General features: G+C 36.3%; 4 protein-coding genes across 9 annotated transcripts; 3 read left to right on the top strand and 1 right to left on the bottom strand.

Annotated features, from left to right (window-relative positions):
• Positions 1 to 23,395: 23,395 nt before the first annotated feature.
• On the top strand, positions 23,396 to 28,244 carry LOC141642245 (uncharacterized). 3 transcript variants are annotated; one of them, XM_074450969.1, is made up of 13 exons: positions 23,399 to 23,591; positions 24,223 to 24,428; positions 24,885 to 24,961; positions 25,097 to 25,256; positions 25,358 to 25,382; positions 25,569 to 25,658; positions 25,841 to 26,012; positions 26,125 to 26,198; positions 26,541 to 26,610; positions 26,990 to 27,061; positions 27,204 to 27,337; positions 27,427 to 27,500; positions 27,781 to 28,244. In XM_074450969.1, exons 2-13 carry the CDS (start codon positions 24,230 to 24,232, stop codon positions 27,867 to 27,869), a joined length of 1,236 nt encoding a protein of 411 aa, XP_074307070.1. In that variant the 5' UTR covers positions 23,399 to 23,591; positions 24,223 to 24,229; the 3' UTR covers positions 27,870 to 28,244. The 3 variants fall into 3 exon arrangements, with proteins under 3 accessions (XP_074307072.1, XP_074307070.1, XP_074307071.1); XM_074450970.1 differs by having other exon boundaries at positions 23,502 to 23,591; positions 24,215 to 24,428; XM_074450971.1 differs by lacking the exon at positions 24,223 to 24,428 and having other exon boundaries at positions 23,396 to 23,591.
• A 4,463-nt stretch (positions 28,245 to 32,707) lies between these two features.
• Positions 32,708 to 36,443, top strand: LOC141642243 (GATA transcription factor 1-like). The gene is made up of 2 exons (XM_074450968.1): positions 32,708 to 33,011; positions 35,584 to 36,443. Exons 1-2 carry the CDS (start codon positions 32,865 to 32,867, stop codon positions 36,184 to 36,186), a joined length of 750 nt encoding a protein of 249 aa, XP_074307069.1. The 5' UTR covers positions 32,708 to 32,864; the 3' UTR covers positions 36,187 to 36,443.
• Positions 36,444 to 41,377: 4,934 nt separating this feature from the next.
• On the top strand, positions 41,378 to 44,287 carry LOC141642242 (GATA transcription factor 1-like). The gene is made up of 2 exons (XM_074450967.1): positions 41,378 to 41,694; positions 43,421 to 44,287. The coding sequence occupies exons 1-2, from the start codon at positions 41,527 to 41,529 to the stop codon at positions 44,024 to 44,026; spliced, it is 774 nt and encodes a 257-aa protein (XP_074307068.1). The 5' UTR covers positions 41,378 to 41,526; the 3' UTR covers positions 44,027 to 44,287.
• An 11,342-nt stretch (positions 44,288 to 55,629) lies between these two features.
• Positions 55,630 to 60,662, bottom strand: LOC141642241 (kinesin-like protein KIN-10B). 4 transcript variants are annotated; one of them, XM_074450964.1, is made up of 14 exons: positions 60,331 to 60,662; positions 60,065 to 60,233; positions 58,915 to 59,305; positions 58,639 to 58,844; positions 58,230 to 58,537; positions 58,071 to 58,128; positions 57,170 to 57,277; positions 57,000 to 57,081; positions 56,638 to 56,921; positions 56,502 to 56,548; positions 56,390 to 56,411; positions 56,205 to 56,267; positions 56,087 to 56,125; positions 55,630 to 56,000 (listed from the first exon to the last, which is right to left on the bottom strand). In XM_074450964.1, the coding sequence occupies exons 1-14, from the start codon at positions 60,489 to 60,491 to the stop codon at positions 55,959 to 55,961; spliced, it is 1,980 nt and encodes a 659-aa protein (XP_074307065.1). In that variant the 5' UTR covers positions 60,492 to 60,662; the 3' UTR covers positions 55,630 to 55,958. The 4 variants fall into 4 exon arrangements, with proteins under 4 accessions (XP_074307065.1, XP_074307067.1, XP_074307064.1 ...); XM_074450966.1 differs by having other exon boundaries at positions 58,080 to 58,128; positions 60,331 to 60,642; XM_074450963.1 differs by having other exon boundaries at positions 58,071 to 58,131; positions 60,331 to 60,586.
• Positions 60,663 to 72,089: the final 11,427 nt, after the last annotated feature.

Raw genomic sequence — 72,089 nt, 5'->3', positions numbered from 1 at the left:
GCTAGTGGAGCCGTATGAACGACTTGTTGAGTCTTGATATCCTCGACCCACCGTTTTAGACAAGAGCCCTTTACGGATGTCATCTTCAAATCTCGTCCCTAGTATGGTTAAGTCCTTGAAAGTTTTAATGTTTTAGTACCTCAAATGACTGGCGTAGATGGGTTTTAGATTATTCACGAACTTCACCACAAGGGTAGCCTCATCCGGGCGTTCAACTAGTTGGGTACTAGTATTCCTCCACCTACTTAAGAAGTCGGTGAAACCTTCTTTGTCATTTTGGGTAAGAACCTCTAGAGTGCGCATGTTAACTTGGATCTCAGCAATATCCGCGTATTGCTTAGAAAACTCGATCGTGGTGTCTTCCCAAGTAGCGATCTTCTTGTGTTCTAGAGAGTAGAACCATTGCTTTGGGATGGTGTCGAGAGATGAAGGAAAGATCCTTAAGAACATCTCGGGTTTGATGCCTTTGATAGACATATAACCCTTAAAGGCACGGATGTGGTTCAAAGGGTTTTCATGCCCCTTGAATTTAGGGATATCCGTTATGTTGAAGTTAGTTGGCAATTTGGAATTGACGGCCTCATACTTGCGATTATTCTCCCTATAAATGTCCTCCCCTTTGAGGTACATCAATTGCTCCTCTAAGTATTGGAGCCTTTTCTCAGCTGCAGTCACACCCATAGGAGGGCTGTCGTCCCTGAAGTCATTCACGAAGTCATCAACGACTTCACTTTCTCGAGGAGGAATCCTTGTTTCTACAGTATAGATCCGGCCCTCGATGGTGTCAAGGCGATCATGCACTTGGTCTTGGGTAAGTTGGATTTGAGCTAGCGCGGCTAGGATTCGATCATTACCATCTTGAAGTTGATTGAAATTCACGTCGCTTGTTTCAGGCATTTTGGAAACTAGACAAGAGATCGATGACGAATCAAAACACGATCGACCACTCTAACACACTTACTAAGAGAGAGAAGTTTTGACTTGTGAAGTGGGTGTATGCCACTTGTGTCAGTGAGTTTTGAAGAAATGATAAAGTTTGAAAATGTATGTCCTAGTCAACTATAGTGTAGTAGTTGTAGGAGTGGACTTGAAGTGAGGTTTTTGAAATGGGCTTGGGCCCGAATTTTGACTCGACAAACGGACAGAGTTTTGACTGGGTTTTGCGCTAATCAATGGCCTTTTCGAAATTTTCATTTTGAAAATGGGTTTTGATTTTTACAAAAATCGTCATGGTTTCGTTTAGAAATGGTGATCACGTAAGGTACAAACATTTATACAAGCATTATAACGGGATGCTGAGTGCATTTTAAAAAGGTTTTGGTTTAAAGGGTGGGTTCCATACCGAACAATCAAACCCGAAGTCTGTGGAGAGGCTCGTACCAAACAAGAGTAAGGCCGATTCCTAGTCCATTCCCTCAAGTAGTGAAGGTCCTTGATACAAACAAGAGTAAGCATCATGGTATGGATGACGTCAATCAGTATCCATCCTTAGGCCCAAATAAGAATTAGGACCGTTTAGACGGGACGATTGGTCGAATGGGTTGGGTTGGGCCTAGGAAGGCCGAATAAAACGGTCTAGGAAGACCGAGTTATAAAAACCGACAATTGTCTTGTACAAACTATTCCCTAACCTTGTTCAAGTTTCACCCTTGGCTACACGTAAGTGTATTATCCCCAGCAGAGTCGCCAAACTGTGGACAATGGGCCACGGGGGCGCTTGGGAGAAGAACAAGCGTTTGCATTTGTGGAGTCGCCACCAATTTATTGTGGAAAATTGGAAACCGTTCGAATACCTCGTGTCATGTCAAGACACAAAGTAGTGACATGAACACCAAGAACTCGTTACCCTTAGCATTCTATGTCTAGAATGACTCTCGTGGATGCCAATGAACACGGATGTTCACAAAGATCTGGAGTAAGGGGTGAGGGTACGTATTAGGAAGCTCTTTTGATCGAACACCTAATCCCGCCCCCCTCGATAGCGGCTTCTACTAATGATTAGGGACATCGTCTATACTTGATATACCGTCGGTTAAATGCATGCAATGCAACATCCAAGTTTTAATCCTAACATGTGAGAATTAACTAAGTTGGTTAACAATTAATTTAGCATACAATTAATGTCGAAGTAGGATTTAGTGCTCAATTACATGTGAAGGCATACAAATGATACAAGAGACATGACAAATACAATAAACAAAATTACAATAATGAAAATTACAATAGTTACATTGGGTTCATTGATGATTTATGTCGAAAATACCTTTAAAACGGATAATTTGAGAAAAAGAATAAAAGAAAGAAATAACGAACAGATCAATAGGTGATAATACGGATAATAGTTAATTATACGTAAGCTAATTAGATAGGTCAAGGCAGAAACGGAAGTTCAGAGACAGAAATCAACCTGGAACAGGCGAAGCAGGACTGCGCCCTTTGGAAGAGGCGCAGCAGACGTTGCGTCTGTTCCAAAGGTGAGTTCTGGCTGTGAAGCCGGAACTGCAAATCGTTAATATTAATTGATGATTTTAAGGATCGATTATATTATTTACTTGGATGGAAGTGATTATCAGGTTACTTACATATGATTGATGGTCATAAAAGCAATAAACAATGGACGAGACGGATGCAAACTAATTAATACATGAATGAACGATTGATTAGTGACATAGGTGAACAAAATAGATTAAACATGACGAATTAATGACAAATTAACGACGAAAATAACAATAAACAGGTGGAAGATATATCAAAGATCGAATTCCGGAAACTCAATATGAATGAATTGAATTTCTACAACCCGTATTGATTTTAATGATAAAAACCCGCAAATATTAATTACTTGGGATTTAAGTCGGAATTTAATGATGAATTAAACGTGTTAATGAATGATAAATAATATACATGTGAGATTATTATGCTATTAAATCAAAGAATTAATGAAAACAAATAAAAGTTGACGAAGTACAGAGGACGAAAGAAGAAGAAAGGAAGCAGGAACTGCGGCAGCCTCACGAAGAGGCGCAGCAGGCACTGCGCTCCTTCGAAGAGGCGCATCAGTTGCTACGTCCTTTCTCGACGGTTTGTCTTCTGGAAATCCGTAAAAAGAGTTTTAAACAAAAGGTTTTAGAAATCGGTTTTAAGAGGTATTTACGACATAAACCTTACATTAGTGATACAAAAAGGTAAATAACAATAAATAAAGAGAGATTTACACCCTCAGACTTACATGTTTGACGAAACGAGATGAACTAAGTTTACGATTAGTGATGCTCGACTCGAATGTAGCGAAAGTGCCCTCGTAAGAGGAAAACGATTAAGATTAATTAAGTTGATTGATGTGGAGTTGGTCAAATTGGTCGGTCATGCAAACGAGGCTGGTACTCAGAAGGATCCGAGCTTACGTGGTCGAATGTTCAAGCACGTAGACGCCAAAAAGTAAGAATAAAGGTCTAGAATGCAAAGGGAGAAGAGAAGGGCGGATACTCGCGTGAGAAATATGAGGAGCGAAGGCTCCTATTTATACTTATCACGTGAAGGAATAGAGTTTTCGGAGAGACTTTGGAAGTGAATCTCGGAAAGATATGAAAAAGATACGAAAAATACGCAGAAAAGGACCTGGGAAGAGGCGCAGCAGTCACTGCGTCTCTTGGAAGAGGCGCAGCACCTGATGCGTCTGTTCCCAAGTGGTTTCCTCCTGCGGAAGAAAGATTTCCGTGTTTAAGTTATGGAATGACGGGATAATTTGGTTTTCCTTAATATTTTGTATGAATATTATGGGAAATTGTATACCAAAGATTAAAAGATTGTGAAATATTTATAAAATATGGAATAGAAATATCAGGAACATTCCAGAACATTCCGACTCGGGATTTAACGATTATCATAAAATGAAGACGGTTTTAGGCCCGGACTCCGAATGTACTCTAATTACTGTCAAAATGACCGTATCGGCACGTAGATGACAACTAAGAGGTAGACATCAGTGTTTGAGCGATCACTTGATGATAAACTTACGAACTGTCACAAATCATTCCGCGTACCAAACATGCGGCCCAATCATCACCGGGTGTTTTGCGGGAGGTGCAGAAAGGAGGTATCTACGCTAGTTCAGTTCCTACGTTGATGGTTTCAGTATTCTCTATCACTGGTCCCCCTTCCCCCTCTTGTAGTATTTCTTTGGCTATGTAGGGGAGTATTTCGATTGAGTCAGGGTCTGGGTCATTCTCATTATCATCGTAAACAGAATTACATTCAAGATAACACGAAGAGTAAGCAGAACCTGATTTATTCATTTTAAGATTTGAGAAAAGTTGAAACAAAGAAGCCATTTAATCTGTGGTCAGTGGCGGTAAAGGGACAGCGGTTGGGACATTTCCCGAACTACTGTTGCTATTTGACACTAGGCTAGGAGAAACGAGGGGAGTGGGAATGACGACAGGAGGAGACTCTCTAGGAACTTCTCTAGACTCCGACTCTGATTCTGACTCGGACTCTGACTCGAATTCTTCGTCTTCTGGTTCTCCTTTGAACATCTCTCCTTATCCAGTGGTGAGCTTGAAGAGTCTTCCTTGATTGTTTGTCCACTTGATCGATTTTCTCCATTCTTTCTGCTGATTGATGTTGGTTTCTGTGTCCAGTGTGGTAATGATTTTATCTATGATGCTTTCGGCGTTCTTGATTAAGGGAAGATCTTGGAGGTAGACATCCTCCTCGCTATATGTCCATATCCCATTGATCACCTCTTCTTTTGGAGAGATAAGATGTCAGCAATTTAAGGTAGATTCATCACTTGTAATCACCAGAATTCCAAGAGGATTCTGAGTGTTGTTATGCTTACCTCCAGGTGGTATTGGTAGGCGACCGTCTTCAATCATATCTTGAAGTACATTTTTCAATTTGTATCATTTTTCTGTATCATGTCCCTTACCTCTATGGTATTCGCAGTACGAATTCTCATCCCAGAACTTGGATTTCTTTTCCGGTTCGGGTGTAGGGCCTATGGGTTGAAGTTTACCCAGCTTTATCAACCTCTTTAGAGAGTTGGAATATGTGTCCCCTAGATTTGTGAACTTCATTGGAGGGGTATTCTTCTTAGATTGTTCGAGGAGGTTAACTTCATCAGTCTTCCTAGTAGAGCCGCAAGAACGACTTGTTGAGCCTTGATATCCACGACCTATTGTTTTGGACAAGAGCCCTTTACGGATGTCATCCTCGATCCTCGTCCCTAGTACGGTTAAATCTTTGAAGGTCTTGATGTTTTGATACCTCAAATGATTTGCATAGATAGGCTTTAGGTTGCCATGAATTTCTCTACGAGGGTAGCTTCATCCGGACGTTCGACAAGTTGAGTACTAGTCTTCTTCCACTGACTTAGGAAGTCGGTGAAACCTTCTTTGTCATTTTGGGTAAGAACCTCTAAAGTGCGCATGTTGACTTGGATTTCAGCATTATCCGCATATTGTTTAGCAAACTCGATTGCGGCATCATCCCAGGTAGCGATTTTCTTGTGCTCTAGCAAATAGAACCATTGTTTTGGGATGGTGTCAAGAGATGAAGGAAAGATCCTTAAGAACATCTCGGGTTTAATGCCTTTGATAGACATGTAATCCTTGAAAGCACGGATATGGTTCAAAGGGTTTTCATGCCCTATGAATTTCGGGATATCCGTCATGTTGAAGTTGGTTGGCAACTTGGAACTCACGGCCTCATATTTGCGATTGTTTTCCCTATAAATGTCATCCCCTTTGAGATACATCAATTGCTCCTCCAAGTATTGGAGTCGTTTCTCAGCTGCAGTCATACCTATGGGAGGGTTTTCGTCACTGAAGTTGTTCACGAAGTCATCAGCCATCTCACTTTTTCGAGGAGGCATCCTCGTTTCCACGGCATATATTCGGCCCTCAATGGTGTCAAGGCAATCATACACTTGGTCTTGAGTGACTTGGATACGAGCTAGCGCGGCTAGGATTTGATCATTACCATTCTGGAGTTGGTTGAAGTTCACGTCGCTTGTTTCAGGCATCTTGGAAACTGAATAAGAGATCGACGGCGAATCAAAACACGATCGACCATTCTAGCACCCTTACTCGAAAAGAAATGTTTTGACTCGTGAAGTGGGAGTGTGCCACTTGTGTCAAGTGAGTTTTGAGGAAATGACAAACTTTGAAAATTGTTGGTCCTAGTCAACTTTAGTGTAGTCGTAGGAGTGGATTCGAAGTGAGATTTTGAAATGGGTTTTGAGGCCCGTATTTTGACTCGACAATTGGACAGAGTTTTGACTTGTTTTGTGATAATGTTAATTGGTTTTAACTTATAGCAAATTACTCATAATGAATGAAAATTTTATGTTTATGAGACAAGGAGCTTGGTGTGAGTAATAGGGAATATGTAGCTTTTTTTTTACATTTCTTATTTTATTTTATTATATTATATTATATTATATTATATTATATTATATTATATTATATTATATTATATTATATTCTACTATAAAAACTTCATATATAAAAGTAATAGATAAAGATAATAATGAGAATATAAACCCAAAAAACTTCATATACTCTGCGATAGTTGGTTTTGGTGAGACGGGTGCAGTTGGGAAAGGCGACAGAGAGGAAGGGTTTCGAGCGTTCGTCGGTGTTGGGAATAAGGGCGTTTGATTGGTTAGCCATGGGTAGAAAGCCGAGTACAACAATGAGGAAGACGAGGTTTAGGATCGATATAGAAGCTGATACCATGTAAATGATAAAAATGGTTTGTATATTGAATGAATGTTAAACGATGTACAAGCTCCTAATATATACTAATACAATACTTAACAGTATGCTAAACTAAAGCTAGAAAATAGGGTTTGTTACAACAATATTGACTAAAAACAAAGGATAAAGAACATGTGCCAATATAGCTAAGTTGTTGCATCTTTGTAGGATGTAGAGTTTGAGTGTGAGTGAATAATATCTTCAACAGACATGACAAATTTTAGGATTATTTAACGCTAGTGCAGGCAAAGGTTAACACTTACAAACATGCATGGATCCGGATAATAATTCATCGACATCCCATATAGTCTTATCACATATTAATATGAATTTCATACAAGACTGTAAAATCTCACCACAGAAGGGACCTCCTCGGACTTATGAAGCGGACACACTCTCCTCCTCGATGGGCGCGGCCCAAGCCCCTATGCGAATCTAACAATACCTTCTCTGTTTTCTTTGATTAAAGAAACTCATTACTGATTACCCTACCAATTGTTCCCATTGAACCTTGTTCATAAACCTTGAGTCCAGTGGCGAAGCCAAGGGCTAGCAGGGTTGCCAGCCATCTCTAGACAATGAAAACTTTAATTCAAATTTCGTAGATTTATTTAAGTTTAGTTTATTGTATTACTCGGGATCGCTTCCCTGAACTTTTTTCCACCTAACTATAAGTTTTTACTCTGCCTAAGTCTATAATTCTGACTCATTTATAGTTGCAGTTTGTGACATATTTCCACTGTCCCGGTCAATTGTTGTCCTTCGGTTTTGGCACAAAGACCAAGAAAAGAAGAGGGGTCAGTTACTAAATGATAAGTGAACCAAATTGAGTGTGAATGATCAATTTACTCATGAAGTTCATTCTTAAAATAGAAAGGACAACAATTGACTAAAACACTATAAAATGAAATAGGACAATAAATGACCGAAACAGAAAGAGTATTACCCAACTTCTCATAATGAATGTACATTTCTGGTTTGCAAATGCAAGAAGCAAATGTTGCGTGCAAACTTCCGTTCTTATGCATCCATTATGCATGTTGTTAACAAATAACAAACTTATAATTTTTTATTTTGGTTTCCGCAAACTTTCGTTCTTATGCATCCATTATGCATGTTGTTAACAAATAACAAACTTATAATTTTTTATTTCGGCTTCCGTTAATGAACTGATATCCAAATTTTGAGATAAAACTGATATCCACCTAACTTATTACTCTAATGAACTGATGTTTGGTTCATCATGAAAAAATAGAATTCCATGAAACAGATAGAATTCCCATGCACTTTTTCAATGACTAGTTCTTGCTCCGCGTCCGGTAGTGGTGGAGCCAGGGAGGGATTAGCAGGGGCGGTCATTCCCGTTGACGTTTAAAAATTTCGAAATTTTTAGTTAAAATTTTCGAATTTTTTTGAGGCCCCCTTATAATATTACTGTTTCGCCCCCACTAAAAATTTTCTCCCGCGCTGACTTAAATTCCTGGCTCCGCCACTAGTGCCCGGCGCGGTGCCCCAATTTGGCTAATCGTCTAGCGAATCTCATTAGTAGACATTGAAATAGAAACGTAAACTTCCTTTCACCAGGTAAAAAATGTCGGTAGAATAAAGTAGCATAAAAAAGACATTTACGTAAAATACTTAAAGCACAGCTTGAGTATAATATAAATCGAAACGCTACAAACCCTATGTTAGGGTGCAAACCCTTGTCCCACATCGGTAGAATATAATAGTATGAGGCCTTTTGGGAGGAGCACAAGAGTAAATTCGTGAGGGCTTGACCCAAAGCGGACAATATGGTACTATTATAGGTTGTGGACAAAGATGCAGCAGAGGCCTAACACGGGATATTCACGCTTCCGCACAACAAGTGGTATCAGAGCCCAAGGTTCGACTTGTGCTAGACACGAGGATGCATCAGCAGGCCCAAGACTTGAAGGGGTACATTGTAAGCATGAAACTCCTAGCTCGGGGGTGAGTCCTTGAGCAGGCCCGATCCAGGGTTAAATGGATGAAAGACGTCATAGATCTTGTAGGACAAAGACCATTTGCGTACCAACAGGTCCCGAAAATTTCAGATTAGACGGAGTTAAAACGGATGTATAAAAGCTTGACAAAAATAACCGACATCGGTGTAAAACAGAGTACAACTTACTCTAGACACCTCGTTTCTACACCTTCCGTCAACCACCCAGTGATGATTGGACCACACGTTTGATCATGCGGAGTGATTTATGTCATTTCGTAACTTCGTCGACAAGTGATAGCTTAAACAGTCGAGTCAACCTCATGGTCGTCATCTACGCGTCGATACGATCATTTTTACAGTAATTAGAGTACATTTGGAGTCCGGGTCAAAAACCGCTTCCATTTTCTAAACCGTCTTAAACCCGAGTCGGAATATTCTGGAATTTTTCGGGATATTATTCCCAACTTATATCTTTTATCATGAAAATATCTACCCTGTGGAATAAGGAAGCCTACATGTTCCCTAATTCCTAAATAAACCACGGAAATCTTTCTTGCTGAGGAGGAAACTGTCCAAGAGAGAACGCAGCAGGTACTACGCCTCTTGGAAGTATCATAGTCCTGATGCGCCTCTTCCTGGGCTGCTTTTTTCTCCGTTTTCCATATTACTTCTGGATTTCTTTCTTAATCCTACTTTTACCATAATTCCTCCACGTGGTTAATATACATAGAGGCCTCCGCCTCACACATTTTTCACGCCAGTATCCGCCATTCTCTTCTCTTTTTGCATTTTAAGACCGCGCTCTTGCTTTTGGATGCCTGCGTGCTTATTCTAAGCGACCACGTAAGCTCAGATCATTCTAAGTACCAGTCACGTTTGCATTACCGACCAATTTGACCACTACACTTTAATCAACTCAATCAATTTTTTCTAAATCCTCTTAAGAGGGCACTTTCATATTACATCGAGTCGAGCAATCACTAAAACGACAACTTAGTTAATCTCGCTTCATCAAACATGTAAGTCTGATGATGTAAAACGTAATATTATTTATTGTATTTTATTTTGTATCAATTAATGTACTGATTTATATCATAAGTATGCGCAAAACCGTTTTTAAAATCATCTTTTTTCAAACATATTCTTCAAAACAACAGCGATATGACGTCGAGAAGAAACGCATCAACTGATGCGCCTTCTGGAATAGTCGCGACATCTACTGCGCCTCTTCCAGGGGCTGCTTATCAGTTGCTGCTTTTCTTCTTCTTCCTCGTGCAACTGTTGGTCATTTTCGTTTCTTCGTCTTTTTGTTTTCTCTTCTTTATTTCTTCAAATCTTTTATAATTTCAGTTTCCAAATTACTTTATGAAACACTTTTCAATAATTTCCGAACTAAAGCCCTTATAACTAATATTTGCGTGTTTTCGTTATTAAATTCGGAGCTCGAATTTAAGAGACTCGATTTGTTCATATCAAGTCCCTTGAATTCGTTTTTGATATATGATTTCTATTCTGTTTTTTCATCGATCTTTATTTTCCAGTTTATTAACCTAACTCGAGTTTTGTATATAAACCGATTCCGACATCATAAATAACTAAATTATAATATTGTGGACACAGCCACCCGTGCACCCGCTCATTGGTTGAGTAGATCTCCTCGCGAGACATGTCATGTCAATACGAATAATTGTGTCATTCATTCCTTAGACCGTGAGTTGTCCTATTTTTGTGCACATTTTATGAAACAAACTTGATGCATATATTTTTAGCCTCACATTGCCAAATTACCATTGTTTCGACCCTTTAAACTAGCTCCACTTTTGTTTATCTCTTTTGAGCCTTAACCTTTCATTTGGCATACCTACTATACTAACTACAACCCCAAAACAACTGACCTTAATCAAAAAAATTGTCTATGAGTTTGTGGTAGTATGAAAAAGGGAATTTGAGTATTGGTTTAAATTGATGTGCACGATCCATTTGTGTTGAAAGTTTGGGTTCTAATTTGGCATAATACTTAAATAAGAGGTTTTTGAAAAAAAAAAAAGAAGACGAAAAATAGAAAAGAAGACTAATGTGAAAAGAAAAAGAGTTTTACTTATTATTTATTTAAATTATGTTTGATGAGAAATGGCGAGCAATACTCCTTACGCATCATTAAAGGAGTAGAAAAAGGCGTTGCAAAATAAAGTGGGCATTTGATGTTTTTCAAAGTGAGTCGGGTTTACACAATTTTTACTTGATTTTAGGAAACCAAATTCTTGTTAGGGTGTAGATGTTACTCCTTTGTTGCAATAAAGGGATCATATCATGTTTTTCCAAAGTGAGTCGGGTTTACACAATTTTTGTTTGATTTTGGGAAACCAAATTCTTGTTAGGATGTAAATGTTGCTCATTTGTTGCAATAAAGTCGGGAAGAAGAAATTTTGACAACTCCTTGATATGAACTTCACTTTATCCAAACGGTGCTTGGAGCAATCCCGTTCCGACCTATCCCTAAGCCTCGTTATAACCCTTTATTTCATTTATGTGCATTCTCCCTTTTTGCATCTCACATGGTCGTAGGATAGGATTACACATTAAATTACGGGCACGGTTTACGAGTCGTAGTAGGAGAGTGTTTTTGTTAAATTTTGCACAATAAAACACCTGTTCTTCAAATGTACGATGAATGAATACCGTTAGGAGGCCGGTAGTCTAGGTCCCCTCTACAAATCTAACCAGCCAAACATCATCCTGCTCCCTTTCACTCCCACGGTCATATTTGGCTACTTGCTACCTAATCAGCCTCTTATCTTCCTCATCCATTATGTATATCACAATGATATCTCTTTCTCTATATTTAAGTCATCTCTATACAATTTTGATGAATTTGAAGGAGATATGGAATTCACTAAAGTGAGCTAGTGCATTTATAGATTTTTTTTTTATTATTCTGTTCAATTTCGTCATATGCATTTAAATATTTTTGCTTCTTTTACATTATTTATCAAAACTATTATTTTTGTCATTTTTTTGTTCCAATATCCTAAATCTTATGGCTATTATTGATTTTTTTATTAGGTTCATAATAGTAATTGATGCCTAATGTTTTTAAAAAAAATTTATGAGTTTGTATTAAATTTCATAGATCTAATGGCTTTTTAATTTTTAAAATTATATTAATATAGTCATTTCACATATTTAATGATTTTTTTTTAATCATTTTCATAATAGAAAATAAATATAATATGGAGTAGTTTATAACATAAACCTATACATAGATCTAATTACTCTTGCGGATTTTAAGAATCAATTATGATGTGATAACGAAAATAAGATGATAAAACTTGTAAATGTGTTGTGATTTTTTTTAATTGTTAACATCATATTTTTAAAACTTGTTTTTATTTAAAGTTATACGTTGGAGTACTATTTTTTTTCACTTTTGAGATAAGATTTTGTAATGTGCTGTGGATTTTTTTTGGTAAAAAATAAGTCATAAGCTATGAAGGATTTTTGATTAATCGAGGAGCCAATTTGTATTGTATTGATGTGAAATATTAATTGGTACATTTTCATAGTTATGGAATTGTAAAGTTTGTGAAGAAAGAGAGTAATTAAATCATTGCATTGAAGCTGATTTTTAAAAAAAACAAAAGCAAACTCTACCCCTAAAATTAAGGAACCAATAGCAAAGCAGGAAATGTTTTAGCTATATGTACGGGATGAATAACGAAAGTAACTCTATTGACTTGATGAAAGAATAGAAGATAATATTGACGTAGAAGTGGTCAAATATGTCGTCATAGTGTTTTCAATAACTATGAAAATATATTGATTTTGATTAGGATATAGAGAGAGAGAGAGATTTAATTGAGTTTGAGATCAATATAAAATTAAAATTACTTCAATTTCTACTCGTTATAGAAATATATGATTTCTTCGATTTCTAATCTGATTTTGAGATGAACATAGATTATTTCAATTTTTACTCTATATAGAATTGCTAATTATTATAGAAAACGCAGTCATTAATTTAGATATGTCGTTATTATATACACTAAACAAAGTATTGGCCATAAAATTCAGCTTATTATTAGCATTGACGAGGATGACATATTTTGTAATTTATCAAGCCAACGATCTAAGTATGTCGACATACAATGTGAACCCCCGGAATAACGGTAAGAAAAATACAACAACAAAATGCGGAATTTTAGGAAATTTTTGAAACTTTTAAAGTTTAAATCGCGGGTTCATTAAAACCTAAAACATAAATAAAGAATGCGGAAAAAGAGTTAAGTTTATACAAACGTGATAGTCAAAGGTGAGGAAAATATATCCCTCGAATGACAAAATGATAAATGGTGAGTCTAAGCAATTCTAATAAACCGACCACTAGTCCAAGGTTTAGTTCTCGCTAGCCCACACGTCTTCCCCACGTAAGCATCTTCACAACCTGTCATTCATGTAAATATGAACGCCACAGTCAGCGGGGAGTAACTCAAGGTTCTCCCAACCACAAAATGTCGAAACACAGATAAACAGGAACATATTTAGAACATCATAAATATAACCATCTGATGCAAGCACTCTGACGTGAGACTAACATTCAAAACATGCGTAGTCAATCGTAGATAAGACATATGATACATACATATGAGACAATCCAACGAAAACGTCATAAATGATAATACAACTATAAACACGATAGAATATCATATGTCACGGATACACAAGATTAACATCATAAAACATGTGAATGGAAACCTTAGCCATGAACTTTGAAAGCCAAATAACATACAATACACGAAATGGGACTACTAACATCACACATAAAACAAAGCATCCGGCTCAGAGGCTACCTTTAAAGCATGTCCGAGACACAAATCCTTATGTACCTTGGCTCAGCGGTTACCTTTAAAACATGTCCAAATACTACAAACAAGTGCCCGACTTAGCGGTTACCTTTAAAACATGTCCGAGGCACAACACATACAATATTTGGCTCAGCGGTTACCTTCAAAACATGTCCAGATACTACAAACAAGTGTCCGACTCAGAGGTTACCTTTAAAACATGTCCGAGACACAACATATAAAGTATCTGGCTCAGCGGTTACCTTTAAAACATGTCCAAATACTACAAACAAGTGCCTGACTCGGAGGTTACCTTTAAAACATGTCCGAGGCACAACATATAAGTATCTGGGACGGGATTACTAATGTCGCATTCATACTTATGGCTTGCATCTCACCATAAGTATGGATAGGAACATCAATCCCGACGATCATACCGCAACTAGAGGGCTTATAGCTCACCTCTAGTATCCGGTAGGACCAAGACTCTCACAACTGAACAATACTAGACATTATCTAGAATACGACTCCGTACAGGTAACTATATATAATAAATATTTAATACATGTATTATATTAATAAACATTCCACTTCATAATTTAACATGCCGGTTAAATAAAATATAACAAGCGATAATGAATAATTTATGTTATGTGAAAATTTACGGAAAGCACACAAATCCAATACATGTGACAAGGTGAGCCCAACCATTAAATTGTGGTGATCCCAATAATTTAATGGTGGTGAGCCTAAAAACACTAAGAAATTGAATCCAAATAAAACAAGAATTGAGTCCAAACTTTATAATAATTTAAGTCCAAAATTATAAAGACTTGAGTCCAAACATATTGCTCTTTAAAATAATTACTAAGGCACATAAACAAAAAGAAAGAAGAACTAAGGGAAGGACATACTTCCACCGTGACCACACTCGGCAATGTCGAGCCATAGTAGAGGCCATTCAGCCCACAACCATGCCGTGGCCACTGCCACCCATAGTTAGCCCGTAGCTGCGGCCAAAGACAGCCCTCACGCCACCATACGTCCGCACAAAAAAGTCCCCAAAACAAGGAGCAAACAGTGCAGGGCAAGGCATCCAAAACAGGGCACCAACATACCAAAATCGAGTTTTCGAAGCGGAGAAACAACAAGTATACATGGGACGACTTTAGCAAGAAGATAAGACAAAAAAAAAAAACAGATTTGAGAGACCGTTTAATATGTCCAAAACCGGGACTAAAGCGGTTAGACACGGTACGTAAACAAAGGACACAGGCAGGACGAACCTATCACTGTACAACACAATATCCCAGCCACCATTTTTATCCAAACTTGAGACAGAAATAAGCAAGCACAAGGCATAAATAATCTACGCAAATGTCGACCAAGAAAGTTCAGGGAAGGACGAAAACATAAACTGCAGCAGCACATGAGCATAAAACACGCAGTGAACCCGATATTTCCCCTCATACCTGAATCCAGTTTGAGACGGGTCCAAGGAAACCAAAACAGCCGTGTAAAATGACCATTATCAACACAAAATCAACCTCATTCACGAGGAACATACAAAGACTTGAGCTTTACGATAAATAAAGATAAAAACCGAGTAAGGAAGGGCGAGTTTTCCGACATTTTGTCAAGTAACCTATCATCGTTACCTTAAACGCTCCTTATTCTTCAAATAAACGGTCCCCAAAGCTTGAGTCTTCCACCGGGTCTTCGAAACCTTCATCAAGGAGCAAGAAAACGAAAGGGTTGAGGCAAAAACCGAAACTTTTATAAGACGGGGAAAAAAAACCATCACAAAAATGAGACTTTATTACCTTGAAATAAGAAGGAAGGAAAGAGGAAGAGAATGGTATTAGAATATCATAATATTCTTTGTATATTTTGTTACCTGTAATCTCTCCAGTATATTTGCAAATCACGTTTGACTAGGCTTAATTATAGGCTAGTATCTTACTAATTGTAACCTAGCTATCCTATATAAGGATGATGTAGATGATCATTATGATTAGGAAAAATAAATTACTTTCATGGTATCAGCTTGATACGCGATCCTTTTCTCAAAAACTCTTCTTCTCTTCCGCTGCTATACTCGTCTTCCTCCTCTTTATCCCTCCCTGCACATCATGACAAACGACACATCCACCACAAAAACCCAATTCCATCCCGCCTACTCCATTTCGAATATCAAAAATTATGTTCAAATTACTCTCGAAACAGAAAACGTCCATTACGCATCATGGGCGGAACTCTTTCTCAACACTGCCCGTGCTTTCGATGTCATTGATCACATCGCACCTCCCAAGGATGCCGTGATCGCCAAAGACGCTCAATGGAACCGTCTTAATGCTATAGTCAAACAATGGATTTATAGCACAATTTCTCTTGATCTTCTTCACACAATTTTGGAACCGGGTGCCACGGCTCAGAGTGCTTGGGATCGTTTGACGGATATTTTCAACGATAAAAAGAACTCTAGGGCTGTCATGTTGGAACAACAGTTTACCAACATTCATATGGATAATTATCTTAGGGGGTGTTTGGTTGGAGCTTTTGGAATGGATTGGAATGGATTCAGGCCATTCCAATGTTTGGTTGGAGTATTTTGGAATGGAGTTAGATACATGATGGATTCTAACTCCATTCCAACCCCTTGGAATCCCATACCCATCTCTCTCCCCAAGTTTCCAACTCCATTCCACCCAACACATTATTATTCCCATAACCGGATTGAACCAAACAACTTTAAACATGTATGGGGTTCTAACTCCATACCCCCTTGGAGTTAGAATCCATTCCATTCCATACCTAATGTTTGAACCAAACGCCTCCTTAATGTCTCTGATGCGTGTCCTAAATATGATGTTTTACACCCTATTTTACACGCATTTCAGAGCTCAATTATGTAGTTTATGCTACTATTTGCCCCATTTCGTCTACTCACGGTTTCCTTAAGAAAACCAACCGTTGTTAAAACCTTTTACAACAGACGCTTTAACAACGTCCGCTTTTTTATATAACAACGGTTTTTAACCGTTGTTATAGCCTGTATCTGTAGTAGTGTAAATTCGTGTATATTATAAAAATAAATCATCATCATATATTAGGGCTAATAACTAGGCACTAATTAATAAGTACTCCGTACCTAGTTATTAGCCCTTGCACTTTCCGATTTACGGTCTTATGGACATCAATATTTCAAATACTTCGTATTATGTATCAACATTTTCACAAAGTGCTCTTTGGGTGCTTAGGCTGTCCTATATCAAGCTCGATAAGACTAACTAGTAAACATAACAATTGATTAAGACAGAGGGTGACCGTAATTAACACATATATACACTCGACATATTGTTTAACTAACTTGAATGAAGTACATCTCTTTTTGTCAAGCTAAATAGCTAATAAGAAACTTATAGCATATGTTAAGTGAATTATGAAGTATAACCTCATATTGGACAATCTACATCCTAATTACTTTTACAATGTAATCAAAATTCTCTTCCACCTTACCAAACCAAAAAAACCCTATCACACTACTATACAACATACTTAATTTCACCGACTTTATTCAAACTAGTTAAACTAATTGTAGTACACCTATGAATTTGGTAATTAGCAATTCATTTCATCATGATTTAAAAGTCTCAACTAAATTCCAACTAAATCAAGACAATCATAACGGTTTAATTGAGACGCACTTTTTGAAACTTCATTATTATGACTTACTTTTGAACAATTTGACATTAGATATGAATTAGATTTGAAGCTGAATTAGTTAAACAGCTGTCAATCCACGCGTCTGCAAAATAATGTGCTAATTGTTGTAATAGAATTTTTTAATTAAAAGGGGTGCAATACGAGGCCTTTTTAGGAGGTCACCCATCCTAGTACTACTCTCGTCCAAGCACATTTAACTGCAGAGTTCTGATGGAATCCAGTGGTAGCCGGGTTAAACCTTGAAGCTTGCAGAAACTCAGGAGTTGAGAGGTCCCGGGTTCGACTACCAGCTGGGGCGATGATCACTTGACCACTGCAGCCTCCGAAGGGGGTGACTTACATGGTCCATGTGGTGGTGCGGGAATGCATGAGCCCGGGTGATTCAACCCCCTCGTCATCAAAAAAAAAAAAAAAAAAAAGAATTTTTTAATTATATTCGGAGAAATTTTTGGCTATATTTAGTGTATCACGGCGTTATTATAACTCTAATTAATAAGAACATTGAAATCGGTTGTTATAAGTTCAGTTCTTATAAATCTAGTTCAGTTCTGTTCAGGTAGATTCAGTTCAGTCGTTCATTTTAATTTTGTATTGCTTATAAGCAGTTAAGATTAGATCAGTTTAATTTAGAGCAGTTCAGTTCAGTTCAGTCAGTTTCAGTTAAAAAAAACAGAGCCTAATTACTGTAATAGAAATTTTTAATTATATCTGGAGAAATTGTTAGATACATTAGTTAGTGTATCACGTTATTATACCTCTTAATTAATAAGAGCATTGAAATCGGTAATATTTCTCTTAGGTAACAATACATACATTACATTTGAAATGAATATGGTGCATTCTCATTAGTTATGGTGTATAATATTTTATTAGTATACCGTATATCTCAGATGTGTTGTGTTATATATAATACACTCTAGTTAATGTAAGCATTGGAACGAAAAACAATTTTGTTTTCATAATTAAAAAATCAAATACTCCGTAGATAATAATGTAAGCTTTCCATTAATATGGTTGTACAATACCTTAAACTGCAAAAGTAAAATATCTAATGGCTATTTCCCGTATAATAGCTAACTAGTTCTCATGGTTCGCCCCTCTTATGTACCAAAAAAAAAGAAATTTTATGCGCTAAAGAATTTGGTTTCAATAAGTAAACATGAACGTCGTAACTCTTATACTCCTAATAATTATCCATGCTGCATGCATGAATTTGCACAAGAGTGTCATAGTGCACTAGAAGAAACGTTCAAATAAATCATAAGATTATTGTAGCAGTTTATAGTTTTTTTTTTTTTTCATAATTATGTACTTTTTCTATTACATTGTGTTTCAAAATATTTGAGGAGAATTTTGAAAAGAACGTATATAATCGAATGGAAGAAAAGAAGCGTAAACTTGATTATGCAAGTTTGTTGGATCATGTATTCATGTCACTTTGGATGCTTTTGAATTTGAATATTTGTCACTATGGATACATGCATATATAGTTATTTCAAAAGTTTTTGTGAGTTGGTAATTTAATTATGTCACTTAGAATTTGTGGAAATGAAATTGGTTATTGGCTGATTGTGTTACCTTGAACATGTCGTTGTAGGTATTTCTTTGATTGTACTCCGCATTATAGATTCATTATTGTTTCAGGTATTCATAGGGCGGAGTTAAACAACAATTGTCCGAAAGGGTGGAATTTGTAATGAAACTTGGGGTGATATTCTTACGGTCTAGGTTCGAGTCACTTCAAGAATAATAATTTTAATGGAGATTATTATATATACTCCCTCTGTCCCGGTCATTTGTTGTCCTTTTCCATTTTTGGGTGTCTCAGTCATTTGTTGTCCTTTCTATTTTAAGAATGAATTTGATGAGTAATTTGATCATTCACACTCAATTTATTCCACTTGTCATTTAGTAATTGGCCTCCTCCCCCTTTCCTTGGTCTTTGTGCCAAAACCAAAGGACAACAAATGACTGGGACGGAGGGAGTAGTACGGAGTATGATCAGTTGTACTTAGTTTCTATATTTCGAATCTATTACCTAGGTAAAAATGGTTATGGAGTATTATATGGAGTATACAAGTAATAAACTAATACTCCCTCCTATTCTTTAACATTTTCCAACTTTCCTAAAACGGCAAATTCACTAACATCTCCCACTTTTTCTATTTGTCTATCATTTGTGGTTATAGTAAGTTGTAACCCCGCATTCTCAATCTTACTTTCATTTATATCCACATATCATCATACCACTAAATTTTACCCCAAAATTAATGTGGAAGATCATAGTGAATATGAGGGAGTAATATGAATCTATTACGTAATTACAGATGTATATTTATATAACTCGTTGTAAATTTAGTCGCAATCTGAGTAATTGCGACGATATTTGTTTGTTTGTTTGGTTTTTTTTTTTTTTGGCGAATTCTTCTCACAAACTATGCGTCTTTTTGTAGCAGCCGGCCGGGGCGGATCAAAGTCTTTTTTGTATGGGGCTTGAGCTCAATGCATGTAAAGTTAAGAGGTCTCGTGTTTGAGCCCTGGGAACGCAGGTGTGTTAAAACTTATGAGGGAGAGCTTTACCGTCCTAGTGGTAAAAAAAAACCGGATGGTTTACACCAAAAAAAAAAAAAAAAAAAAAAAGAAACATCGTCATGTTTGCTCAGCTCAGTTGGTCGAAGGTGTAATTACCCATATGATCATGACTCTCAATTTCTCAGGGCAATAGCAATAGAGGTTTGTCAATAGGTTTGTAAGATGACGTGTCAATTATTTTAAAGGTTTGTCTACAAACCCACTATTGTTGGACATGGGTGTTGAAGTTCATGGATGAGAGGGGTTACAATATAGTATCCAGGTTTGTGGAGAGAGAATGTGAGAGAAGAAATAGTATGGTGGGCCATGTGATGAACTTTGAAGTGGTTTATTTATTGTTGGGATGAGGTTTGTAGGTAAATGCGTTTGTATACTAACTTATGTAGCATGAGAACAAACCTATTGGAGGTTCATCTATTGCTAATGCCCTCATGAGTTGTTTTGACAAAATAAGAGTAGTATACCTGTACGGAATGGAGTACGTGTTTATATTTTGACAACATCCACAACAATTTAAACCACCGTATTTCAACATTTCTAAATACAGATTGTTTATTTTGACAAAATAAGTTAAATAAATGAAAAATTCTTACGTACTCTGGGAGTACCGTACTCCTTACACTTAAAACTAATCCACCAAATAGAATATAATAATAACCTAGGTGTAAGGAGCACGGTACTCCCGAAGTACATAAGAATTTTTCTAAATAAATATATTGTTTTTTGATTTGTACTAAACTACACACCAACACAGCATTACGTCAATATCCACCAAATACGTAGGCTAGGGAGCATTTCACATGCATGAAGAGTAAGTCTTGCTTAAAACGGGTTGGATTTTAAGACGGGTCGTTGTGTGAGAGGAAATGGGTAGAGGGGATAAAGGTGGGACCTCCCATGTACTCTCCACTCACCCTAAATGGGTATTTTGTGAGAGAATATGGTATCCGTCTTATTAATAAGACGGATACCTTGGTCTGAAATAAGAATTGGTGATGCATGAAATAAGTAAAGAAAATGAAAGTATTCAGACGGACGCTCCTTGTATGTAGTAGGTCACCTATTTTTAATGAAACCCCGTTGTTTGGACAGCTTATTTTAGAAGAGACGATTTAAATGACTATTGAACCCTAATTTTTTGTCTTCATTTCTTTGGTTTTTATGTGATTCTGCATTACTAGCTTTCACTATCTTATTGGTTAACAAAATCATGTTCTAAAATCACACACACTTATTGATTAATTTGAACAATAGTTTCATAAATTGGTCTCATTTAATAAGTGTGTATATATATTCAAATACGAGTACATTTCACATATTACAAGTTTATTAGGGAGATAGATACGTTTCAAAAATATGAACTACGAGTATATAATAGCCTTAAATAAAAACTTGTATCGTATCACACTCAGATACAACATACTCCCATCGAATTCTGCTTCATGTTGTTTTAGTTAAGGTGATTAGTATAAGATCGATGCAATGCATGGTTACAAATTGTGAAGTCATATAATTGTACTCCGTAGTAAATAAGAACTTATTGTGTCGTCTTATGCTCTCATCGAATTTTACTTGGTGATCGATGTTGTTTTAGTTCTGTAAGATGCAATGATGACTACAATTTATACACATAACACTCTTAAATGGGAACTTGTGTCGATCCATACCCTCATCGAATTCTACTCCATAAACTAAGAAGATCTCCTAAAAAGTCATATTTGAAAAATACTTGACAATATATAGAAAGTCAAACGAAAAATTACTTAACAATACATATTGTGAACCATGTTTATAATATGATTCACCATAAATTACTTATTTTTACCTACTATTTTCAACTCATTTTTATTTTATGATTTTGACCTTTTTATGAAACTTTCTCAACATTGACCTTTATATTGGCCTAAATTAGGCGATGTGAAATTGCCTAGTTTGCATTTCATAATCATTCTAAACATTCAAAAACATTCATACGAATAGTTGTTTCATACTCCTACCGTCCATGCACTTTTATTATCCTTTTTTCTTCAGATTTATTTTAAATTAATTGTCTTTTTACTAAATTTAGTATGCTAATTGCTAAAGTATCCTTAATTTACTAATTATCACTTCCTCGACATTGTCCGAATTATCATTAATTCTAGGGATAGGACGGTCATTTTACCCTATTTCATAAAATCATTCCTAAATTAGAAGGGGAATGAAAGGACTCAAAGGAGTATAAGTTTTTATTATTGTTTTACAAAATTCCTATTTAAGATGGATACATTCGTAGTTACAACGTGTCAAAAATATAGATGAGACAAAAACAAAAAGCTAAGAAGCTAATAAAAAGTTTATCGCATCAATCTAGACCTGACAAAATCAATCCGACCCGATTGGCACGACTTGAAAAGGCCGACCCAAGACTCGAAATTGACCCAAACTACACCACCCAACGTGACCCGAAACCCGAATTGACCTGACCTGACCTGAACATGATCGAACTTTTGTTGACCCGATCAGAAGCCACCCAACCCGCAAATGACCTAACAAAACACGACTCTAATTCACCCAAAAAGATTTGAAATGCCTAATTTGAAATCACGCATAATATTATTTACGTTAAAATAAGGAATCAATCATTAAGATTAAACTATAATAGATAACTAGGTTTAAACCCGTGAAATTCACGAGTTGTTCTCATCTATGCAATATAAAAATAGTTTTAAAAATATATTTGTATGAATGCGATAGTTATATGATTAAAGAGTATACTTAGTATCATATCATTATAAGTATCATTATACTTAGCCATAGAGAACCAACAGAATTAATTGTAATATTTTACATTCTAGGAAAATCTTTTCAATGCTTTTAATTCCCATTAAAAATGTATGATGATTGAATATGAAATAATTTATTTTCCTTATTTAATTTACTCATATGCCTCTATTTCATACCTGAGATTGACATGTCATTTGTGCTAACAATATAGGCCGTCATGTCAGCAGTGAGTTAGAAGATTAATATATAGTATGATAATCCAAAACGTACTTTTTTTCTATTTTAATCATTAACCCGAAAATAACTCAACCCGAAATAACCAGGCCCGTTTGACCTGAAACTCGAATTAACTCGAACCGACCCGAACTAACCCAATAATGTTATAGACCCGATCCGAGTAACCCGTTTATGAGGTTTGCATCAATCCTAATGAATTACTCCATAGTACTCCCTCCGTCCCGGTCAATTATTGTCCTTTCGTTTTGGCACAAAGACCAAGGAAAGAGGAAAATGTCAATAACTAAATGACAAGTGGAACAAATTGAATGAGAATGATCAAATTACTCATCAAGTTCATTCTTAAATTAGAAAGGACAACAAATGACTGAGACATCCAAAAATGAAAAAGAACAATAAATAAACCGGAACAGAGAGAGTATATAATAGACTATAAGATGGATATACCCGTTTTGAGAAAGGATTATTTTAGTTATTTTATTCGGTGTTCTACAGTTTAACATGAAGCGCTATGGAAGCTTCTAATTCTTGAGTACGAGACCCACTAACCAAAGCAGTTTTGTTTATAAAAACTTAGCTTATACAAACAGAAACAGACTAACAGAGTAAGTGTGCACATTCTTAATTTTTGCATGTATGTGTTCCCATTATTCCTCCACACTCCAACATTATTTGGAAACACAATTACAACACTTTCTCAAGGTATGTTCTCTCAAACAATAGTTATCCATAGTACTTACAGACGGTCTTGTTCTATAATTTGTATCGTATTTAAACGAACTTCTTATGATTATTAATATTTTATTGAATCATTATGCTGCTTTATTGCAACGGCTATATTCTGCTGCATTTTTGAAGTAAATTTAATTCTCATATTGCCATAGTTGTAATTTTGGGTCATTCTAAATTTCTAATTGATTGTTGTTAATTTGAATTTGAATGGTTCTGTATAATGCAGACATGCTTCTTATAGCCCCAATTTAAACCCTTTGAATGACATTATGTGACAAAGGCCGAAACTTTATTAGGATAATCTCCGCTCTATTTGGTATTCAGTAGATTATTATCGACAGAAGTAGATTATAAGGTTGCAACGTCCCAACTATTTGTTTACCTTTTTTTTAATTAATTGCGAGGAGTATTTTAATCAAAGGTAAACAAATGCTTGAGACGGTAGGTGTATATTTCAGTCAGCAGATTTGCTCAAAGTGTTTTGTAATTGGGAGTAAAAAGTAAATAACTTGGGAGTTAAAAGCTTTGAATATGCCAAAGAATTTCCAATATTACTTCGAGTTCTGGTTCGACACTATCTGAAGGGTTTTTAGTAGTGCAGAAGGGAAATGTCGGACAGGAGGGTATCTGAAGCTGTGTATTTGGAGGAATTGTCGAGGAGTCGACAGAGAAAGCGCATTGACATTTCTGTAGAAAGGAGACGGACATTGAGAGCTCGTTATTACTATGGAGTTATATTCTTGATTACAAGTTTTATGGCTTGGGTTATTCGCGATTATATTCAAAGGGTTATACCAGAAAAACATTGTAAGTCTAGGTCTACATTTGTGATTACTCCGTTTAATTTGGTCTTGTATTTAATATTCGTGGGAATTGGATTAGTCTGTAGTTAGCCATGGACTCTTATATATTTGTCCAAGTGTCGGACTTGGCTAAGGAGGACCTCAATCACCTCATTTTTCTTCTTGTCTAAAATGAAGTGTCGAGTGTGAGATTGCCTTGTCGGGTCTACAATGTCCGACATGGGTACTCAAAAGAAAAATTAGGAGCCTGAGCCACGTAGTGGAAAAGTTGTTTGGTTGGATCGGAATTGTTAGTATCATAGCTTTACTGCTTCATAAACTTTTCAATTTATCAGCGGTTGAAACTTATATCTTCGCTTCAGTCATGAATATACATTCCTATAGAAAATCGTGCTTCTATTTAGATTCTAACTGATACTCGTACTTGTTTAGGAAAAGGCTGATACTTGTTTCCATGCAGTTCTCAGAGCTTGTGGGGAAAGTGGTCGTGATTGCATTCAAACAATTGGTGTTCTCCGGATCAGCTTTGGATGCTTCGTATCCTTTTTTAAAGCTCTACTGTATAAATATACTGTACTCAAAGCTGTTTTAAATGTTTATGACCATTTGTTCAGGACGCTGTAACGTGGTTTAGAGCCGCGTCTTTGTTAGTACCCTTGACAGATACTTCAGATGTTTTTCTTCTTAATGTTTCTGACAACAGTCAGAACAAGCAAACTACATGACATTCGCAATGCTTGGCAATCTGGATGGTGGCCGGTAAAAGTTATCCTTTTAGTTATAGCTATGACGTCTTCCTTCTTCATCCCTTCCGAATTCATTCATTTATATGGTAAGTCTAAATTTAACACATAATTTTTCTCGTTTTAATGGGCTGCGTGCATCCCTAGGTGCTTATATCATATTAATAGTGACCTTACCATATGTTTCCAGGTGAATTCGCTCGTATAGGTGCAGGGTAATTTTCTGATTCTTATATCCATCTTAATTATGAAATAGTGATCTTACCATTTATTATACGGAAAGTTCTTTTACATGCATCGGTTTTGAAGAATTAAAATTTAACTTTAAGTCATTCACCTTATATTACTTCGTAATTTTGTTTCATGGGCCGCGCAATTCAGAATGGTTAATCATGTTGCAGGGTTTTTCTTGCTCTCCAACTTATTAGCGTGATTGAGTTTATAGCGTGGTGGAACAAGTACTGGATGCCGGATGAGAAAACTAAGCAAAGGTTTCTCTTCTTGAAGCTCCCTAATTATTAAGTAGTGTTGTATCACCTTTAAATCTCCGTAGAGTACAAGAAACATCGGTTTTTCTTGAGGAACATAAGTTTTCACATTTAACTGTCGGAGTAACATAGCATTTGACTTCAGTTTTTTCATGGAGTTTACTAATGGCAATTCGTTGATGCAGCTGCTCCCTTGGATTATTAATGTCGACAGTGCTCTACGCAGCGTCTGTGTGTGGAGTCGGGATGCTGTACATCTTGTATGTCCCGAGATCTTCCTGCACTCTCAACATATTTTTCATTGTCTGGACAGGAGTTTTGCTTCTTGTAATGATGCTTGTATCTTTACATTCAAAGGTATTTTTTTCATACCACAAATGTTCTGAAATACTTGCACATTTCTAGTTCAAGGTACTTTTGACTCGGAATGAACTCATCATCTCGGAACATGCATATATCATTGAAACAGGTGAACAGAGGTCTTTTATCTTCTGGTCTCATGGCCTCTTATGTCGTCTTCCTTTCTTGGTCTGCCATCCGAAGGTAAGATGCTTTACGTAAATTCTACCATTGAATAGTATATATAGAAAGTGTGAATTTTGGCAGCATTGTTACTATGATAAGCTTAACTGAATAAAGTCAGAGAATGCTTCTGGTCTTTTTCTTCTGTTGATTGGGAGGCCAACTACAACATTGCCCTAGTTTCTCAAGAGCTCTTGCCTGAAGCAAGTTAGGGGGTTAGATGTAACATAGCTTTGCCCGTGTGTTTAGAAAACACAGATAGGCCAGGCTGTTTCGGAGAAAGTTTGCATTTATCTCTGAGATAAACGTTTTGGTGATAAAAACTGCTTACTAAAGACTAAAAACTCTAAATATTGTTTTTAGTGAACCAGCTGAGGATAAATGCAGTCCGCAGAAGGAAATGAACGGACATTATGATTGGATTACTATAATTGTAAGATTTCTTCAGCTTCTCTGCCATTTTTTACGAGAATACTAAATGGATTAGATTTCTTCAGCCTCTCTACTGTCAGTGCAACTGATTGATTTTTAGTATATTCGAATTTCTAAAGAATGGTTTCAGCCATGGTATCAGATTGCGGTATTAATAGCCCTGTTAATCCTCACTTGTTTGCCTCACCTATTCTGAGTTTTTTTTTTTTTTTTTTTTTCCTTATATAGGGTAGGATCAAGTGATCAACCATCAAATTTTGGGTGTAACAGCCAAAATGGCAATATCAGCTTTTTCTTTAAAAGCTCCTATAGTCCTATACACATTGAAAAACATATACATTCCTAGCATTGTGTATAAACATCTCGGCGATTTTTTGCAGAGTTTCTTCTTTGGACTTTGCGCAATTGTGATGGCTACCTTTTCAACAGGGATCGATTCTGAGTCCTTTCAGGTGAATCATACAGTCCTTTCTTCTGAACAATGAGACTCAAAAAGATTGAATTTCCTTCTGTTGGTCATGTAACGTGCACTGTATCTTAAACGCAAATGTGAATTTATGAGACTAACTTTCTATGACCGCCATTTTTGTGCAGTTCCGCAAAGATAAAGTACAAGAAGAGGATGATATTCCTTACAACTATGGCTTCTTCCACCTCGTATTTTCGTTGGGTGCGATGTATTTTGCAATGTTATTCATCAATTGGAACCTCAATAGCTCTACCAGAAAGTAAGACATTCTTTTGATAGCTCTCTTCGGCTCCTTACGTTTCCCAACCATTTACCTTCTTTAACTCCAATTCTTTGTGTGTCAAATAGGTGGAGTATTGATGTCGGATGGGCAAGTACATGGGTTAAAATCATCAATGAATGGCTAGCAGCTGCCATATATAGTGAGTTATACTCCTTATCTTACTATTGTCATTACAACAACTACATTACCCTAATACCGCCTCAAGGACTCCCGCAAATAGTAGGGTAGGGTGTCGGATATATGCAAACTTTCCTGAAATGACTGCTCACTCTTATCAGCAACCCTAGAGCGATGTTTGGTTGACACAATCACACAAATTAAATGAATTAGAATTACCTAGTAGATATAAAATCATGTAAAATATGATTTTGCATTCATTACAAATTCCTGCAGTGAATATGAGTTTGATAATATTGCAGTGTGGAAATTGATTTCTCCGGTTCTTAGACAAGCCAAAGTCATGGATCAAGGTTCTGTTCAGCCAGAAGTTTTTGTAGTATCACCTTAGAGTCTAGACCAACTTATCAACGATCTAAACCCAACAGGGCGTTATCATCTCTGTCGTACGTCCACTTATGTGAACGACTGAACGTAATGTCTTGCAAGTTCAGCATCAGAGAGATACTAAAAACAACTAGTGAGTGATTAGCCAGAGCATTGTTTATATTGTCGATTCTCATTTTATTCTTTCCTCGTTTGTTAGTTTATGGCTTGGCGAGCTGACGTACAATAATTAATAGCGTAATCTCAAGGGGTATCAATCGAGCCCCAAGTCGCTCGCATCCCGAAATCAATACTGAAAGAGAATATGATGTTATGCATTTTGAGGGCAAACAATTGCCATTGTATGATATTACATTCAGATAAGTCTATTAAGTTACCATTTATTCGTCCATTTTTCTGACCTATACCATATTTATTGCTAGTTTCTAAAGTAAAATACCATATTACCATGGATATTCCATGGTTTTTTTTTTTTTCCGGTTGATCGGAAGTATTTTCTACACAATTGAATTAATCTCCTTGAAAATACAAATATAACTATACTCCCATCCAGACAAAAGGTTCACTACTACAGATACAGGCTATAACAACGGTCAAAAACCGTTGTTATATAAAAAAGCGGACGTTGTTAAAGCGTCCGTTGTAGAAGGTTTTAACAACGGTTGGTTTACTTAAGGAAACCGTTGTTAAAACTATTAATCACGGTTTTATGTATAAAAACCCGTTGTGGAAAGTGTGACTCAATTTTGGGGGGAAAGTTATAACAACGGGTTTTAATATACAAAACCGTTGTTATAACTAAAGACAACGGGTTGTTTGTAAATACCCGTTGTTGTTTGTTCTTAAAAAATAAAAAAAAAAAAAAAAATTAAATATTACTAAATGCATGCATAATTACGGCCCGTTAGAATTTCGATGCATGCATTATTACTGACATCACTGTACATATGAACGGATAATATGGAATGAGAAGGGTTAGTAATAAGATTTGAAGCAGCATTATTGAGAGATATGATGATGATTATGGCACAACTTCCTAACATATATATTAATTAAAAAGCAACTCAACCCACACATTGCTTAGTATAAATACATTGCATTATCTCAACTAACATTTCCATTATCTCAATATATTCATCTCCAAACCCTAACTGCTAAAACAAACTCTACTTAATCTTTCAAAACAAACTCAAAAAACTCCAACAAAATGAATGATTTCATCCTTAAGACTCTTACCATGATCGAGAACAACAACAACTTCATCCGCCGGTTCCTCCATATTGAGGAAAGTTTCAGGAGCTACCTTGCGGATGCTCGATCCGCACTGAAGCACGCCAAAGAAGATGGCTTGACGGAGCAAAAGCAGTAGATTTGCGGCTATATGACGATATAGCAATGCGAACGGAACCTCCAAATAGCCAAGGAGGAGGAGAGGACGGATACGATAGAGCGAGAATAAGATCCTCTATGAAAATATAAGAATTGCATTTTTACATATGTAATTTTTTTTTTAATTTATGTATTTATAAATATATATATATATATTAATTAAGTTTATCTTACTTCTTCATCTTGCTTCTTCATTGTTTTACTAACTAATTATGCGAACAATACTTAAACAAATAACATAATGGTCGATAAAAACACATACATGCAAAAGAAATAAATAGAAAAAGAAAATAATGACGATGAAACTAACAAATGTGGCGAGATTTACGATAAATACGTAACGTAATAGACGATGAAATCAACGTGTGGCGAGAAGATAAAGCGACGATGAGAAAGAGAGAAAGAGAGAAAGAGAGTGTGTGTTTTGTGTTTGTTTGTCTGTTGTGTTTGTGTTTGTGTATTAAGGGTTGTTTTTTGTTTGCAGAGACACATTTGTGTGGTTTATAGTATGGACGGTATTGACAACGGTTATTAAACAACAACCGTTGTGAAATATGTTTTAACAACGGTTGTAAAAAACACCCGTTGTTAAATAAGTTTTAACAACGGGTTTCAAAAATAACCGTTGTGATTACTTTTCACTAACTTTGCGCCAATTTTGCGCTAAAATTATTAACAACGATTTGTGCATGTGTGACCCGTTGTTAAAACTAATAACAACGGTTTTTATAACCATACCCGTTGTAATTTATTTTAGTAAAATTCGCGCCATACATTCTACAACGTCTATTGTGATTTTCGTGAATAATCGTTGTTAAAGGGGCGTTGTAGTTGCCTGGATTTGTAGTAGTGGTTGCAGTTGCTTTATCACACTTGTCGCGGCACGTTTTGTAACGTGCATATCTTTAGTTACACATTATTAAAAATTATAAAAATTTGATATTCTTATAGCATTTATGACGGTAAATCAAACAAGATCTCACATGATTATATTTTGTCTTATGGATTAAGAATAATATAAAGATGTCCTACGACCATGAATAGTGCCAAAAAGCAACTGTAACCTCTGGTTTGGATGGGAGTATAATTTATGAAAAGACCCTTCTTTTATTTAGAGATGGTCAATAGTACGGGTTGACCCCGCTCATTCTTATTTCAGAACGTCATATCCGTCTGAAATGGTCAGACGGATATCATTTCCTCTCACAAAAAACTCATTTAGGGTGTGAGTGGGAAAGCACATAGGGGTGTCCCAGCACCCAGGTGCTTCTCACTTGTGAGAGGTCTTATTGCGGTCTGAAATAAAGCGGTCTTAAACAAGATGGACTGTTTTGGCACTCTACGTAGCACGACCAATCCGCTCTCTTATTGGGCCGGTCTTTTACTCAAAAGTCTGTAGCCCAGCCTGGACAAGCCCACTCCCCTCACGACATTACGAGTCACGAGCCGGTTTGCATGCTAGAACCGACCGACTCTTAAAGAAGATCCATAAGATAAATTAGATTTCAAATTAGTTTGAATAATTGACCCGGACGCGGTCTTACAGTTACAGAGGACAAAAACTGAAGTGTAAGGCCTTTAGGGTATAATTGGAAAAGTAGTCATATTTGACCCAGATATGATTTCTGAAGCATATGGATATTAACACGTGTTGCAATTTTATTGGATGAATGACGTGTTGGGATGGAAACAATTGGAAGAAACCAAAAACTGCAAAATATCGTTGCGTCAGATTACTTTATCTTTCCCGTTTTACCCCTTGCTTTTCTACACGCAAACTTTCCGTTTTCTTTTGACTTTGTGATCAAGGAAGTCGATGTTTTTCTACACTTTACAAACTTTCCCGTTGCATAACAGTGTACATCAGCAGTACATTAGTCGAACTAAGTAACACAAGAATCAAAGATTCTTTCGTATAAGGACGTACCAAGAAACAACCGTACTACAAACAGTACTTCGTATGTAGATAACTTCTTGTATACTCTCTTCGTCTTAATCAATAATTTACATTTACTTTATTTTCTTCTTGCAAAATAAATTAAATGTAAACTATTCACTGAGACATAAAAGTACGGGGTATCGATTTTAACGATTGATGTATTGTTAATGGTGTCAAAAGAAGAAAAATTAGCGAGCATACAACTTTTTATACAAGTCCCTACACTCCTATCGTCGACAATAAGTCTAATCTTCGAATCCATATACTAATGGTAAATAATTCAGCTTCTGACTTTGAGTCGTTGAGGTCAAGGGTTCAATTTCCATTGTATTATAAGCTAGAGGTGAATTTAATATTTTACTTAAATAACCTTACTAAAATAATTTCTACCAACATCACTTTTTCACGAAGAGAATATCAAAACCATTGTAATATGGTTTCACCGACAATTTTATCATAAAACCGTTTTAACATGAGACTTGGATTTAATACTAGTGATGGGGCATATTCTGCACCCGCTGACCGAGTCAACATATTGAGCAAGGTCAAAAATATCCACAGCAAGTCAACATATTAGACAAATTTAAGACGAACTGTGTTTGTCAAGCATGTCACTGGGTCTCGGTGGGCAACTTGACCAGTAGGGAGACATATCCGCGTACTCATATCCAAGACCCCTCGGCATGGAGTCAACAAGGCGGTAGGCTCGCCATGGGTCCCCTCGGAGGGTAGAGCGATCTTTTCCACCGCGCTTGCCACTTGGTCACTACGTGACAAAAGGTGAAAGTCTATAAATACTCCACTTCTCTTAACGAGAAAAGGATCAAAAAAATATAACCTAAACTCACTATTAATCTGGTATAATCTCCCTTATCTCTCTACAATATACTTTGCCAAGTTACACACAACTTAATCCCTTTAAGTTTATTGACTTGAGCGTCGGAGTGAGTACGCTCTCACTGCCGAGCCTCGGTTTGTTCATTGTTTGGGAGAAAGAAAGGAAGAGTCAAGCAAAGTCATCATTCAACAAAGCTTACGTGGTCATAACACTGCTCCGTAATCACACCCGGAACAACTAGTTTTATAAATGACACTTTAATTATTGAGTAAGTCTCGTGTTAAAACCATATTACAAAGACCTTGATGTCCTGACCTTATTATGAAAAGTAGTAGTTGGTTGAAATTATTTTAGTAGAGTTATTTAGGTAAAATATCACTTGGTTTACAATAATAATTGTATAAAACGGTTTTATTCAAGAATTATTGTTGATTATTTTGGGGAAAATGATTTGATTTCAAAAAACTACTTTATCCGTACTTTCGGTAATTTTTTTTTTTTTTTTTATATTATACAATCATTTTATTAATTTTTGTACAATTTTTTTTCTTTGAATTATAACATCCAAACAATTATCAAAAACATAATTTAGTCTTTGTATAATTAACTTATTATTTTAGTCAAAATTTAGTCTTTGTAGTTTAATACTTTTCCAAAAAAGAAGAATTTGTGTTCAATTAAACCCTCCTTTTATTATCTATCCCCTTTCTTCTCCTCAACCAAATTCATTTCCCACCCACACACTTTTTATAACCCAAACCAAAACACAACCACACCCATACCCACAACCACAAACCACAACCACAACCACCTTGTGTTGGTTTCTTTCTTCTATGGACTCGCTCTTCGACATGCCTTCCGACTTCAGCGATAATGAAAACGACGTCATTTTGTCTTCCTACCACCACCACCACCAACACCGCAACCACAACCGCCGCCGTGCTTTCTCTCTCCTCCCTTGCCCTTCCTCCGCCTTCCCTGTAAGCCCCTCCTCTTCTCTTTTTCTCTCTTTTTAATTCCTCTCATTTTTAGGTAAAGCAAATAACTTTACCCATTTATGTGTTAATGTGAGACCGTCTCGTATAAGAATTTGTGGTCCGGGTCAGCCCTCCTGGTCTAGTCAACTCGTTCATTTATCCGAGTCACCCCTCCCGGTCTGGCGACTGGGCCAGTATTTGAAACGGCTTGTGACGGCCCATGTGTGTGGAACTGGTTTTAAGGTGTCAGGGGTAGTTTCGGTATTTCACCTTTTTAATTTTTTTTTTTTTAAAATTTCAGTTTTGTTTACTGAAAGTAGGTTTGAACAACCGTAGGAGTAAAATTATAGACAAATTCTCACTATCCGTCTATAATGAAAGACGGGCCAAATATAATACACTTTACTAATAGAGCAAACAACAAGTGGGGTGGGGTGGGGTGGTAGAGGCAAAAATGTCACCACTTTCCTTGTATTTGACCCGTCTATAGCAATAGACGGATATACCCATCATTAAATTTAGGAGTACTTATTTCTAAGGAGCCGATAACCGTAAAATATACTGTCACTTGTTCTATGGGTCACTTTTCGTCTTAAGTTGAGGACGGAATAAATATGACCTATTTATAAAAGGTAACCATTTTTTGTTAAAATTAAAAGAAAAATTCTAAGGTCCACCGGGTGTACAAGAATATCGTACACCATAACGAATGAGATGCCTTAATTTTTATTTTAGTAAGATTATATTCTTTTATTTATGGAGAATTTAGTCAATTTTAATATTTTCATTGGGTAGGGTGTACGATGACATGGTACACCCGGTGTACCCAAGAATTTCTCAAATTAAAATGGTCAAAATTGTCGTTAAAATGACGACATTTGACCCGTCTATTGCTGTAGACAAAAAGTGTTCGTCTAGAATGAGAATTTGCCCTTGTTTAGACTGATATCATTACTTCAATTCTTTTTAATATTGATTTTAGCTCCACATATTTAGAATATTTATTTTAGGGTAGTTATTATTTATTATTATTACTACTAGTGGCCGAACACGTATTTATAATTATGTGACGAAAATTTACAAGTGACAAACTATAGTGAAAAAAGAAAACACGACTTTTTTTAGGTAGGGGAGCGGGCGCTCCTACTATCCTTTACCTTTCACCATTGACATACACATTCACTCCGTATGACACTAATTTAGTCTAACATATAATTTAACGATCTTATTTGAGTTTTTGCGGTTTTTGAATGAAGAGGGTTGGGTTTGTCACAAGAGTAGCATGCACCAATAAATGTGTATAGTAGGGAGGAAAGGAAGGAAAGTCTAATTGATTGAATAGGATTAGTCCCCACCAGTCCACCACTACTGAAATGGACACTCAACAATCAACAAACACAAACAAAAGTGAAGAGAGTCCTTTGTAAACATGTGACACCACGTGCTTTGCCCCTAATTCCAAATCTCAATCAATTAAATCTCCCTTAATTCAAATTAAATCACACCCTCAATTATTCAAACCTTAACCTTTTGTGTTAGTGTGTGACAACTTTTTTTTTTTTTTTGGTTAGAAAGGGACCTACAACCGCTACCTTACATTATAGCGCATAACCCTGGAAATCATGCAAACCACGTATAACAGATAAGTCACTCGAGAGTGACATACTCGAAGAAGGCATAGCCTGAGGGTGTTAGTGTGTGACAACTTTATATTTTATAATTTATACATTCAACTAATAATTAGGAAAATAAGTAATAAGTGTATTTAAAGTACACTCCATAATAATCTCACCTAACCTTTTTTTATTTAATATTTGTGACCCTCTCTACCAGGGTTGCCGAATTCATAATACGAATAATTCGAATTCGCAATTCGGTCAAAATAGGGAATTCAATACGCAAAGTATTACAAAAAAAGCAATTCGCGAATTCGTAGTTACTAATACGCTTATACGAGTTCCTAATTACATTCTAAATTAGGATATTTTCATATAATTAATTTTTTGTTATAGTATTTTATAATATATTTGCTTTTGAAAATAGATCGTCTTACAGTGTGAGACTGTCTTATTGTAAAATCTGGGGAGCTGTTTATGACTATTAGTCGTTACTCAATGTTCCCAATGGAAATGTCCAGAATTTTAAAGTGTAAAGACTGAAAGACTCCCTAAAATAGGCGAATTCATATTGAATATTTAGTTTTTAATACACGAATCGAACTTTTAGAATTCGCTGATTTTAATATATAATTCGCGAATTAGTGCGAATTAATTCAAAAACGTATTGCGAATTAATACGCGCGCATCAATTCGCAATTCGCACCCTAGGTGAGCGAATTAGGTAACCCTAGTCTCTACCATTTATTGTCATTTGTGATTATATTTATAGTATTCTTGGTTCATGAACTTTTCTTCTATATTGGGTAGATTACCATTTCTTGTTTTAAAACTGTAGTTCATCCGGTCTTGCTTAAGGCGGTCTTACGTAATACCTACCGAAACCCTTTTCATTTCTAACATTATTTAAACAAATGGACCTTTTGTTGATGAGCAAGTATGAAATTGGTGAATTGCAGGAGATTGTGGAGGAAGAAGAGTTAGAGTGGATATCAAACAAGGATGCATTTCCAATGGTGGAATCATTTGTCGACATAATACCCAACCATCCAAGCATTTCATCTGCTGCAACAAGAAGCAATGATAATGGCAGTCATTTGAGTCCGGTGTCAGTGCTCGAAAACAGCAGTACTAGTTGCAGCAATAATAACCTTAACTTGATAGGAAGTGCTAATGGCAAATGTGTGGATAAGAGCTTAAGGGGATTTTTTAAGGTCCCCGGGAAAGCAAGGACCAACCGGTTGCGAAAGCGTAGAGGGGAGATGTCTGGAGAGCTGTTTCATTGCTGGGAGAAGGTTAAAGTGGGGCCGAAGAGGGTGGGCATTGGGAGGAAGTGTCTGCATTGTGGATCGGAGAAGACCCCCCAGTGGCGTGCTGGGCCCTCAGGTCCAAAGACCCTGTGCAATGCTTGTGGGGTTAGGTATAAGTCGGGCCGTCTTGTACCCGAGTACCGCCCTGCTAGTAGCCCGACGTTCTCTAGTGAGTTGCACTCAAATTCCCACAGGAAGATTGTGGAGATGAGGAAGCAGAAGATGACTGGAGGTGAAGCCTGCGAGTTTTAGTTAGGGGTGGTGTTAGTTTAGGATTATAAGACCGAAGAAATGAAGGAAAGTTAGGGTCTTTTAAGCAATGTAATGGATTTAGAGTAGTCTTGTTTTATCATATAATTTTTTCTCGGTTAGAGAAGGATTTCACAGTGAAAAAAATGTCATTTTTTAGGGTCCATTTCTTAGATGCAGTCTGTATGTCAGTGTGTTTTGAGTCATGTATTCTGTTTTAGAGTAGAATGAATAGAGTTTTTTTAGCCCTTGGTTTCTAATCATTTTTTTAACTTCTACCGTAGTTATATTCTTTGTTCAATTAGAAAAGTTTGTATGACCCTTCTTATGTACAAAATGAAGTCAGTTGGCGACTTAGCGTTGTCGTCGGGGTTTATGGCTCGTTAATTTGCATAAGTACGACTGTGGTACACAAGATCTGCTACTGTATGGGTCATTCTTCAGTCATAGCAATGATGATGACGATGAAGAAAATGTTTTCCAGAAGCTCAGGTTCAAACTGATGAACAATGGTTGCTGTTGTCTCAGAAGTTTTCGGTCTCTGAGGACTGCGCTGTCAGTTAAGTGGACCTGGACTGTAATTATAGGTTGGAGTTTAGATATTATTGTTGGTTTAGTGTGTGGCCTGTGTACTACATCCAACAGTGGTTTGTGATATCGGTAGTTTGTTTGTGGGATATATTTGCCTGATGTTGTCGAGTATGGTCTTTACTAAATCTTCTTGCTTTAGTTTGTAACTCTGTCAAACAATGATTTGTGATATCGGTAATATATTTGTGGGGATATAATTATCAGATGTAGTCAGGTATGGTATTCTCTCAGCAGAATACAATTTCCGGTACACCTCAGCTGGTTGGTGTTGCTGTAAGGCGGAATCTTACATTGATGGAAATGGTTAGGAGCATGTTAAGTAATTGTTCTTTACCCCTTTCACTATGGATTTATGCATTAATGACTTCAACCTTTGTTTTAAACCATGTTCCTAGTAAAGCAGTTCCTAAGACTCCTTATGAACTCTGGACGGGAAGGAAACCGAGTTTAAGAGACCTTCGTCTATGGGGTTGTCCAACAGAAGTAACGTCGTACGAGTATAAACCAAATGAAAAGACGCTAGATCCTAGGACAGTCAAAGCGGTATACATGACACTGTCCTGGACTCTTCATCTGGTAAATGGTGGCGTGTCACATTTTTCTAATTCTCTCTGTGCAGTAGGAAGTTTTCTAAAGTAATCGACAATGTGTTTGACTACCGACTAGGAAATTCATTGTTTTGGAATAGGCTGATACTTGCTCCGTGCAGTTCTCAGAGCTTGTGGAAAAAGTGTTCGTGATTGCATTCAGACAATTGGAGGTCTCCGGATCAGCTTTGGATGTTTCGTATCCTTTTTAAAGTAAATTGTTTGGCATAGTTTCGAAATGGAGCATTGCAATCACAGGTTATTAATAAGCATTCATGAACACTTACTTGTAGCTGTTTTAATGTTTACGAATTTTGTGTTACCAGTATCCTTGACAGATATTTCTTCTAAATGTTCCTGACAACAGTCAGAACAAGCAAGCTACATGACATTCGCAATGCTTGGCAGTCTGGATGGTGGCCGGTAAAAGCTGCCCTTTTAGTTATAGCCATGACGTCTTCCTTCTTCATCCCTTCGGAATTCATTCATTTATATGGTAAGTCGAGATTGTTTCCTGTTGGGAGACAATTAACAATGTTTATGACAAATTAACACAGTCTTCGCCTCTTTTAACTTGCTGCATCTCTAGATGGATACTATCATAATAATAGTGATCTTACCATTTGTTTCCGGGTGAATTTGCTCGTATAGGTGCAGGGGTAATTCTCTGAAACTTTAGCTCGATCTTAATAATTCTTCTAGAGCCTCTTCATGAAGTAGTAATCTTACCTTCTATTATGCTGGCAGTTCCTGTACATTCATTGCATTTGAGGAAGTAAAATTTTACATTATTCACCTTATGTTACTCGTTTTTTTGTTTCATGAGCCGGACAATTCAAAATGGTTATTCATGCGTAGGGGTTTTCCGTTTTCCTGCTTCAGCTGTTTCTGAGAATGTTTGTATTTATTTTGGAGATAAATGTTTAGTTGATAAAAAGTTACAAACTGCTTACGAGAGACTAAAAACTCCGAGTACTGCTTTCAGTGAGCCAGTTAAGATAAATGCAGTCTGAAGAAGGAAATGAAAGGACATTATGATTGGACTACTATGGATTAGTTTCTTCGGCCTCTCTATCGTCAGTGCAAGCTGTGCAACTGCTTGATTTTCAATATATTCAAATTTCTAAAGAATGGTTTCTGCAATGGTATCAGATTGCGGTATTGATAGTCTGGTTAATCCTTGCCTGTTTATATAAACTACAATCATTGCATTTGGTTATATATCGGCCTAGGATTAACCATACCTGGTCGACAACATTACCCTAATGTCTTAACGACAACAACATTAACCTAATGCCTCAAGGGCTCCCACAAATAATTGGGTGGGGTGTCGGATATACGCAACCTTACCCATGTGTTTCCAACACAAGAGGTGGTTTCTGAATGATCCATGATGAGAATTAGCTCGAGAATCTTAATAATGCCTGGCCTTATGTCTCTGTTAAATATGCGCTGCAAAACCACATCGTGACTGAACTGTCAAGGCTTCGAATTTTAACAGCGTGACCTTTTAGTTAGATTCTGTTGGTCGCATTTGTGGCGCAATGACCTTAACCAGATTGTAATGTCCTTTTCTAAGATCAAGTTTCAGACTTAGATTTAATACCGAGGTTTTGATGTTATGGTTGTACTCCGTAAAACCCTACTTTTATTTCTTAATACATCGACCGAGCTCAACTGGCTCGCATTCCCAAATCATTTCTTCCTGATAACGTAAAAAGAACATGATTTCAGATCAGTCTATCAAGTTCTCCCATTTGTTTGTCAATTTATTGCTAGTTTCTGAAGTAAATACCAATGGGATCTTCAACTTTCTCAACTTGATTGCATAATTCTCAAGTTGTTAGGTGGTCAATGGTACTAGCTGACCCAGCTCATGGCCGCTTTTGGCACGCCCTAGAACGGAGCGGCCGCCGGCCGGCTAGGACGGTCTTTGCTTAAAAAAGTCCCAGCCAACCCAATTTGGGACAGGCCTCGGGTCAATCATGAAGAAGCTTGAACAAGCCCACTTTCGCTCACGAGCCGATTCCGGGTCAGACATACTAGGTGACCTAGGTCCATCATTGAAATCGTATTGGGAACTTGTAAGATAAGTTCGAATTTAAAATAAATTTTAATCATATACCAAGTTTGATTTGGGCACAAATTCTTATTCAAGACGATCTGTTTTAAATAAGATTTAGGTAAATAGATATCAAATAATAAGATAAGTTGTCCAGAAAATGCCAAACACTCAGTTCTTACTATTAGCATGCTGTATTGTTTAGATCCATTTTACAAATAAACGGACCTAGCAAGGGCTAAGGGTAGAGCTGACAAGTCCGACCCGACCCAAACTCAAGAAACCCGATCCGACAGAACACGAGATTATTGCTATTCGAAACCGACCCGGTGATGATCGTAACCCGACAAGACCAGATAATCCGTGACAAGACCTAACCCGACCCGAATAAATTGATGACTCGATAATTATTAACCCTAATATCAATCAAAATAAAAGTGAATTAATATTTAGGTTGATACGTTTGACTTAAAAACTAAACTAAATAATGATAAAAAAATAAATTTAATGGTACAACATATAAGTAATGCAATAAAGTAACCAAAGTCGATAACAACTTGACCCAAACCCGACCTGACACAACATTTGACCCGAAATGACCGACGTCATAACGACCCGACCCGTATCTGACTCATTCTGAAAAGATAGGCTGACCCGAACCCAATAAAACCTGATCGATTTGACCCCAACCAAACCCGACCCGATTGCCATCTCTTGCCTCTTGGTGAGGGTATAGTTAGAAAGGTGGTCGTATTTGACCCCGCGTATCATTTTGGAAGCATACGGATACTGAAACGTGTTGTCATTTAATTGGATCAGTGACGTGTTGAGATGGAACCAATTGGAAGAACCAAAAAACTGCAGAACATCGTTGCATCACATTATTTTCTCTTTCCCGTTTTACCCCTTGCTTTTCTACACTCCCAAACTTTTTCTACACTTCACCAACTTTCCCTTTTGAAGACTCAAAGCTAAGTGTACATAAGTTGAAGTTTTTCTAAACATTACTCCTAGAAACTAATTGTACATAAGTTGAAGATTCGAAGCTACATAAAGATTCAAAGCTTAGTTCGTATAAGGACGTACCAAAAAACAATCGTACTATAATCCAATAGAAAGTATTTAAATGAATTATTATTATTAATTTATTACTATTCATGGAGTAATGGCGTAATTTAATTGAATTAATTGCGTAACATGAAAAATTAGTAGGTCGGGTCTTAATTTAAAAATGATACGGAGTAAATAGCAACGAGAAATAGCCATTTTTTGCATAGCAGTAAAACCAATGACTTGGAATTTTTTTTTTTGACATAATTTTACGAAAACGACAAAATATGTGTGTCGAAACTTGGTAATACTTGTATGAAATTAAACAACCAACTAGTGAAGAATTCATGGAAATTCTTACTAGACATTATTGCTTACTACTCTTATTGATTGAGACGAAGGGTGTATCACTTTTTTTTTTTTCTTTTTTTTTTTTTCCGTGGGCGTCGATTATTTTGCGAGTGCTATTTATAGACGTATAATTTTGAAAGGGACACACTAATTTTATTGTAAATTGACACCTTTTATAAATAAACCATTTTATATTATTATAAATATTCATTTTATACTTCGTGTACCATTTTTTACTCCAAATTGTAAAATCGAAACAATTATTAAATGATAGGGAGTAATTTGGTCAAAATTTAGATAGTTTTATCCAAGACATGGCAAGGTACATGGTACAATTACGCAACCCAAAAAAGAAGAAAATAATTAAAATTAAAGGGAAATGCTATATACAACCCAATGGGTTGTATTTAAGAAACTAAAAAAAGGAAATAAACACTTAATATATGCATTAATTACATTTATTCATGTGTAATTTATTCTCTAATTTGTAAATAAATACCAAATTTGGAAGGTAATTAAATGCTTAAATACAACCCATTGGATTGTATATAGCATTTCCCAAAATTAAAACCCTCATTTTTATTATCTATATCCCTTTTCTTCTCCTCAACCAATTTCATTTCCCACCCACACACTTTTTAAAACCCAAACCACAACCACAACTACAACTACAACTACAACCACCTTGTGGTTTCCTTGTCTATGGACTCGCTCTTCAACTTGCCTTTCGATTTCAGCGACAACGACAACGACAACGACAACGATAGCGGTAACGATAACGACGTCGTTTTGTCTTCTCACCACCAACACCACCACCGCTACCGCCGCCGTGCTTTCTCTCTCCTCCCTTGCCCCTCCTCCGCTTTCCCTGTAAGCCCTATTTTCTCTTTCTCTCTTTTTAATTTTACTCGGTTTGAGTGCGGTAAGTTTATTGAGAGACTGTCTCATGTTAAAATAATAATAAATTGAAAAGAATGAAAAATAAATAATAATAAGTCTCGTTTGTGACCGTCTTTTCAAAAAGACCTCTCACTACCCCTCCCCTACTTGAAGTTTGTGAGAGGTCTTTTTTAAGTGCCGAAAAGTGTCCGCTTTCAATGAGACCGTCTCGTATAAGAATTTGTGGTCCGTTCGAGTCAGCCCTCATGGTCTGGTCAACTCGGTCTGTTATCCGAGTTTGCTTTTGAGCGGACGGGCCGGTATTTGAAACGGCTAGTGACGGCCCATGTGTGAAACTGGTTTTAAAGTGTCAGGGGTAGTTTCGGTATTTCACCCTAATTTTCTTTTATTTTTATTTATTTATTTATAGTATTTTTTTTCTCCGTTTCACCTTAGTTACGGAAAGTAGGTTTGGAAAACCCGTAGGAGGAAAATTAGATAGGTCATTAAATTTTTGAGTATCCTCTATCGACAGGTGGAGCAATCTTCCGAATTAATAGGTTGACCCCTCTTAAGTTTAACTTTTTCATTCGTAAGAGTAATAACGTCTTAAGTGACGTAATTATTACCTGATTCTTAATACTACTAGTGACCGAACACGTATTTCTAGTCATGTGACGAAGATTTTCTAATTGACAAACTAATAAGCTCGAATAAAGTATTGGTTTGAATGGTTTTACACCTCCGTTATAAATTAATTTTTGCAATTGACTGATTTAGTCTAAGATAAAAAATTAACGATCTTATTTGAATTTTTACGGTGTTTGAATTAAGGGTGGGTTGGGTTTGTCACAAGAGGAGCATGCACCAATAAATGTGAAGTAGGGAGGAAAGTCTTGGTGATTGAATAGGATTAGTCCCCACCACTACTAAAATGGACACACAAAGTGAAGAGGGTCCTTTGTAAACATGTGACACCACGTGCTTTGCCCCTAATTCCAAATCTCAATCAATTAAATCTCCCTTAATTTCAAATTAAATCAATACCCTTTTCAATTTTTTGCCTTATTTATTCAAACTTTAACCTTTTGTGTTAGTGTGTGACAACTTTATATTATACACATTCAACTAATAATAATACTCCCTCTTATTCTACATAACCGTCCTATTGTGAAAATGGCACAAGAATTAAGAAAGTGAGTTTAGACCCCACAAAACGGACAATGGGACAGTTATGTGAATAGACGGAAATGGAATTGAATTTGGACCACACAACACTTACCAAAAATACATAATGGGACAGTTACCCGACTAGACGGAAATGGACAATGGGACGATTATCTGGAATAGGAAGGAGTATTAAGTAAATTAAGTAATAATAAGTGTATTTAAAGTATATTCCATCATAATCTCACCTAACCTTTTTTGCTTTATTTTTTGTAACCCCCCTTTACCATTTATTGTCATTTGTGATTATATTTATTGCCTTGTTGGTTCATCAACTTTCCTTCTATAATATTGGGTTGATTTCCAAATTCCCATTCTTGTTTTTTTTTAAGACGGTCTTAAGTTAAGACCTATCAGAACCCTTTTCATTCCAACATTATTTAAATCGGTCCTGAGTTCGCTGTCTTGACAAGTTAACAACTTAAGACTATTTTGCATAAAAAAGATGGAATTTTTGTTGATGGGTAAGTATGAAATTGGTGAATTTCAGGAATTTGTGGAGGAGGAAGAGTTGGAATGGATATCAAACAAGGATGCATTTCCAATGGTGGAATCATTTGTCGACATAATACCCAACCATCCAAGCATTTCATCTGCTGCAACAACTAGCAATGATAATGGCAGTCATTTGAGCCCGGTGTCGGTGCTCGAAAACAGCAGTACTAGTTGCAGCAATAATAGCATTAGCTTGACAGGAAATGGTAACAGCAGCTGTGTTAGTGGTAGGAACCTGAGGGGAATTTTTAAGGTCCCTGGGAAGGCAAGGTCCAACCGGTTGCGAAAGCGTAGAGAGGAGATGTCCGGGGAGCTGTTTCGCTGCTGGGAGAAGGTTAAAGTGGGGCCGAAGAGGGTGGGTATTGGGAGGAAGTGCCTGCATTGTGGGTCAGAGAAGACCCCGCAATGGCGTGCTGGGCCCTTGGGCCCCAAGACCCTGTGCAATGCTTGTGGGGTTAGGTATAAGTCAGGCCGGCTTGTCCCTGAGTACCGCCCTGCCAGTAGCCCGACGTTCTCTAGTGAGTTGCACTCGAATTCCCATAGGAAGATTGTGGAGATGAGGAAGCAGAAGATGACCGGAGGTGAAGCCTGCGCGTTTTAGTTAGGGGTATCGTCAGTTTAGGATTATATGACGGCGAAGAAATGAAGATTTAGGGTGTTGAAGCTATGTAATGGATTTAGAGTAGTCTTGTTTTATCATATACAGTAATTTTTTAGAGACTAGAGTAAGGATGCTCACAGTTAAAAAAAATGTCCTTTTTCGCGGTCCATTTATTAGATGCAGTCTGTATGTCAGCGTGTTTTGAGTCATGTTTTCCGTTTTAGAGTAGAATGAATAGAGTTTTGTTTACCCCTTGGTTTCTAATCATTTCTTTTTAGTTCTACCTTAGTTATATTCTTTGTTCAATTAGATTAGCTTGTATGACTCTTCTATGTACAAAATGAGTCGGAGTTGACTGTCGTCAATAGGGGTGTCGTCTATGGCTTGTTAATTTGCTTATGTATGACTGTTTTACATCAGACTCGCTATTTTGTATGGTGCTTCAGTCATAGGGATGATGATGATGATGATGAAGAAGAAGAAAAAGCGTTTGAGAGGCTCTGGTTCTAACTGGTGAATGGTGGTTGCTGTTGTCTCAGCATTTTCGGTCTCTGAGCACTGCGCTGTCAGTTAAGGAGAGGTGGACTGTAATTATAGCTTGGAGTTTAGATATTATTGTTGGTTTAGTGTGTGGCCTGTGTGCTACATCCAACAGTGGTTTGTGATATTGGTAGGTTGTTTGTGGGATATAATTATCGGATGTAGTCAGAGTACATTGTTTACTAATTCTCCTTGCTTAGTTTGTACTCCGTCAAACATTGGTTTGTGATATCGGTAATATATTTGTGGGATATAATTATCGGATGTAGTCAAGTATGATATTCTCTCCTTTCGAGTCAATACTTCTCGTTTTACTTCTTCTATGTGATTGAATGAATTGGAGTGAGCATGCACTCGAACCTGTCCTAAGTTTCTTTGAAGACTCGGAAAACTGCGCCACCAGATTTCAGCACCAGTACTCCTCGTTTTACTTCTTAGGACAATAATATCCGTCTTAAGATGAAACCAATTTTTTGTTAGTCCATGGGCATTATCATTTTGTCTCATCTACCATACTTAACTTGTTTTAAATTTAAAATGAATATTGTCGTCTTAAACAAAAATTTGCGATCTGAGAAACGATGTTGGTCTGAAAATGACTTGTTGCAAAATATCAAGATGGGAATCAAAATGATTCGTGGACATATTGATTAGATTGGAGGACAACCATGACTTTCAAATTAGATCCAGGAAATTAAATTGATCAAAGAATGGTGTATAAATTGTCCTCTTGTCCTCGCCATGTTATGTGGGTCTTCCATGTGTGTGCCATGAATTATTACATGATAACTCATCATAACTTTCTTATCCTATATTGAATTTTGTATTTTATTTATGACTTACTTGATTGTATCTTTCTTATTAGTTAATCTTGCTTAATATTTTCTTAAATTTTGATAGGTAATTCTTAATCATTATTCATTATACTACAACACAACTTGCTACAACGTCTTAATGACTTCTGCAAATTGCTGAGTAAAGGGGTTGGATATGCACATTTTTACCTTGTATTAGCAACACAAAAGTCACAAATATTGTAATACTCCACTGAATCGAAGATGTTTTTCGGGTGGGGTAGCTCATTGAAGATGTCCATCTATAGACTTAAAATCTGACTAGTGCTTAAAGGAATCGAAAGACTCATATCAACAAAATGCAATTTCTTTTCTGGTTATCCATGCATCAGAACTCCACAGTTAAGCGTGCTTGACTGAGAGTAGTCTTAGCATGAGTGACCCCCTGAGAAGGTTTCCGGAATGCGCTTGAGTGAGGACAAAATGCGCTGGAAAGGACTCGTATTGATATGTGGACCATGTATACAGGCTGACGAGCTACCGTGAGTGACCGCTCCCGACCTTAGGTTTGGGCCGGGGGGTTACCAATATGCTGTGCATGAATGACCCAAAATAAAAATTCCGTATTCTTAATCATTATCAAATTGTTATATATAAAACCACTTTAAGTGTAAGACAAGTCAAATTACAAAAAGCCTTTGTAAAAATAATTAATAAATTAGTAAAAAAAAATTTTTATTTTTAATAACCTAATACTCCCTGTTATTCGGAATAACTGTCCCATTTGGACAATGGCACGAATATTAAGGAATTGAGTTAAATAATGAAAGTATTGTATAGAGGTAAGAATATAAGAGAGTTAAATAATGAAAAGTTTATTAATAGGATGGGTTAGGGGTGATTTGGGTCGTAAATAAAGAAAAGAGTGAAGGGTAGGAAAATCATTAAACCTGTCCAAATATGGTAAATGAGACAGTTATGTGAATAGACGGAAATGACAAATGGGGCAGTTATGAAAATCAAATCAAAATAGAAATCAATTAAATGATTATTTTGGGCTATTATTCTATTGGCCCAGTCCTATGGAGAGTTGTAACTAGCATTGATAAACTTTTCACAAATTGTTGGTGTATGACTAACCTTCTAGTAAGACGGGCCCAAATAGAGTTAAGCCCAATTTCCTTACCTTCATCCTTTCTAATCTTTCCTTCCTTTTGATTGTGCGATTTAGGAACTCCACCCTTAAAACCAACGCATCTACGCTCAAAATTAATCGTCTTAATCTCATCCATACCATCTGGCTCGCCATCTCTTGCTCTAGTCATGTATTCATCTCAAAGTTGACAGTTTTTAACTTACGATGGCAAGTTATCATGCTCCCTGCCATTAAAACTAAGAATCATAAGTAAGCGAAACTCTTAAAAAACTGAGTCCGTTTTTGAAATAATGCTCAAAAATAAAATAATTGTCGTTTTGGGTCGGTTTTGAAAATAATTGTCTAAATGACGGTCGCGTAGACTCGATATTTTCGAGCCTGTGTCTAAGGGGTCAAACACGCCATATCCAATGACGGGTCTACTTTTAGTATGAAGTCCAGTAGCAATCTGGTAGCTAGGCTAAGGGATAAAATTAAAACAGCCAATACCTATGGCGTGTCTGTGCATTTTTTTTTTTTACATTTCAATCAATTTTCCGTCTTTTTTCACTCTCAATTACAAACTATCCTCCGTCTCTCCTCACAAAGACCCTAAGTGCGACACAACTAACTTCACCTCTCTCATCTTTACTCACCCCTCCCTCCTCTCCAGTGTGTCTTCGGCGTCTCTCCGGCGTGATATTGGCATTGCTGTTCAAATTAAACACAGTACATAATTAGCAAGGTAATTTAATTTCTTTTAACTTGTTTAATTACATCTTTTGATATTTGATTTAGCTTATTTTGTTTTCATTGTTGGTAATTATGTTGTTTTGTGCTTAAATCTACAACTTATATATGTTAATTAAGCTTGTCTAAAAAAACCCCCAAATTTCGAAACCCTAATTGAGTTGAACGATTTATGCATGTTAATTGTTATTTATTAGTTATGTATTTTGGGGAAATTAGGTTATAGTTAGCTGATTTATACTAAATTTGTTCAATTTTCTTGTATAGAATGGAAATTTGTGATTTTTCTCTTATTTGTTATTGGGATGGAGAAGTGTTGGAGCAAAATGGATGTACGTTATCAATTATACTCAAACTTAGTAGGAGAAAAAGGATTACGCATCTGAGACAGTACCTCAGACCTTGTAGTTTTAGAGCATATACACATTTTTTCTGAGCATATTACCATTTATAAATATTGTTTTTGAGCAATATTATATTTTTTTAGTGTAATGTTTTAGTAAATGTGCTCAAAACCTTTATACTAAAGCAGAATTCAAAAACTTTAAAATAAAACTCAGAAAATAAATAATAAGAAATAGTATCTCAGATGTATAGTCTATAAACTGAGTTAATAGCAAGCCAATCTGAGCATTCATGTTTTTGTAGAATTTGACATAAAATTTACCTCGTAATCTTTTTTATTAATTTCATTTCTCGTATTCTTAATAGAAAAGCATATACATTATTAGTTAAAATGATGTTCTTTATTCGTGGTAAGCTTTCTTTTTACGTCTGACAAAAAAACGAAAAAAAAGGAAAAGAAAAATCAGGGGTATATCATAGAAATCGATGTAAATGTTCGTAGATACAAAAGGACGGTCTAATCAAATACGGAGTATATTATTAGAAGATACGTACATTACATATGATTCCTAACACAAATTCATCTACATTTTTACTAGACTTAGCTTTGCTGTTGCTAAGGGTGTGGGAGCCTAGCTTGTTTCTCGGCTCCCCACCAATTTCATGTAAACTTTTGTTTTTCAATTAATAAAAGCTGCGCGCATCCTTCTATAATAATAATAATAATAATAATAATAATAATAATAATAATAATAATAAATTCATAATTTTAGTACATCATCGATCGATCACCTCCACCGGCATACCGTAACATCAGCCTTGCCATTAAACTTATTAAACCCATGCACACCCGTATTATCGACACTCCACATACATATATCGCAACATCTATGTATATCTCGATTAAACTCGTAAATGTCACAATTTTGCGAGTACCCTTCCCAAGAAAAATTACAAAAGAAAAGAGTCGTCCCCCAATAATTGACTCGGAACCTAAATTGATAACTCGCACCTTTCGTAATTACGTGTTCCCCAAGGTCGTCATCCTTAGACTTGCAATGAATTGTTAGAGGTACGTCGTCAGCCAAATTATGCGTTATATAGACCGTAGTTTTGGGCATTAGTGAATAACATATGGGAAGATCCCATGGCATACGGAATGCTTTACGCGTTTCGATCGGCATGCAAAATAAAGTAGGTACGAAAATTAAGCCGAAAATAAGAAGAAAGAAGGGATTTTTGGTGATTGAAGTCATTTTTAACGTTTGAAGTTGTGTTGATGAATAAAAAAGTGATACATGCATGCATGGTTTATAAGTAAGTTTTAGACACGGACAGTACACTTGATGTGTTGCATTATTACAATACTTGATCATGCGAAGTTATGGGATGAAATATTAGTAGAAATTATTCTAAGGCTATTAATTAGTATTGTTATTGATGGTACATGTTCAGTTATGAATATTAGGCTTAGGAATACCAATTTATGGATTATACCACCAGTTGTATCAATTGTACGGTGTAGAATTTGAGCTTTGTAATAAAGAATCCGAGTTTAAATTTAAAGAATACGAGCTTTATTAGAGATAATTATATCTTATTTCATACATTTACACATTAAAAATATAATTTTGAATAAGCTGGGAAAAATACACATAAATTCGATTTATTTTATCTTAATTGTACCATGCTCATATACAACTGGATGTATAATCGTACTTGTGCAGGAACACATCAAATGTAATATAATACACAACACTGAGCAATCAATGGAACCAAGCATCACACATGTATGGCTCATCTTATATTCTTAAGAGTTTGCTTGAAATGAGAGTAATTATTAAAGGAGTAATAGAGCTAAAACGAACTAAAAAATAGAGGGAAGGGATGGGGTTTAGAGATAGAGATGGATAGAAATTGGGAAATATAGTGTAATAGTTCCTCCATTAAGGGAGTAATTGTTCCCTACCTCTCCCTTCAAGTAATGCATCCCTCACCTTCTAATTTCACCCTATACAACCACCACAAAGCACCAATCTCCTCCTATTTCTTATTATTTTAGCTCCCTTCAACAAACTTTTTCTGCTATCCTTAAAATGGGCTCGAATGATTTTTTATATTCTCTAATAGACTTGGGTCGTTTGGTTGATGCGCAAATTACAAGACCACGTGAAATATAATATCATGGGAAGTAAACTCACTCATCTAATTCATGAGAACTTCCGAAAGGTGTTTGGTTGCCAACTTGCCAATACGTGAATTCACTTTCATGGGAAGTTCAACTTACAAGGGAGGTGTTAGTAAGTAACTTCCAACTTCATGGGAAATGAAGCTTTCCCCATTTTAAAAAAAATTGGCAAACAAACAACTCCACCTTATATAGTTTATGGAAAATTGGCAGTGTTAGAGCTTATGGTAATTGATTTTTTAATAGTGGTCACATTTAACTGTAAAAATGGTTCAAAATCCCGTCTTATTATTTTAGACAAAAAAGACCCGTCTGAAGCAAGACGCACTAAATTGTTAAAGGTCCAACACTCCAACATTAAACCAATCGATCATCGTTGTAAAAAAGAAAACTAATCGATCATTTTTTTTAAACATAATTATTATTGAGGTTAAAATAATTACAAAAAATTAATGAACATTCGAGATACTATTGTGGCTCCAACATACATGAATCAAAATTGAGCTTTAGGCTGCTTAAGACCCAATTCCGAAACCGCCAAACTTCGCCTGTCAATTAGGGAGTACTATCTCAAACAATAATCAACAATCATTTATAAGACCGTCCTATAATAGAAGTTATCCAAAAAATATAAGTGCCGCAAATATAAATGCTCGCCTGTTATTTCACTTTCGATTCATAAAATGTGTACTGTTTACCAATAATTACCATATGCAATAAAATGTGTATTATTAGAAGATACGTACATATGATTCCAAAATCCAAACACAAATTCATCATAAGTTCATTAAGTAGTAATAATAATAATAATAATAATCCATAATAAATTCATAATTTTAGAACATGTCGATTGATCACCACCACGGGCATACCAAAACATCAGCCTTACCATTAAACTTATTTAACCCATGCACACCCGAATTATCGACAGTCCACATACATATATCGCAACATCTATGTATATCTCGATTAAACTCGTAAATGTCACAACTTTGCGAGTACCCTTCCCACGAAAATCTACAAAAGAAAAGAGTCGTCCCCCAATAATTTACTCGGAACCTAAATTGATAACTTTCACCTTTCGCAAGTACGTGTTCCCCGAGGTCGTCATCCTTAGATTTGCAATGAATTGTTAGAGGTGTGTCGTAAGCCAAATTATGCGTTATATAGACTGTAGTTTTGGGTATTACTGAATAACATATGGGAAGATCCCATGGCATTGTGAATGCTTTACGCGTTTTGATCGATACGGAAAATAATGTAGGTACGAAAATTAACCCGAAAATAAGAAGAAAGAATGGATTTTTTGTGATTACACTCATTTTTAACGTTGAAGTTGTGTTGATGAATAAAAGAAGTTGTGATTAAACTGATTTTATAAGTAAGTGATGAAAACCACTTCGTTTTCCCTAGTATTTTTTTATTTATTTATGTTATGTTTATTTATGAATGTCTTATCATTTTCCAGAAATTCTTAAATTTTTAGAAATCGTAATTTGACTAGGTTCATCTATTTGTAATCAGATCAGAAAATTTATTATGATAGTATTAAATAGAGAAAATGCATTGGTGTTGTACATTTAATTTAATACGCCAAAGAAAAAAAATGACAAACGTAAGAAAATAGGATACATCCCCCATCTTGTGTTATCCGGATGCTCTCGTTAATTTTACGGGTGTCATATACTAGGAAAAAAAATTACAGTTGCCTGATTTGAATATGAATCATTCTGTTTATTTAAGTCAGTCTTTTGTAAAAGAGATTTACGATGACTATTGAGAAATCGTTATTAATAAAGTACTTTGATGTTTTATTAGCCAATTATGACGATTAGTGGATGTTATTAAAGCGGGGGACAATTAAATAGAAATGATAGTTCACTAAAATTGGGGAGAGACGGTCTTTTAATAAATATTGAGATATCAGTCTTCCGTACCCTTTTATTTGTATTTCGTGACCCTTTTGTTGATGTTTGTGACATAGTAATTTCGTACCTATTTACATAATAAATATACTAATTTTGTCTTTAATCATGATTTGTACCTATTTTATTCGAACCACGAGTCCCCTTGAGCAAGAGCCACAAAGTCCATAAGGTTGCAGACCTTGTGAGAAGGAGTGAACTCATTCTTCGTGAATAATCATATTGTAGATACGATTTAAAGAGGGCAAATGTTCCATACCGAGAATGTGTGAGGGAACAGTAGTATAGCACAGATCCAAACACATCAAAAAATCTGAGCATGCATGGCATCACGGCGATCATCAGAGGTTTTGGCGAGATTGCACTTGCGGTCTTTGCAAGTACAAACCGGAAGAGGGTCACAGTCAATAAGATCGTCCCAGATGTAGAAAATATGAACTTATCTGACCGAAAATCACCTTAATTGAGACGTCATGTAACTGCCCTAAGTCAGTTAGACGGAAGTGGAAATTGTTCTCAAGAAGACATAATATAGAAGAGAAGAAGAGGAGATGTTTTTTTATTTTTCCGTGTGTATAAAACTGTTGGAGAATGGAAGCTTTTATATAGAAGATAAAGCTCCAACGAACACGAGCCGAGCCGGACGGAGGGCGGCGACGCGCGCATGGGTGACTATAGTCTATCCTCTATAGTATAGTTAACACACCTTCATATATAAAGTGGAAAGTCCCCCACTATTCTACCAATGTGGGACAATATTACCACACTTAAGCTTTGAAGCAATACCTAACTCCAACAATCCCCCACTTGGTCCAAACTTAAGAAAATGAAGAAAGAAAAAGGAGAAAAAGATTATAACCAGATGAATGTAGTCTTGAATCCGATGACAGCAAGAAATGAGAATAACTCCCTCGAGTAACATAAGACCCCGGCCATAACAACCCTGTCTCATAATTGCATTAGAGAATAGCACACATCTATTCTCATAGGAGGCGGCCAACACTCCACAATCATGTAGGTGAGTCCATCAAGTGTGTACTGCACACACCACTCAAACCTTTGAGGTATGGAACTCATTAAGGACTACCACCTGTCCAACCTAACTTTGCGATAAATAAACATGCTAAAAGGAAAACTGAATAACATCCTTTATTCATCAAAATAAATAAAATACAAGCAATGCCTGGCGATTTCGTTTGACTGCATTGAATCTGGTAAACCAGATTGGGTGTCCATCGTAAAAGCACTACGTAGCTGGGCACAATCCCATCTTTTTAGCAGTTTCTGAAACTTGTTTCCTGTTTAAGGCCTTTGTCAACGGATCGTCAATATTATTTTCTGACCTCACATAATCTAAAGAACTAGCACCAAACTTGATCAAGTTACAAACAATATTATGCCTTAGGCGTATATGCCTACTCTTGTCATTATAAGCCTTATTTGTGGCTACATGAATGGCGGATTGCGAGTCACAATGTAACACTCCGACTCAAAGCTAAGGGTCGGGCGCAGTCACTCACGGTAGCTCGCCAGGCTGTGTGCATGACCCACAGATCAACATGGGTCATTTTCAACGCATTTTGTGTTCACTCATGCGCATCCCGGGAACTTTTCCAGGAGGTCATCCATCCCAAGACTACTCCCAACCAAGCACGCTTAACTTCAGATTTCTTTTGCATGGATAATTAGAAAAGAAAGTGCACTTTGTTGATATGAGTTGTACTTTCAATCCCTTTAAGCACTAGTCAGTTTTTAAGCCTATCAATCAACCTCTTCAAGGGGTTACCCTACCCGAATAACGTCTTCGCTTCTCATATTTAAGCTTGATATTTCTTGTCTCTTGCTTTCAATAATTGTATTGCTTACTTTTATTGCTTCTGTGTGCCGGACTTTGATAATCGTGACTAGGATTCCGAACACACGCCAACCGAGACCGATTACAAATGCACTAGTGATCCTTCACTAGTGTTTGACGCTCTCGCTTGCATTCTTGTCGTGTGATAGAAAAGAGTGCGCGCCACGTTCCGGTTCAAAGTTATTCATGACCGTGACACGGAGCATAGGTTGATAAGATTCCTAGCAACTTTATGGTGTTTGTGGGCAGTACGGATTATGATTCTCTTTTCAAGAGAGAAGTTTCAACCGAATATGTTCTTTAATTTATGGCCATCACTAGTAAGCACTGCGGATCTGACATTGGGGAAGGGTTAAAGGAGTGATGATGATAATTTGGTGCATATTCGTCTTCTTGCGGAGGATGGTACATTGGGGATCCGGGATAGTCGCCCTTTTTATGTCATTGGAGGACGTAACTCCTATGATATCGTGCGGGTCATGGTGGATGCGAGATGGGATGCTTATGGGGGAGAGGGTAACGTCATTTTCGAAGGGGGTAAGAAGATTAAAGCTGAGTCGGCGCTTCAAGCTTTGGGTGTGCGAGAGGTGCTGATTTGGGCTATGAACAATGGTGTTCTTCATTTAGAAGTTTCTTCAGACTGTCTTCAGCTAATCTCTTAACTTGGAGGGGTCGAGTATACACATCATCTCATTAAGGGCCTCATTGAAAACGTGTTGTTTGTTTACATTTTTTCACTGTCTATAATTTTTTTTTTTTTTGATGGGAAGACCACAAGGTCTCACTATATTAAACTTGAATAAAAAATAAGAGCATCGTTCATCTATAATTTTAGTTATATTCCTAGGGGCTTTAATAAGGTTGCTCATGGTCTTACATGTAGGGCTACGAGAAATTAGGATAATTTTCTTTACAGCTTCCCGAAAAAAAAGACGTAAAAGGTGTATAATAATTATTTAATATTATAGATTGAAGGGGTAAAAATGGAATATAAATTAAGATCAGGTACCTGAAATCTCAAATGCTACCTTGAGTAGCAATTTTATTTCAGGTAGCTTATTTGGGCAAATAAGCTATTTGTCAAACACTTTCTCGAAAAATAAGCTACCTGAAATTTTTATCAAAAAAGCTACTTTAGTCAAAACAGGTACTTGAAATGTCGTACCAAACAGAACCAAAGCGTAGACCTGGCAAACAGACCAGGTCGTTTTGTGTTCGTGCTCGTGATCGTGTCAACTTTAAACGGGTCACTTCTACTCCAACCCTAACCTGGCCTAATTACATAAACGGGTTATCTATCTCAACCTTACCCTGACCTATTTAATTTTTATATAACCCAACCCGATCTGTTTATTTCATTTATCTTTAAGTAGGTCATTTTTAACCCACTTAACCCGTTTAACCCAAAAAACTAATAAAATAAACTACGCTTTATAACCCTATTATCTCAAAAATGATGAATGAAAAATGCTTATTTTTAAGTGTTTTGTTGAATAATTAACTCAACACAAATATAGTACGACACTTCTAAATAAATGGGTCATTCGTGTCGGGTTCGTATCAAAAGACCCCAACCTTAACCCGACTCATTTAAGTTTGGTGTCATGTCGTGTCATGTCAACCCAATTACTTAAATGGATCACAAAGTCTTGACCCTAACCCGCTAACTTCGTGTCGGGTTCGTAACGTGTTTTCGGGTCGTATCAATAATTGTCGTCTCTACCTAAGCGCGCAACCATGATTTATAACTTAGGGGGCGAAAAATTTCAGTAGATGCAAACAGATAATGGCATAATGTATACTTGAAAAAATTCATTTAATTAAAACTCTCTGAAGTTTCCACGGCCAGCGGGGACGAGGACTCGTGTTAACCCACTAAATCCGCCGCACTAAGCGTAAAACAGTCACTATAAAGTATAAACTAGCTGATTAAGAAACTAATTTACATGAAGAAAAGAAATTGAATTCTTAGTTTCTTAAATTAATTTTATAGAAAGAGTAATCTGGATCTCTCAACAAATATGTCCTAATCATCTACAAGCACTCAATATTAACGAACACGATTTCGTAATTGTAAAACGAAATTAATCGTATAGAACGATTATAGTTTAAGAACAATAATTAACAGGTGCATCCGTTTTAACCACCACATTGGTCATCATCAATTACAACCGTTGTAAATTACAACGAGAGGTGGTATGCACCATCACTTCCAAAAATAAGCGTTGGTTTGGATGATTTTACACGCAACCGTTCTAAAATATAACTAACACAACGTTTATCCAGGCAAATAGACATTACAGACATTACATGACACAGTTCTTCCAACTCATGGGCACACCAAGAAGCCGAAATACAGAAGTACACATCATCTACAATGCTTTATCTGTGTAGTTGCATTCAAAAAATGCCCTTGGCCGCTTTACCAAACAAGTGCTGTACCTGATATGCATAACTAACAGTTAGTTTAGCATTCGATATAGGCCAAATGTTAGTCATACGAGGGACGTCATGCCAAGATAGTTCACCTGCTTTGATGACAGCCCGATCTTTTGTAGGTCACTTAACTGAAACACAAACAGTAGTAATCAATATGTTATGTTGTTCAGATATCAATAAAAGCTTAAGCTCTCGGTTTTATCTTACCGATTTCAGGGGGCTTGATTCTCTGACCTCCATAATGTACTCCGCCATTTTAACTCCAATCCCCTAGATTGAACAAAACTCTTCAGCACATGTAAACCGAGAAAAAGTGAAGATAATGCGAGAAACTAAAGGGTACTCAACACTTCGATCCATGTCAGACCAAAGTTTTATTCAACTAGCAATACCTTCAATTGAACCAATTCCTCCCTGTTGAATAAAATAAAAGGTAATCAGGCCTCAAAACTATTATGAGCAATTGACCTTTTTGACGAACAACCATACTAAGAAATAATATACCTTGTTGCAGAGTTAAGGAAATCAATGTATTCCTGAACCAGGTGACTCTGAACGTGGAAAATACGATCAAGACTCAGAAAAGTTACAGAAAGATAAGCAAAATAGTTCTTTTAGAATACGTAGAAAGCTTCGTAACCTTTAGATTTGAACTGCAAGCACTAAATTTTTCAAGTGGCGTCTTGAAATCTTGGGGATTCTCCCTGGTTACTATGAAAGGAGTGTTTGGAGTGTTTGCTGAGAACTCGTCTTCCCTTGATGAGACCTTGTTGATTGCCGAGTTACTTATGTTACAGTTGATTGGAGATAAAGCTTTCCTCAGTGGACTCTGACAGAATAAAATTTTGGGCCTGTTATCTGAAGAGTAGTGAATGTCATTATTGGCTCGATTCTTTGCTCTCTCGTCCTCCTCCAATAGCTCATCTATCAATAGCATGCCATTCAGATCTCAGAAACTCATCTATGATGTATCAATAGCATCATCACTTATAAAAGGCGTACCAGGTAAAGCGACTGATGATTTAAACCAACTATCATCTAATAAATGTTCTTCACTTTTATCATTCTCGCTAAGCTCCTTCACCTACGAGGAAACATTCAAACTGTAGTAATGCTGCACTTAAGCAAAAAAAAGAACGCATTGTGTTAGATGCACTATAAACTGATCATACCTCAGACAAACAATGGCGGGAGTTGACAAAATCATGGTTAAAGCTTCCATGTTCATGAACCTTTAGTTCCTCATTTTTCAGCGGGCTTTCTTTTACAGCATTTAGTTCCTGAACGTTTATACACTAGTCAAGAACAACTGATAAATTAACAAAAAGCGTCTTACTGCTAGCAATATGGAAATTATATGCGCATTCAGACTTGACAAACTAAAAACTGAGATTCACTGCAAAACTTGCCTTTACCGATTTTTAGGTTATTGTCACTGTGGTAGAATAGAGGTGTTTTCAGCAGCATTTATGATGTGATGACCAAAATCACGGCAACAAATAGATCCCACATCATGTCTTAAACAAAGTTCTAATTCTGGGACTATAACCGATTTTAACAATTCCTTGACACTTACTTTCATTAGATTTACTGCAAAACCTGCCTCATGCAGGTTTCAACAAAATATCAATTAGAAAAGAAAAGCTTTAGCTTTAAGCCTGTAGTAATGGAATCATTTACGGGTACTGACATAATCACGACAGAATTGTCAAGGATTTTTCGGTTACTGTCACTGTGATAAAATAGAGGTGTTTTCAGCAGCATATAGTGTGATGACCAAAATCACGGCAACAATTAGATCCCGCACCAAGGCGTAAACATACTGGAACTATAACTGATTTTAACAATTCGTAGACACTTACTTTCATTAGATACATTTCATATCAACAAAGAGTGTCTCAATGCTCTAATACTCAACAAAGAGTGTCAAACTTGCGATATCTAGGTTACTACCAAGTATAGGTCAAAGCTTCGGCTATAAGTCCATTAACTACCAGCATTGATACAAAGGTTGTTTCTACAGAACATTTGAGCTAAAATAGTAACCAAGAAATTATTCAAACTGATACTCACTTGAATTGCATATTCAGATGTTGACTCGCTATCAAACAACTTCCTCTGCGGTACAAACCTGCTGATGAGCATGAAAATGGCAGTATAATCTGAGAAATACATACATACATACATATATATTGTATATCAGGCAAGACTAGAATATTATGAAAACTGTACCTGTCTAACACACCGGGATTTTCTTGGTATGCAACCTTATTCTTTACCGAGCTACTCTGAACAAAGTTTTTCTTCATAGAGCTCCCATGATTAGGGGTTTTAAGGAAGAAAGGAGAACCAAATGCTTCAATTCTTCGAGAACCTTTTGTCTTCCCTTTTGATTCAAGCCACACTTTCAATTTTTCCTCCATATCAATTCTAACCTTAGGAGTTTCTTGCTTTTGTCCCGAGAAAAGGACATTCGAGATGTTCCTTGAGCGAGCTGCTAACGCAACAGTATGGACTGCTTCTTGGTAATTACCAGGATTCTGTCACAATTCGCAAAACAATATAATACAATACCAATCAAGTGCATATGAATATACATTACTTTGCAAAGCTGATAAGCTATAGAGAGTTAGTTCCCTACCACACAAGCTACCATCAGAGAACGACTTTTTCCTCCAAGAGAATCTTGTAGGATACGAGTCAACTTGCTCTCTCTGTACGGTATCCACGGTTTGTTGTTGTTTAATGCGTAAATAACATTCGACAAAGCAAACAGTGATTGGTTAATCTTTGCACTCTCTTGCAACCTGATCCCTTCATTACCAGATCTTTTGTTGTCTTCATTACCTGATACACGAACAATGTTAGTTTATGTCGAACCCCAGGGTTTGGAGAAGTCGGAAAAATGTTATCAAACCTGCTAAGTCTATAAGGTTCATCTTCCCTATAATACTGCCCGGTATTCCATTATCAGAAGAAGCAACAGAGATAACGAGCACTGCGTGGCTTCGGCTAGACACATCATTGAGACTAGTGTGAGCTACTTTACGTCTTTGTATGCCACGAGCAAACACATCACAAAATTCCGATAGTGAGGTAACTGGGACACGACACAGCCCCTTGACGTGGATTTGTCCCTCTTTATCATCCAGTACCGATATCTCCTTTTCTTTGAACTCTAATAAATCATAACACCTATCTAGATAGACCTCGTAGTATGAAACCGCAGCAATATTTCCTGTTGCTTGACACATGGATAAAATAGTGGAAATAGCTAGTGTCATGATCCCTGGCTGCTCATCTGTTCCCTGCAGCAATTCGGAATTTCTAAGTTTCATTCTGACAATTCCCCTCACATACATTGCGCGGGATCTATACTAGTTATCTATTACTCAGCATAATAAACATAATTGAGCGACAACAACAACAAAATATAAATCACTGGCACCTCATCGCGACAACAACAAAGAATTTTGTAATCATCTGTTCCCTGCAGCAATTCGAAATTTCTAAATTTTATTATGACAATTCCCCTCACATACATTGCTCGGGATCTAGACTAGTTATCTATTAATCAGTATAATAAACATAATCGAGCGACAACAACCACCAAATATGAATCACTGGCACCTTCAGATGATTTGAGCAACAACACGAATTTTATTGTAAGAAACTTGATTTGGTCCTTACAGTTAAAAAATCATTTATCCATATACTTCGTCCATCCGATCATTTTTAAGCCTTTGATTAAATTACCTCTCACAACGAATAAAAAAAATTAAATAAATGATTGGGACGGAGGAAGTACAAATTTTAAAAAATTCTCAATACAACATTTACACATAGTCCTTCTGTGCGATTCATTTGTTGACCTTTAATTAGAATACACTCTACAATAAATATAAAAGGTACGTAAATAATTGAGACGGAAAGAGTACAAGACATTTAAGAATCCGTAAACATTAACGGTTTTAAAATCTGCTTCGTATTTATATCATGATATATCCGTCTCAAGAAAGACTAGCCGTTTACTCAAAAAAAAAGAAAAAAGAAAAAGAAAAGAATACCTGCATAGTGAAAGTCTTTCCGCTGCCAGTAGCGCCGTAAGCGAAGACAGTAGCATTACAACCATTGAAAATCTCAGGAATCAAGCATTTCACTTCCTTCTCAAATATCTTCGCAATGTTGTCGTCTTCTTGATCAAAATATCCATCCAATTTATAACACTCATTTCGACTGCATCCGCAAATCATGAATTTAATTTAATTCAAAATAAACAAAACACATATGTTAAGACGGTCTTAAACAAGACGTACTACAAAAAAAGGTATACCTAGTTTCTTGATCTTTGAGATGGACAGAAACTTCATGAGTAGAATCAAATTCGTCTTTCGGAAGGAGAGAAATGCAACGGTTTAGATTTGAATTTTTCGACGAAATTTCATGATCAAGAAACGGGCGTACGCGAACGATTACGCGGACTTTGGAGGTCATGGTTGGAATTTGGAAATGGTTTTTATGGATTCAAATTGCTGGTGTTGTAACAGAGAGTGTGAGTGTGGGAATTGGGAATTGGGGAATTTGAAAAATCTAACGGTTCAATTCTAAAGCTCAAGGTGGATGGGCCAACTACAGATTCCAAAGTAACCGTTTTGTTTTTGAATCAGGTAGACTGTAGGTGTAGACTAGTTGTCCTGGTATACGAGTCAATCAGGTCGATTTTGGGGTGGGTTAATTTGAGCTGATTTAATTTCGAGTTTGTAAGAGTTTGGGTCTGGTTGGATGGGACGTGGTTATTTCAAGTTTGTGTTATTTTTGGGTCAGCTATTAGCCTATTATCAAGTTATTTATGGGTAATTATCATTAATCAACAATAAACATTTAGATCGGGTTATATTATGTGGGGGCAATTCGGGTTTGGGTCAAACTCGAGTCTTGGGTTTGGGTATCAATTCGGTTATGGGTCAAGCCAATTTTGTTAGGTCTAATAAAGTAGAGTGTGTTGCTTTTTCATGTAAACTAAATTTAATTTATACCTGTGTACCAAAGTGGTACGGGTTTGTTCTTTACAATTGTGAATATGTGATTACTTATGAAATTATGACATTAGTACCATTAAAACATTCAAATTCAAAATGTACAAAATATTTTTTTTTTGAATATATATTATAGTATTGAATGATAAATTTTTATATTCATTATATAATATTAATATTATTCACTATACTATTTTTTTAACAATTTTTGTGGATGTGTTGGGACTTTGCTTGCAGTGGTGGTTGGAATATAGTTGTGGCCGGTGTGATGGGGTTAGGAATTGATCCTCGCGGGGGCAAACGACTATTGACTTAAAGAAAGCTCGAAAAATGCTGGAAAATTTTAATTAAAATTTTAAAATTTCCAACTATCAAACCCCTTCCCCCTACTCCATTAGTGGTTGTAGGAGTATTTGATTCCCTTTTTATTCTCTTTATTTATATCTTGTGTCCAACGTCTTAATCTTCTAGCACCTCATTCTTTTATGATATTTAGCTGTTTATTTTTAATGTTTAATGCTTATGTGTCAAATAAAGAGATAGTGAGACACAAGATGAAATATGAAAACCAGACAGATAATCCGGACTTTGTTAAACAATGCAAAAATTAAGACTTTTAGTTGAAAATTTTGATATTTTTTAAGTTTACTTTATTATTTTGTATGGAGCAAATATACTCCCTTCGTTACCTAATATAAGTCGTTTTAACTTATTTCACAAGAATTAAGAATGTATTGGAAAATGTTATATAATTAGTTATTGTTATAAATGCTCCATTGCTCCTTGAAAAAAAAAACAAAAAAAAAAACTTTTTTTACCAATAAAATGGCATAATTTACCTTTTTTTTTTCTAGTTGTCATTGCTTTGGAAATTGAAAATACTACTTCGTAATACATGGAAAAGTATAAAACGATATATAAAATGAAAATTATGATTTTTCCTAAAACAACTTAGTCTCCGTTTGACAATATATTTCAGGTACCTAATTTGGTCAGAGTAGTTTATTTGACCAAAATTTCAGGTAACTTATTTTTTGTAAGCGTTTGTCAAATAGCTTATTTAATCAAATAAGTTACCTGAAATGAAATGATACATAGAGTAGCATTTGAGATTTCAGGTATCTGATTTGATTTGTTTTTTCGTTTTACCCCTTAAATTTATACTATTAAATAATTATCATATCCTTTTACATCATTTCATCAAAATCAGTTACCTTTTCAGTTCGTTTGCCAAACACTTTTTTCATGTAATCATCTACCTTATAAGTTTCTAATTTTCAGCTATCTTATCAGTTACCTTTTCAGGTTTCAGTTAGCTTTTCAGTTTTTAGCTACCGTTTTAGATTTCAGCTACCTTTTCAGTTAGTTTAGGCTCTGTTTCACCATGCATTTCAAGTGCCTGTTTTGACTGAAATAATATTTTTGCTAAATATTTCAGGTTACTTATTTTTTTGCAAGTGTTTGACAAGTAGATTATTTGTGCAAATAAGCTACCTGAAATGAAATGATACTTATGGTAGCATTTGATATTTTAGGTACATGATTCTAGTTTATATTTCGCTTTTACTCCTTTAATCTATAATATTAACTCATTAAGCTCCGTTTGGTAAAACTAGCTGAAAAGCTACCTGAAACCTGAAAAGCTACCTGAAACCTGAAAAGGTAACTGAAAATTATGACCTGAAAAGGTACCTGATTTTAATTAAAACTGTTTGGAAGACTAGCTGAAAAGGTAGCTGATATTTGGTCAAATGACGTAAAAGGACATGGCTTATTATTGTTATCATTTATGTTTTTATTATTATTATTGTGTTATTGTCGTTGGCATTGTTAGTAATTAGAAGAAAATGCAATTTTTTTCACTATAATTGCACAAGTCTTCAACATGTTTCAAAATGACGGAAACAATAATTAAAGTATCACGATAATGTAAAAAAAAAAAATATCAAACAGTATCTCAAAAAAATGTAATTTATGTATACGAAGTAAGTTTTCTATTAAACCATACATAAAAATAGTTAATTAAATTCCACCCTAAATTAAAGTATTGATATTATCACGAACGCTTTTCATTTCCGTAAAAACTATTTAATTGGGTTTATTTGAGATCATAATATAAAAAATAATAATATTGGAGTAATATATAAAAAGTTGAAGGATAAAAAAGGTAAGCAAAATACAATCAGGTACCTGAAATCCCAAATGCTACCCTAGGTAGCATTTCATTTCAGGTACCTTTTTTGCTATAAAATGCTACTTGCCAAACGCGTTCAAGAAAATAAGCTACCTGAAATTTTTGTGAAAAAAGCTACTTCGATGAAAAAAGGTACCTGAAATGCGCTACCAAACAGAGCCTTATTATACCCTTTAACGTCATTTCGCAAAAATGAGGTACCTTTTCAGTTAGTTTGCCAAACATTTTTTTTTTATAAAATCAGTTACCTTATCGACTCCTCTTTTTCAGGTAGCATTTCAGATTTTAGTCACATTTTTCAGTTATCATGTACTTTTTCAGGTAGTTTTACCAAACATAGCCTTATATTATGGAACCGAGGGAATATATGGATAGGGATGTAGTGTATATGATGCGTATCCTTGTATTGTCATCCTTAGTTGTAACTAAAATTTTAGTATAATATCAACATTTGTCTTAAAAGCAAATTTCTATCACGAAATTCATGACCTTTTTTTTCCATTTCACACCATAAGTTCATCTATAGTCAAATTATAACTTGCAAGTTATAAATTTTTTCTATATACACTTGATCTACTTTATCAGAAATAAACGTTTTAAACTCCAAATACATACGTTTCTGTATTCTTATCTATTATGACCTAGCACTATTCATTCTCAATTCACAATTACAAATTCTAGCAATATTTGCAATAGTTTAACAAAAATAAAATAAAAATATTAAGCAATATTTTACTTACTTGTTGTAAAGTATGGAAGGAGCAAAAGCTAGCAAAGTTTTAGCGATGATCTTACTAATTTTTATTGTAAATTGTTCATTAATAAGAGAAACCGAAGCTACTTCCTATATTATTTGTTATATCAAATGTCTATTTACTCCGCATAATGCAGAGTGCATAAACAAATGCACGGGCAACAACAACTCGTCACTTCAGGATCGTATTCAAACAAACCCGAATAATGAAGTTGTTATTAATTCAAACTAGGGCTTGAAAGGTAAATTTATTTATAATTTTTTGTTTATTTTATTATAGTCATTAGTAAAATGCGAAATTGGTAATTAATCTATTAGATTTATCTAATGGTGAGATTAAGTACCATGAAGTTTGATTGTAAGTTTGTAACCCGTCTTTACACCAGCACGCGGAACCAGAATTCCCCGTTAGGGGTCATAAGACAAAATTGAAAAAAGTTCGAAAAATTAACTAAAAACTTCGGAGTAATTTGATAAGACAAAAAAATTTGTTTGTAAAATGTGAAAGCGGTAATTAGTTCTCTAACTTTTTCTAATGGAGTTAATAAGACCCACAAAATTTGATTGTAACCCGCCTTTTAACCCTTTGTTTTAACCACATTTAATCGGTTGCACTCAAATATAAGAGGCTTAATCTTACAATTGAAAATTTAAGGGGATTGATTATCACATTTGCCTACGTGCAGAAACCAAGAAATTTGATTACGCTATAAATTTAGCATATTATTCTCGGCAAATTAGAATAATTTATACTACTAGAAGAAAATGTCATATGGTATTTGAATGATTGGTCATTTGTTCTTGTTGAAATATAAAACCACCCATATGTGAGTGTGACACGACCCGTTTACATGTTCTAATGTAGTTATTAACGGCCAACAACGATAAAACTTTAAGCTAATTGTTATATAATTTCCTTGTGTGTTCGGTTTTGCAGAATTGGAAGAATGTGTAATGTCTTGCCGCAAAGCTTGCCATACAACTTTTAAAGATAGCCAAATATGTGATGTACTGTTGTTGTATGGTTTTCTAGATTTATATATTGTTTGTTGTAAATTAATCGAAAATTATAAAATATTCATATGTTCCAGTAATTAGGGTTGGTCATTCATATTCGTTTAGGTAATAACTACTCCCTCTAATTCACTCAGGCAAGTCAAAAATAAACGAGACCGGTTAATTAAATAGCGAAGATAGGGACAATGATTATCCTAGGATTTAGTCGATGAGGGTGCATAAGATGTTTTATTTACATTGAAAAATAAAGTAAATGCACAAGACTTTCTTTTTTCAATTAGGCAAATCCCCACTAAACTAAAAGAATAAGAAAACTCTAATATTTTCCCGCCTAAATGAAAATTTCATATTTGGGCTTCATTATATTCTATTTACAATTGGGCCAAACTGCTTAATTCCATATAATTCTATTTCATTTACACATTTATATGCCTACAACTGGCCCAATACTGATTAATTACATACAATAACTAACCTACTAATAAGAGCATTCATATATTCATTTTATTTCTAAAACGAAAAAATTGCCAATAATATATATTTTTCTCACACTTTAATTTAATATCTATTTCTTCTTTATATAACGCGGGCATTTAAATTTTGGTTAATTTTTAATTTTTTTGATTTAAAATATACATAAGTATATTTATTACAACACATATACACACAAATAGTTTCAACAATTTTATATAGAGTAACAGTGTTGAATCTTTTTTTTCTATCTCTTAATACGAAACATTACTAATATTAAGTTTTATTCTACACTAAAATTTCAAAAGGAGTTAAAATAAGTTAAATATAATTAAATAATTGTTAAATTCTCTAATACCCCTATCTAAAAACCGCGTGTGCGCGGGATTTATACTAGTATACATGTAAATAAATATAAACAAAAATTGCTCACTATAACAACTGACTCGCAACCTACAAACGCACCCGCAACCCGCAAGTAGACTAAACAAAAATTGCTCACTATAACAATTGACTAACAATTGTTGGCCTAGTTTCGGTGCCGGCAAGTCTTTCCCCATGATCTATAAGTACTTGGCTTATGATAATAAGCACGGGATAATCCGTGTCCAAAAATAAATCCGTGAGAGCTTGACCCAAAACGGACAATAGCTTGATTCATGGTTGATAATCACACTTTTATATTTCATTATGCACCTCATGTGATATCAAGGGGGTTTATACTAGTCATATCCTATGTGTTTAATTGGTTTCCCTTTCGTATCTTTTCAAACTGTGGGTAAGTCATATCGTCGATAATGGTAATTTAAACGCTAGTGATATGTTGAGAAGTCATGTTTTGTAATGTCACCTAAAATTTGGTCACGCCGCGTTTCATGAACTCATTTTTGGGTTGTTTTCACTTCATACACATATGCATACATGTTATACAAGTAATGTCAGGGAGGTAATATAATAATTGTTGGTCTCATCATATATTAAATTGTTTCGTGATGTCAACATTATGTGAAATTATCATTTCTTGTAGTATTTATATCTCGTCTTGAAGGTGAATTTCGGGGACGAAGTTTCTTTTAAGAGGGGAAGAGTAATGTCGCATGAGAAAAATGACAAAAATATGACGAAAATTTCATGTTTGAGTAGGTTGTTGGTAAAACTTTTGCTATGTTGTACTCCATTTTGTTAATTTAAAATTTAAACTTTTGTTGTGTGAAGGTAATGTACGTAATTGTTAAGTAAAATTTATTAAATAATTTGAATTGTTAAATTGCTAAGCAATATAAATGTTGTGAAAGTAATTTAAATGAATGTTGAATCAGTTGTTGTTTAATTAACTAGTAATTTACTAAATATTGGATGTTAATGACTAATTGTTGGATGCGTAAGTAGAGTGATTGGGCCAAATGGGTATGTTATATATGTGTGGTGTATAGAGTTGTGCGGTGTTCAATTTGGTTAGTAAGGTAGAAGTAACAGTTGCGATAATATGTCTTTTCCGGTGTGATATGTTGTTGATGACTCGGTAGGAGGTCGTATTGGATGGTCATGTTCGCAGAGGTAGATGATGATGATGAGTAGTCGGCATAAACAGATGGGTGGTATATGGGGAATGGGTAAGATTGTTCGTGTTGGGATGAGTTTTCGTCAGTTACCTTAGTTCATGTTACACCTTGAGTTGTCGGAGATGATAGTTGAACTTCGGGGACAAAGTTCTTCTTAAGGGGGGAAGACTGTAATACCCACCCTGTTAGGGACCCGTTGACCATCGTTGACTGACCTTAGACACATGTCTAGACCTTTGGAAGCCTTACCAGTTCGATCTTGCGTCATAGTAACCTTTGAGGTTAGGAAGCTCGATTTAGTGGGGGCTACTCGATCGAGTAGATCTGTGACTTAATCGAGTAGCTCTGTGACTCGATCGAGTAGAGGCCACTCGATTGAGTAAGTTCCGTACTCGATCGAGTAACCGGAGTTTAGCGGTAAAATATAAATCGTGAAGTCGTGAAACCAAAATCAGTTTTCATTTCTTTTCTCCTAAACCTAATTGCCGCCACATCCCTCTGCTTCACCAATCTTCATCCTTTGGAGCCCTTTGTGAGTTGAGACACCATGGGGTTGGGAAGCATGAGTCGGGTACCGGTCTTGTCGCCGGAACGCTGTGTATGGGTAAGTCGGCATCATCATCATCATCATCATCATCGTCTTCCTTAGTTTTGGTTATGGTTGTTTTGGTAGTAATATGCAGTATTGTCGCGGATTGTTAAAAGCAGGTTTTCCTACTCAGTACTATTGGTTGTTAGTATGTTGACTAGGTTTTTGAATTAGATTTGGTAGTGTGGATTGGTTGTAGTTAGTTGTGGTTGCTTGTCTGTGGTTCGCGAGGTGCGCCCTCGGCTGAGTGGAGTCACTTGCGGGAGTGGCTTCACGCCCTTGATTCACCCCTTGTGGAACCCGCCACAAGAGGGGATGTGCACATTAATTAAGGAATATGGGTTTGCGCTCGGTAAAGGTGAGCGGGGTTTAGGTGGGAACGGTAGCGGTCCCCCACTGGCGGTGTGGATTACTGGTTTCGGTCGTAATCTGGTAGGACTTGACCTTCGGCCAGTCAGAGGAATGATGGGTGATTGGAGGTGGTATTGGATGTATGTATGTTGTGACTAGTGTTGTGTGGTTCTTCAATTACTGACCTTGTGTGGTGCTGTCTGTGTTTTCTTCTTGTGATGTGTCTGTCGTGATCCATTAAGGAGAGGTTTTGAGACAGCTGCTAGATCGTCTGATGATTGTGTTGCTTTCCAGGTAGGATTTCCTACTCAGTATTAGTCCCATAATGGGATATTGGTGATGTGCTGTAGTTAGTTGTTGATATGATGATTGTGATTGTGATTGTGATTGTGATTGGTTGTCTGTGGTTCTCGAGATGCGTTATCGGCTGAGTGGGGTCACTTGCGGGAGTGACTTCACGCCCTAGTTTCGCCCTTCGTGGAACCCGCCACGGAAGGGGATGTGCACATTAATGGGACAGGGTTATCGCTCGGTATGATGAGCGGGGCTTAGGTGGGAAGGGCTGCGGTCCCCATTGGCGGTGGTCCAGTGGACGGTCGTATTGAGATGATGGGAATTGGTTGGTGGTGTGTGTGTGTGTGTGTGTGTGTGTTCAAATTGCTGTCTGTTTATCTTATTGTTGTTATCTATATTAATTGTGTGATTAGTACTGACCCCGTTTAAATGTTTTAAAAACTGTGGTGATCCATTTGGGGGTGGTGAGCAGTTGCTTGGCAGGTATATCTTGGATACGCGTGGGATCTAGCTGGGGATGGAGTCATCACATGTCGAGTCTTTAGTCTTCATTTGTATTTGTTAGGACAGTTCCTTTCAGTTGGTTTATAGATTGAGAACAGTTGTATTTTGCTTACAGTTAGTTTTGTTATGTAATCACTTAAACTTGTTTAATAAAGTATGTTTCTTCATTGTCTTATGATTATCATGCCTCGGGTAACCGAGATGGTAGTATCCTTATACCTGAGTGGTCCTGGTAAGGCACTTGGAGTATGGGGGTGTTACAAATGGTATCAGAGCGACGATCCTGAAACCTGTAACCAATGAATCTAATGAATCTAGGGAGTCAATTAAAATGAACCCGGTGTAAAGGTTGTAGGAGCTAATGCAAAGACTTGGGAGACGTCCTAAAGTCGCGAACTCGCCCTACAATTTTGAATCGGTCACCATGGGATATGAGTCGGGATCGCTATGTGTTTATCTTGTGAATTGTGTACCTATATGGTGATGTGTGGCATGAATCAGTGGATGTATGTATGTGGAGAATGGGGAATGTGTAGAAAGGATGGTGATAATGTGATTTCGTATGTTGTTGATCGAAAGCATGTTGTATGATAGTTGGTTTAAAATGTTGGTTGGAATTGTTAGAAAAGTGTATGGGAATGATGAGTAATGTGTTGGAAATGGATGAATTGATTGGAAAAGATGGGGTAGCAATTGCATGAGAATATGAATTTTGTGATTATGAATATGTTTAAGTGACGAAGTGTATTTGTAATGTTGTTGTATTAGTAACATGGAAATATGATTTGTAATGTATGAGAATGTGGTGTTACGAAAAGTTATAAAATTTAAAGTATGCGGTTAGTACATGACTAATGAGCTAAATAATATATGTGCATGATGGATGTTGTTGCTTGATTTTTGAAAATAGTAACATATGATTATGAATACTGGTTTTATGAGTTTTGGACTGGTTTTGTTTGCTTGGTTGTTGTTTAAGTTGTTTGGAAGTAAAATCAAGTAGTTGTGTTTTTTTCAATTATAAAGAGGTTGTCTTCAAACTGTTATAACTTGAGATGCATAAATGATTTTGATGTGATTCCAATTGGAGGTGATAGCTTGTTCTTTTACGATTCTAACGATAGGTCACACGCCCAAAGCGACCAAGTAATGAGTGAGTTATGACTGTTTTACGAAAACTGGACAGTGCTGAGAATTGGGGTACTCGATCGAGTAACTAGGGTACTCGATCGAGTAAGTGGGCACTCGATCGAGTACCTTAGCTACTCGATCGAGTAGCCCTGGTGATTTGTTTTACGTGCTTCTGATCTTCACCTACTCGATCGAGTAAGTCCCTTACTCGATCGAGTGGCTTGTATTCGATCTAGTGACCCCTGTTTTGGGTCACATGCTTATCTTTTGACATTCGTGCATATTATGTTTAATTCAAAGTTGTTATTTTACTTCTTATTGCATTGTTTTACATGTAAGTTGGTCTTGATTCGTAAGTTACCCAATCTTATGGGGTGGTGAGTGGCACCTTTTGGTGAGTATGAGTTTGGTGGGAGGAGATGAGCTATATGTGGTTGTGCTGAGAAGTGGAAAAAGAAAAAGAATGTTGATGAGCTGATTGAGGCATGGTGCAAGTTTTTGTGAGGCGTGGTGAGTGAATTATTCGCGAAATTGAGTGATGAAAAAGTAAGTGAAAGTGGGTAAGGGATGATGTGAGTCTAAGGAACGTGAGAATAAACAGATTGAAAGTAAGGATATGGATAGTGGTAGCTTGAGATGTGTAAAGAATTATGGAGGGAGATGGTTAGGAGTCGGGTGGGTTATGGATATATGTAGTGAAAGTTCGTTTTGAAGGGGGTTGAGAAGAGTGGTAAACAGTGAACTTGATGGAGACATGTCGCGAGGTAGATTTGTACACAGTGAGTGAGTTTGGGAGATTTGGTTTATTAAGAGATGAAACAACTGTGGGATTTCCTTGGGCAATTAACGGTATTAAATGAATTCTGATTTCTAGAGAGGTACAAAGGAGATGCAATTGTTTGTACAGTGAACGTTGATTTTATGGATAGATTAGTGGCAAGTGTGAGTGATAGCATAATAAGAGAAGATCCATGGTAAGAAAGAGTGAGATGATGTCGGTAGAAAATAATGGAATTTGAGTTTTGGAGCAACGAAAGGGTAACTGGATTACTAAAGAGTTAGCTAGAAAGAATAAGGAGTTGAGCTATTAATTGTTATTGTTGAGTGTAAAGAGAAAAGAAGGATAAAAGTAAGCTGAGAAAAATGTTGACCAGAGTTATGTGATATAGAAGTAAGGAATCGTCGAGATTTATGATATTATCATGAGGATATTAGTTAATGATTATATAGAAGTTTCAGGACAACATGATTGATAATGAGTTTCGAGGAATTAAGGGAGTAATAAGTTGGTGGAGTATTGGCAGGATACGAGATATTTAGTGGAGAGTTGGATGACAATACAAATAAGACAGTATTGGGTATAATGTTGAGGTAATTTTGTTGATGGGTTTTGTTCCGGGTGTAATTCCAGAGCAAGTATCGTTACCACCCGTGGCTTGTAGAATGATGTCTTGGGTTGAACCCTTCTTGCTTCTATCGTCTCCCTCGGCCTCTCCTGCAACAATGAACGAACTGAGGGCTTGGCTTTGTGCCAAGCGTACTCACTCCGACGCCCAAGTCAGTAAACTTAAAGGATTAAGCTGTGTTGCTTGGCTAGATATATATTGTAGAGAGATAAGGGAGATATTACCAGATGAATAGTGTATTTAGGTTTTGTTGTGGATTAGTTGGATGTCTTCCTCAAAGAAGGTTGAGGAGTATTTATAGGCTTTCACCTTTTGTCACGTAGTGGCCAAGTGGCCAAGTGGCTATCAGGTGGAAAGACCGTTCTACCCTCGGCCGATGGACCTATGGCAGGCCGGCCGAGGGTCCTGGATGTGAGTACGCGGATATGTGCCCCGGCTGGCTAGTTGTCAGGCCGTGACCCAGGTGTGACAGCCGATGGGTGCATCGGCTAGGCCCACTAAGTCGTTGACTTCTTTGTGGATATCTTTGACCTTGCTCGGTGTGTTGACTTTGTCAGAGGTGCAGAATATGCCCCATCAATTTGCCCCCAGCGTAGTCTATGCCGTGGTATGGGCTCCGATGTATGCTGAGCGTATATTCTGCACTAAGTAAATTTCGCAAATGTTTCTGTATCGGTGTCTTCTTGTGTATCGGCGGGGCTCTTGTTAGGCCGTACCATATACCATATCCCCCCTCCACATGGATGCGTAAAGGGTATCCGATGTGGAAAAGAACATGACGCT

Source organism: Silene latifolia, chromosome 2 (assembly GCF_048544455.1).
Source record: "Silene latifolia isolate original U9 population chromosome 2, ASM4854445v1, whole genome shotgun sequence".
NCBI classification, from domain to species: Eukaryota; Viridiplantae; Streptophyta; class Magnoliopsida; order Caryophyllales; family Caryophyllaceae; genus Silene; species Silene latifolia.
The sequence above is the reverse complement of the archived record's forward strand: the minus strand, read 5'-3'. Positions and strand labels throughout refer to the sequence as shown.

Coding starts and splice junctions, on each gene's coding strand:
- LOC141642245 (XM_074450969.1), top strand. CDS start 24,230: ATGTCGGACAGGAGGGTATCTGAAGCTGTGTATTTGGAGGAATTGTCG. Junction 25,659..25,840: donor GATGAGAAAACTAAGCAAAG/GTTTCTCTTCTT, acceptor TCGTTGATGCAG/CTGCTCCCTTGGATTATTAA. Junction 27,062..27,203: donor TCGATTCTGAGTCCTTTCAG/GTGAATCATACA, acceptor ATTTTTGTGCAG/TTCCGCAAAGATAAAGTACA.
- LOC141642243 (XM_074450968.1), top strand. CDS start 32,865: ATGGACTCGCTCTTCGACATGCCTTCCGACTTCAGCGATAATGAAAAC. Junction 33,012..35,583: donor GCCCTTCCTCCGCCTTCCCT/GTAAGCCCCTCC, acceptor GGTGAATTGCAG/GAGATTGTGGAGGAAGAAGA.
- LOC141642242 (XM_074450967.1), top strand. CDS start 41,527: ATGGACTCGCTCTTCAACTTGCCTTTCGATTTCAGCGACAACGACAAC. Junction 41,695..43,420: donor GCCCCTCCTCCGCTTTCCCT/GTAAGCCCTATT, acceptor GGTGAATTTCAG/GAATTTGTGGAGGAGGAAGA.
- LOC141642241 (XM_074450963.1), bottom strand. CDS start 60,491: ATGACCTCCAAAGTCCGCGTAATCGTTCGCGTACGCCCGTTTCTTGAT. Junction 60,234..60,330: donor CTCAAAGATCAAGAAACTAG/GTATACCTTTTT, acceptor TTGCGGATGCAG/TCGAAATGAGTGTTATAAAT. Junction 58,132..58,229: donor AATCCCGGTGTGTTAGACAG/GTACAGTTTTCA, acceptor CATGCTCATCAG/CAGGTTTGTACCGCAGAGGA.